Below are 72,089 nucleotides of genomic sequence, written 5' to 3'. Positions count from 1 at the left end.
AAGATGACGCCATAACTCCTGTTTGCAGGTTTTATTTATATTTACTAAATTGAATCAATGATAAAACTCAACAAAGATTCACCCGCGATGGCAGCCCTCGGCCAAGAACAAACTAAATTTACGTTTCATTTCACTTTTAATAATATACAAGAAAAAAATTCTCAATTCTGATTGTTTAGAGGAATGCATTTTATCGTAAATACAAGTGCAAAAATGTGAAACGCAGTGGAGAAACAAGAAATACAGTGCAATTTCTTTTGGAAAATTGCGCTCCCGTTTGGTTAGTCTAACAAACAAATGACGTAAGAGCAAATCAAATTACAATATTTCAAAAGCGGGAAAGTTAAATTATTGTAAACAAAGCAATTGCAACGGCTGGCGTAAGATTTAAGTAAATTTTTTTTGTTTTTCCCAAATTGCACTCGCAACCATGCTATTACCTATAAAAATTGGACTTGCTTTTCATTTGTGTTGCATCTTTAATTTCATTTTGAAATTAAAAATTGTTTGACATAATATATTATTCAAAATTAACTTCAAACTTCAAAATGGCTTTTGTTTTGATTTAAGATTTGCTTTTAATTCACATTTTTTGTTGACGAATGTAAAAAATGTGATGGCAGAGTTCGGCCACCATAATTTTGACACATTTTTGGTAAATTTGGCTGTATTTTACGTAAATACAGAAAAATTCTAATCTTTTTAAAAAAGTAATCTCAAAAAATCTGATTTTTAAAAATTCTGACCTTGGCTTGAGCCACTTTTTGCCACGGTCTTCACTGCGCCTATGCTTAAAAAAGTCTTTTGAAGTTCAAATGAGCTTCTACGTTTTATGTTGACCTATTTAGATCTACCAGTGTTAATTATGCACTAAATATTCTGCAGCATAGCAACAACCACCTCGATCATAAATATTTCAAAAAACCTCTACAAACAGCGCGTATTTATTGTGATCAATTATGCACGAGTTGAAATTCCTACCGAGCTGTCAAATTATTTGTAAAAAATATAAAAAGCGTCTCTTGCATAATGCAACTATTAAACATAAAAATCATTTCAAATTTTTTTGCGTCGTCTGATTCTTAAGATAAGGAGTTTTTTCGAGACTTTCAGTATATTGCAAATTTCAGCATAAAATTCATATACATTGCGTTTTGCCTCCTTGGGGATTAATTATTCCTGAATAATGAAATTCTAAACGTCAGCTGATGTCAAAGAGGAGAAACTTTTTTATTACAATGTCTCAAATATCATTTAAGAGGAGTATCTTGCGTCAGTCTAGGTAATTGTTTAAATGTGAATGCTTTTACTACCGAAGTCCAGCCTATAGTTTCAATGACAGCTGCGTATAATATAGTCCAGGAGAGCAAATAGCAATAAAAAGAAATTTTTACCTACTTAAATACATGTTTTTGCAGAGAAATAAAAATAATTGACGCTATATTGGATGGTATACATGTTGTATTCTTAAAAAAGTACGAGTTTTAACTTTGTATTAAATGTTCCGATCTTTGTTTGGAAAGACTGGGAGCAAGCTCAGAATAACAAAAGAAAAAAGGACCATATTTTATTAAATGGTAATTATTTTATTATGAATTTCCCTGTTGTTTTCTTTATAAAATGTTCAATTTCTTTGCATAGTTAACAAATATATATTCACCAGTTAAATTTGTTGTATACAGGTCAAATACGTATATGCCTCGAGTGAAAACTGTTCTTTATCTGATTTCATTTCCATTTCAGATATATTTCTTGGAATTGTCAACAGACTCAGACTCAATTTCTTGGTATTTTGGAGAGCCTTAAAAGTAATTTGCGTGATCCACGTATGTTACTTTTAAGGGTCTCCAAATTAAAAAGGAATATAGCTCAGATCTGACCCGATAAAGATATTCCTAATATCTTTTTTAAGCTTCTTGGATTTGCCTCATTTTGATTACTGTGCTTTTATAGGATTTGAGGAACAGTCTTTGAAAACAAACAAATGTGGCAAAAGGAAAAAAAAGGCAATTAGAAAAATTATTGAGAAATAAACAAAACATATTTCTGCTGACTATCTCTTAGAGTTTTTCCTAAACCAAACATGTATAGAATTAATTGTTGATGCAATAAGACTTGAAAACAAGATCAAAAATACAGAAAATTTCGATAACATGTAAAGGCTAATACTTCTTTGTGATATTCGTAAATTGTATAATTTAGTTATTTATATAAAAATTACTGATACACATCATTTTCTTTTCAATTTTTCACACACAACAATGTTCAAATAAAGCTTTACAATTTTTATATATATAGTATATAAATATTTTCACCTTTCAAGAATTCCAATCAAATTTGTACAGCAAACTCAACGAGGCTGATTGATGTTGTAGAAGACGACGAAAATTAAAAACTTTACTGGAATACTACTGCAATGTTCATTGCATGCTTCTGCATTAGCCTAGAATGTTAGTGCCTTTTAAGTTTATTAGTGAGGTAATGTTACGTCAAAAATCCAGTTAGAGGAGTCCTCAATAGCAAATCATGATTCCATCTGTCACGCATCTCTTGAATCTCCATTCCATCTGATTTAGATGAAATAGAGATTCAAGTAATGTTTGATAAGTTCCATGCATTAACGACAGTGTAAAATGGAAAAGATTATCCTCATATTTACAATACGTTTACAGACTGATCGCATTCATTTTTTACTGCTGTTAGAATTATATTATTGTCAGAAAAAAAAATCAAAACTAAGCAAATTACCAAATAAAAATACATCTCAATAACTTTACGCTCTAAAATTTACATACGTATACAATGTCAATACATTTGTTTCACTTAAACAACAAATATGTAGACAATAAAAGTCATTTAATTCTTGCCTGCATGTTGCATAAAATTCAGTCCTTTTTTTGTCAAAGGAATGGTTTTTAATGCTACACGTTTGATAATGACTTGTTTCAACATGCTTTACAACAAAAAACATAACTCACTAAAGACTAATAGTATCTAGAACTATAAACTAAAAACACCCAAACTTTGTGTTTTTCATAGCTATAGGTTTTGAATGAGAATTTACATTCAACGAAATAAAGATTTTAAAGATTTAAGAATTTAGTTTTCAGTTTTTCAAAATGTACTGTTAGTGCTTGAGCTTCCAACAACTAAAAATAACAAGATAAACTTCCTGTTGTTTCAGCAATACGCCAATCCATTGAAGTTTGAAAAGCAGGTTAAATGAATGTTGCATGTGATGTGAAAGCATCAGTTTTTTTAAGAATAGCACTCTTTGAATGAATGCCAAGTTAAATTACCATTAGGTTATCCTTAGTAACATGTAACGACTAATTCTTGTAAGCCCACAATGCTTTGGAATTCCCAAATATTATTGTACGGTAAAGTCGCGTGTAAATAGTCAAGTGAATATATACAAAAGGGTTAGTCAATCAGGTAAAAAGATCATTTGATTGGATGAAGACTTGTTCGAGATGTATTACTCATACCGTCGCATATTTTAGAATGACTGGCTTCATATTTTATATTCTTATTAAACTAAATTACTATTATGCAATTGCTTGCTTTTTTTACTAACCACCTAGTATGATACAAGTAGCTATAAGTAAGAATCTTATTAGAATAATTACATATAGCCATAATATGTAAGTCTATGTAACGACACACATCTCTTTTTCTGCAAATTTCAACAAAGTAACACTTTGGTTAAAAATGAAAACCACTATAACAAACAATTTAGATAACATATGATTGCATTATTATAACTTCGTAGAAGAACTATTGCCAATGCGCATTTAATATATACGACGAGCTTTTTTAAATTAGACATGTTTCGTTATCTCATTATGCCATCTTCAGTATAAGTGAAATAATAAATAATACAACGTTTATATAAAAGTAATATGATACATAAATTACAACAATAATAAGGAAATAAGATAAATTTATGGCAGAGTCTGAGCGTATTATAAACTAAATATTGTATTGAATTTAAAAACTTGAACATTGACGTCAGGGTTAGTTTTGTTAATGTGGAGTGCTTCTTCGATTTTAAGAGAGAATGATGTGTCAGCAGTGTCGATGATTTTGAAGCAAGAGGGTGAAGGTTTCGGTTGATTTGAGAGTTTTTGTCTGTTGTGGTATGTTCCCTGATTCTGGTGGATAAATGGCACGAGGTTTCGCCAATGTATCGGGAATTACATCCCGCGCAACTGAATTCATATACACCATTGATTGCATGATTGCGTTTCTTACAAAAACGTTGTACTAATGTTAATTGATTTTAGGAAAAATTAGGGCCAGTGAAAAACAACGAGTTTTTTTGAAAATAGACATGTTTCGACATCGTATGATGCCATCTTTAGTATGAGTGCCTTCAGTATGTAATTATTCAGTCAAACTGAAGGTGGCATAATGAGATATCGAAACATGTATAATATTAAAAAGAATTGACGTTTACATTAAATTCGCATTAGCAATAGTGCTTTTACGAAATTATTTTATTGAAAAAGTTTTTCAAATTTAATATTAAATTGTATCGAATGATTTTTTGTAAATTATGCGAGTTTACAGTTTGAAAACTTTCGTTGATTTAATATATTTATGTTAATAACATTTATATGTATTTTACCTACTTGTAAAATTACATTATGTCATTTCTCAACATAATAATTTTGCGGCTAAGTAGGGCTTTCTACGTCCTAAAAGCAATTTGCCTACAATATAAAGAACAAATTTTGTTCACATTGCGTTGCCATAAGAAGCACGTACAACTAGGATAGAAGGAGGCTTGAGGTCCTTTAAGCTTTTGAAGTAAATGCAGTTAACGTTTACTAAAGTTTTTACGTCATGCACAATGTTTTCATACTACACTTCCTCAAAAGAAAATCCTATTTACCTTATTTTTCTCGTTATGTTTAGTGTTCTGCGCATTCAACAAAAACGACAATATAAATAAACATGTTTCAACATCTCATAATGCCATCTTCAGTGTAATAAAGAGTATTACGTTAGTGATAAATATACATAAGATTAATTTGCTACTGTAATACAATTTATAACATTATGAGAAGATTATTTTATATAAATATTATTATGAAATTGTTAGAATAATTAATTAGTGGTTAGAGTGTATTTACAGGCTGAAAATAGTGTTAAAGCGAAAAACATAAACGTTGAGATTAAGGTTAGTTTTGTTAATGTGAATGGCTTCACATTAAGGTGAGCTGTGGTATAGCTATTGTTAATGTGTAAAACATTTTATGTTGGCTATAAATCTCCTCTCCTCCAAAGCTTATGTTTTAGAAACAAAAATTATTGAAATTGCTTCTCAAATTCCCATTAGTATAGTAATTGGCTGTTTAATTGTACACCTTGTTAGGCAATGTCGTATTAAGTAAAAATAGTAATGTTAAATTGACTAGTTCGTCATCATTAACCTAATAAAATTGCTCGTTCGAGTCTTAATAGTGTAAACCCTATAAATTTTGAATTGATTTAATACTTTGTGTTAATTATTTAATGTTTAAAAACTATTTTGAATAATCGCGATAACTAGCTCAGTATTCGATGCTTATGGGCATAAGCTACCTGTTTGATTATAAGGAAGTGTGAATATGCGAGGCTGCTCAATTCTTTTGTATCAAAAAAGGATCAAAAGCATTGCTTTATCTCTGTATATATATACTATTTATTGTTGCTTTATTTGTATAAAGAAAAAACCTGAGCTTGCAAAGTATCTTCATAAAAACATGCATTTAATATCTGATAAGAATTAGCGAAATATGTGGTGTATACAATGTTTGTGCAGTTATATCCACAATTTTAGCTTTATACTTAAATAAGAGAAAGAACTGTGAAAATTAATAATAGCAAAAATTAATGTAAAGTACACAGCTCGTTCTCATTGTATAAAAATATTGTTACAAGAGAAATCTTGTCTCTATGTTCAAGTATAAGCACGGCATAATATTCGCGGAAAAAGCAATGTAAATCTGGTTATTGTTCCAACGTGTTTGGTTATGACTTATGACAATTTGGAAATTCTGTTATATTGTAATTTTTCTACTTGGCATACAGTGTCTGTAGTCCCGCCGTGATGGCTGATATTTTGTGAGAAATATTGTTGATAAAAGCATTTCGTTTTGACAACTAAAAAACAAATGTTATGCAGGAAAAGGATTTCCGACAAAATGCAAATTTTATCTCTGATTAATCAATATTTGTAACTTTTACCTGTCGCACAATGATATGATGTTCCATTGAGTTCTTATTATAGAAAAGCACTGAAATTAGTTTTATCAAAATCACAAGAAAACATGAAAACCAATACATAGCAAGTGTTTTCATTAGTTGTTGGCCGTTCTTTGTCGTTCCTATATTGATAACATCGAATTGGTAAAACATGACGATCAAACACTAAGAACCACAGTTTGTCGCAAACCAGCACACACTGACAAACTAGTAGACCAATCATCGCGCAACCCTACATCACACAAAGCCACCACAAGTTGAACATTAACAAGACGTGTACAAATCCTACGTGATACACCGGACGCTCTACACAAGAAAAACAATTATCTCAAACGTGTTTTTAATAGGAGCAACTATAACTCTGACTTTTCAAACACAACTCTTACAATAACAATAAGCCCAACGAAATAAACAATAAAAACAGTCCTTCTTAGGATTATACTAACCTGAACGATCTACATCTACAAACATGTAAGGTTGTCTACCTTGCCATCTCTATAGCAGCCATATCTTTTTTTCTGTTCTGGCACAGTGACTTCTATCTAATCTTTCTCCATATTTTTGCTAACTTGGATATCATGTTGGATAGAAGACTCCATTTTATTGTCGTCGTAGGCCAATCCTTTTATTTGTTAAGTCTGGTTCTCATATAGCCGTCCGAGTCGTTTCATTCATGCCAAAATTTTACAAACGACCCGTGCGACTATATGAGAAAATTTCAGATTCACCCGGGATGACCTTAGTTGAATAACACGACTGAAACGACCAGAGCTGCTTGAAAAGAACTTTGCTCTATCCGGACGATTGAAACGACTGTTGAGAATCTCAAGGAATGTTTTTATGGAGCAAAATGATTTTAAGAAGCAAATAACTAGCCAAAAGACTTTGTCTTTTATAAACAGCAGCTGCCACTTTTAAATGTTTCGTGCAAAACTGATATAAGCAATCTCTTAGCAGGGTTAGTACAAATATATAAGAAGTATATAGCTTGAGTCGTCCCAGTCGTTTTAAAAAACAACGAAACATTTCGGAACCACTCAGAAGACACAAGTGACTTAATGAGAACTAGGCTTAACATTTAAGGCTCTTTTCCACTCATCGCAAAACGTACTCGCAAGCTCGCTGCGAGTGCATGCGAGTTAAGGTTCCTTTCCACTCATCGCAAAACGTACTGGCAAGCTCGCTGCGAGTGCCTGCGAGTTACTCGCAGCGAGCTTACCATGACTTGCAGCATAGTTAAATTAATTGAACAAATTTTTTTGATCGCGCGAACAGACTCGCAAGCTCGCAGCGAGAGCATTTTGCGATGAGTGGAAAAGAGCCTTTAGACAAAACGGTCTCAGGCGAGCGTGGAACCACCAATTTGATTCCTACTTGCAAAGTAAAACAATAGTTATACTATTGGAAATTAGGTTTATATGCAGAAGAAGAAAGCAATTTAGGCTTATTCCATTGTAATAATTAATATATAATCAACATTAACATGCTTTTTGCCTTTTTTAAATGATTTGCTCTAGACCTGTTTTAGATTCATTGGCCTTAATCTTCATTTGCGGTTTACAAGTTCGTGCTTCATAACTTTAAGCTTAGTACGTGACAGGGAGCAAGATAATAACATTTTTACCCTATGTTGTTACAAGCAGGAGACGTAAAAGCAAAGGAAAACTGAACTGGGGAAGGACGCAACAACTGTATGCTCTTTTTGATCATACATGGGTGTGTTTTAGGGGGTTCAGTAACTTTGTTAAGCTTTTATGCCTTGAATTAGTAGTAAAACATGTATATCAAAAGGCCAGCAACAGTTGTAATACACATCAAGGAACACCTTTGGTTGAAATTATGCGAATATGCTTCTGTGATCAAACAGAACAAAACATTACTGATAAATCTCATTTACAAGTTCATTATAAAAGTAAGTATGTTTTACTTTGAGCTACAGAAGGTTTTTACGAAAATTATTGTCAATAATATATTGTTCTCTGCCGTTTCAGTGAATATCCTAATTATACGTCATTTTTAAATAATGAACTAAAATTACAAAATGTAACATTAAGAATCATAACAGTTTTTGTGATTTGGTGTAGCTGTTCGTTCTAGTGTGGAAGTGGCTGAGAATTGGAAGGTTTGTTAATGTATCCATTTCAGAACATAATGAGAATTCATAATCTTCTATTGAAAACACGCTTTAATGTAAGAAAACTAGTACTACTAAAACAGCATTAGCAAAAGCTTTTGCAATGATATTTGGCACAAAAATAATCCTCTACTTAAGTCAGTTGAGAGAACCTTGTATCAAAAGTAGTTTAGCATAACAGTCACCATATGCAATCAAATTTCGTAATTTCAATTAAAACGCAACTCATTCATTTCTTAGCAATCCACGAATCTGACAATATGTAATGACATATAGTTGCCGTCAACAATCAATTATTACACCTTTGTCCATAAAAAAACGCAATATTGTCTCAAAATACTATATCACTATCAGTAATCACCATGCAAACACTAGCTCTAATTTAAAAACTAGCAATCAAAATGGCGAAAATTGATTAGGTAATCCAAATTACCCAATCAACGTTAGCAAAACAGAGAAGCAATAGATGTCCAAACGATTAAGTTCTATAATAACTGGAGCGGCTAACTTTACTGTGGCGAGGACGCCAAAAAAATGGCGGCCAAAGGACGTATATCCGCTGAAATGATCGCTTTGCAGAAAAATAATATTCTCGACCTCCCCCTGGTGTCTATAGTAAATTATAAAGAATTTTTCAAAAACAAACACGATATCATAGAATATGGATATCGTAGTACCATATTCTGTGACAATTCTTTTTTGGCATTTCTTTTATAATGCCAAAACTTCAATCGTTCAATTGTTGGATGCCGTAGTTTCCACAAAAAGGAACATATCGCTTCTCACAGGTGAGGTAGTTGTTTGTTTTGTTAGTCCGTCAATGATAGAAAAGCAATTATACATTCACTTGAAAAGCCATAAAATACATATTAAAGATCGTATTTTTTAAGACTGACTTGAACGCCAAATATACTGATGTTTTCCTGTTTTTGTTTATAAAATTCTGCATAATTTTCTGTCATTTGTTAATGCATGAAATCGTAAATTTACCCATTTATTTGCAAAATAGTTTCCCTAAAGCAAAAAAGACACTGCACACATTTTGCTCTGTGAGTAAGTATCAAAAAGAAATGATCAGCCCCAACGATACCCATGATTTGGAGCAGAGCTTGTTATGTTCTATTTGCTGACAACATGCAGGGAAGATCAAGGAGTAAATATGACTGGAAGATGTTATTGAACAGGCAGAGTCTTAAAAAATAATAATGCTGTAAAGATAATTGATTTATTGTCTGCCCTATCCAGAGTTATTTAATTTGATCGTGGTCAAATTCTATGGATGGAGACAATGGATTCACTAAGGATGCCTTGAATGCTTTGAAGTTAAAGTTCATGATCCAAAGAAAGATGGAAAGAAGGTTGTGTGTGTTTTGATGCTTAATGAAATGTCAATTCACAAACATGTAAAATGGAAGGCCATAAAGTTTGTGTCTATGTAAACATTTGTACTGAGATTGATGATGACTCAATGCAGATGTGAAGCTTCAAACTGTATAAGCTATTGGGTTTTATGTAACTTAATGTTTAAATCATGTCATATCTTTATCAAAATATTTTAGTTGAGTGTTGTTTGAATGTTACTAACATCTAATGCACTATACTGAAGCATTGAAGATTCAGTGATGAAACCTGTAAAATTACTGTACTGTATATTTCTTATATATTTCTTATATTTATTTAAGAAAATTTTGAGCTTATTTACCTATTAGAGTACAGAATGGAGATTTATCATATGCATTATTGCTGCTTTTTTAAAGAAACGTTTTTCACTTTTCAAAGCTTTTCTACAAGTTTTTTGCTTCTTATTTCTTATCATGAGATTAATGATATAGAGGTAATATAATCCAATAACTTTCTAATTTCTAAAAAGCTTTTAAGCTTCTAGCATAAAAGTATACTATAGCAATGTAATTCATTTGGTTTTATTGCCTTGCTATGACATATCTACTTGCACTTCATCATTCTTGTATGAAGAAAACACCAGATGTGGATACTCAGAGAACAAAATGCACTGCCAACTGCTTATGAAATTTATTATTGAGGTGAAAACTGCGTTAATCATTCAAATTATAGTGCACTTTTATTGCAAATATAGGAAAAACAAAACAAAGTGAAAAAGAAGGGTAGAAGTATTAAAACTAAAAATGAATTATAAACACCATTGGAAGCATAAGTGTTTTGATGATTATTTGCATTTTGCCCAATTCAGATATCAATACAACAAAATCAAAATGTGCTACAGCTTTACAAGTATTTGATGCAGTTGCACTTCAGAACATCAAAAATAGGTTACTTAAAGTAATTTCTATACAATATTGTTTGTTTTCATTTACCAAACCTATGCAGACTTGAGTCTTTTTGAAATTTCATATGAAACTCAATTACAGAAAATCCGTAAATACTCAGAGATTTAATATGTACTTTTTTAAAGAAACAAGTAAAAATCCTACACTTGTGGCGAAAAAAGCTATTGCCCATTCCATGAAAAGAAGCAAAATAGCAATGATAACAAATAAGCTAACTTCTCTCTCGTGAACCGTGGAGATGAACTATGATATACTTTTTTTTATAGACTAAAGAGTTTAATCGATCAAACAAGTTTGACGCTGGTAAGAAAACGACGCACATCTGCATTCATACATGTGTAGCCGACATATAGGTCTTTCGTCGATAGTTATAAATGCATCCTCGTAGGAGCAGATAACTGACAACCACAGTTGACTCGCTGTTATGAATTTAAGGTTTTTACCTTGATTTTCATCAAAAAAATGCTTGCCGAATCCCAAATACACACATACATTTTCCTAACTTTTTCCTCAGGAGGGAGTGCGAAGTTGTGAAATTTTCGGAAAAGCGATCAATTTCGGTAAATCTCAGCGGCAAAGGACGAAATCCGCCATTTTTTGGCGTCATCAGATATCTAAGGTCGCCCCTTGAGATAGCCGCTCCAGTTATTATAGATATCAACGGTCCAAACTCTTACACAAATAACGTTCTGGTCGTAAACGCTAACAGGACGCGACTACGCATGTGTTAAGTTTTAGCAGTAGTTTCACCAAGAACGTTTCACCAAGAACGTTTTTTAGCAGTGGTTTTACCAGGAACGTTTGAAAGATTTCATTTCAGATTTTGAGCTCGTGATAAATTACAGCCAGTGAGAAATTTCAGGTCAGGTTTATCAATCTGGGTTGAAATTTCAGCCCTGTTTGACAATTTTCTCATGTAATCGCAGAATGAGAATAGCTGCATAGTATAATTAACTTTTGCAATTTTTAACTGCAGTTGACAATAATTACTTTTTTATACCACTGACTTAACTGCGTGATTTAGTATAACCAGTGACGTAGCTGGCCCGCAAATTTTGTCCTGCTAACTTAATTTTTTTTTTGTTTACTCACTGTGAAATCAAAAGATTTCTAAAGAAATGAATATTTTTAATGACCTAATATTTACATAGCAGGACCAAAACTTGCGGGCTGATTACGCCATTGAGTACATAACTACTTTTTAACAGCAAAAAGTGTATGTAAAAAGCAGTTAACGCTATAATACAATCGTCTCCAGACCAATGACAAAACAGAACTCAGAAATCAAACAAGACTACCTTACTTGATGTTACATTTCGGTTTTATGAGCTATTGGTCTGGAGCGAAGTAGTCATGTCTCAAGCACTACCTGATTCTGATCTTCCAGTTCAGTGGCGGATCCGGGTGGGTCAGAATATATTACTGAGAATATATTTCCATTTCAAAATACTTTGGAGAGAGTACTTTTGTTTTAAATATTCTTTAGAAATTTTTTATCAACAGCATTGTTAAAATGCCTCTTGAATTTAAAGTGAGCTTTAGAATATATTTGAGCTACCTTATATCCCCACTATTCCATTTTGCGCATCTTTCATATGATGTCACATGACTTATTGAACATATCGACATGAAATGTTCCAGTATATTTATAATTCAATGGTCCATTCCACCATTTTTTCGACAACCTCCGATATCTAAAGCCTCGCTTGAGATAGCCGCTCCAGTTATTATAGAACTCAATGCTGAAGCCGTGATCTTACGTGATTGAGACATTGAGCTAAAATACATCTGTAAGTATTTTTAGTTCAATGAATTGAGATAGCCGCTCCAGTTGTTATAGAACTCAATGTTCATTTCCAGATACCCTGCTGCTCAACGAGTCGACACCTTGACACTGAATTTCAATCTCCTTCTAGTCCAAAGCACGCAATGTATATTGATTTATTTTTGAAAGTGCTTGTTTGTTATTACGAATAATTTAGTAACCGCAAAATGTAAATTTTTTAATCGAACGATCGCAAAGTTGTTATATCTTCTCGAGAATTTTTTTATTTCTTTGAACGCCGATTTTGCGTTTCTGAATGAAAAATTGTTCGTGTATCCGTAGCTTCACACACAAAACGATAACAAGTACATGAAATACACTTGATAAAGTGGAAACTTTGACACATGTCGAGAAATAAACATTTTTAACAAGATTTTATTTTACGCAAGATATTCTTCTTCTTCTTTAAGTATTTTCAGTTATGTTGACTGTTATGGAGTGGGTATTCTTTTGAAGGTTATCCAAATACTGCAAGTTGCCTGATTTTTGAAATATTTTCCATTATCAATGCATAGGAGGATTTGAATCTTTATTTTAAGGTGAGGAAGTCGAATGACTTTGTCTACCATGTTTGTAGTATAGAAAAACTAGAAATTCATTTGGTTGATGTTTATTCTTCTACTCGGGAGCAAATCATTCGGTCGCCATTAAAATAAAAGATATTATGTACAAGTACTTTAATGATTGGAAAATGCGTGAATTAGTAGCTGCTAGTCATTGTTTTTTTAGCGACTAGTTCGTTGTAATTGGCTCTCTTCTATGTAAAAAACAAACAAGAGTTACTGCTTAGATTAATTGCTCAGTCATCAATACATCATCAATACTCAATAAAGTTTGTCTAAATCTACAATGAATTCATACTTTTGTTGTAAGCTAACTTGGAATACAGTTGACTGTATTAAGTTAAAAGCTTGTGACATTTCAAATTATCTATGAAGTGTTTACTCTGGCAAGTATGCTTTAAGCAAACATATTCCTGTATGTTAATTGCAAATTAGCCTTGGATAGGTGTCTCCCCACCACAAGAGTTTGCTGTATTGTACTAGAGCATGTTAATTGAAATCATTTGTTAGGGAATGTAAAGCTTGTTTGAATACCTGCTAAGAATTAGAAAATTTTAAGAATGAACATTCTTAAAAAAGTTATTTCTCAACTTGATTACAATTTGCTCATTAACTTGGCTTTAGTTCCATGAATGTCAGTGTTAATTGTGGCAGAGCATCTTTCGTTCTTGCCAAAAATAATGTTGCAAAGTATTGGAAAGTTTATGCAAGAATTAGAAAATGATAATGTTACTGGGAAGTAAAGTTTTAGACTTTGTCTTCACATTGCCTTTAAAATTCTACTATAAATTATATTAATTTAAATTTCCATTCTTGTTGATGATGCTCATAATTATGTATTTCTTCCTAGATAGATTTTGATTAAAGTTGATATAAGTTTAAACTTCTTAAACTATCACTGTAATTATCTTTTGAAATGCACTGGTTTATGTGAAAGCTCTTTTTATACACACATTTGGGTAGCACTATTAGGGACCGTGAAAGCAAATTGCTTTGGGATGGAGGCACATCAAAACAAAATCACAAATCAGTTGAAGGGTTGAAGGCTTTCTACAGTGAACAATTATTGAGTAACTTAAATATGTAAAATTAAGCATGCTAAAATTAATTTCTTATTATCATAGGTATCACTTCAAACATTATCAAAGCTGGACATGGTGATGTTTTTTATGTTTTTGCTATTAAGGCTTCAATAGTTGTATGGTAAATGCGAGATTCCTGGATTTAACTGGTGTCATAGCCACACCACAAGTTTGATAATGCATTACTAATAGTTTGTGGTTGATTCTTAGTTAATGCAATAAGAAATAAGTAATGCCAATATTAATGTCTGATGTTTACATGGAACAACCTCATTTATTGGTAGCATAGCAAGGTGGCTTTGACACTGGCTGCAACAGACCACCGGCCCACCACTAGCAATGAAACTCCAGCCTGGCTTAACAGCATATACCTTGGTCTATTCATATTAATGTAATTTTATGGTACATATATCTCATGTGTTAATCACAAAAAACTTTTACTTGGATGCATACCTTCCTTGACAATGTTTTGTATAAATGGTTTTCAGTGACCTACACAAAACAGGAGGGCGAAGTTGCTTTTTGTGGAATAAGCACTTCATGTGAGGTATAAAAAATTCTTTCGTAAGGTGTGGGGGGAGATAAACAAAAGAATTGAAACCATTAAGCTGAAGACATTTTTGCTTACAAAGTAAATATTAAATATTGCAAAATTTTGCACAAGTAATAAAATTGCTGAAGATTTGAATCTTGTGATATGTTTCAGTTACCTTTGAAAAATTATCCAAGTATTTGAATATTTGCCTCATGGTTCTTTGATACTTCTTGATTTCTGACTTGCTTCAATTTCTGCAGGGGAAACGGCCAGACTGGTACGAACTGGAAAAACATGGACGACAAAGAATCGCCTGCCAAGCATCAATGTGACATTTGCGAGAAAAGTTTTGAATACTCGAGCGAACTTGCGATGCATGTTATAACCCACACAGGTGAAAAACCGTTTCAGTGCAACATCTGTGGTAAAAAATATTTTCAGTATGGCAGTTTTATTAAACATGAGAAACTCCACATGTCAGATGAACCTCGCGAATGTGATCTATGCGGTGAAAAGTTCATTGATATCAAATGTTTTAATCGACATTACAAAATTCATACGCGAGAGCAACGACGAAAATGCGATATATGCAAAAAAATATTCAGTGGTTCGAGTCACCTCAAACGGCACAAACTTTGCCATACTGGGGAAAAACCGTACAAATGCAACAGCTGCGGTAAGACTTTCAATAATTCGTACAATCTCAAGCGCCACGAAATGATTCATACCGGGGAAAAACCGCACAAATGTCCCGTATGTGCAAAAACTTTCAGTCAATTGAGCGACATGAAACGTCATGAAGCCATTCACACTGGAGTGAAATCATTCAAGTGTGATGTGTGTAACAAGTCGTTTGCTCTTCAAGGTAACTTAAAACAACATATTCGAACACACACCGGTGAAAAGCCATACCAGTGTTACGTCTGTCAGAAGACTTTCGGACGATGTGATAATTTGAAGAAACACTTGCAAACACACTTAAACGAAAGTGTCTGAGAATTTTATCTGCATTATAGGCTCTTTCTGGGAGGCATTGTCCGTGGACCTAGTGGGGAACTAAGGGGGGTGGGGCATTCCCTCCACGTTTTCCATAGAGAAGCTATTTATTGGGTAAAATTCAGCCTTCCACGTATCGAGTATATTCTCGTGCTACTCTCCCCCTTCCCAGAGACCTGTATTTGTAAGAGTTGGGACACGTATTGTTGTCTGCATTTTGCATTATGATCAAAGTGATTGGGTAGATATAGTCACATGGGCATCTAGACGCCATTTTCGTTCCAAAAGCGCAAATTATAACCGTCTTTTACATAGGAAATAAATTATAAAAAAATGTTTGCTATGATTTTTGGTTGTGTTATAATAGTGCCAATCAAAGCAATGAAGAATAGAAACATATGCGCTCCCTTGTGGCAAAAGCAGTATTAACGGTGTATAAATTACATCTAATGCATCAAATAAATGCTTTCAATTATAATGACATTTATAAACAACTGAATTCTAAATGTAGGGATCGCTGTCTATTTGTGAATTAGAAAATAAAACAGAAAATTTGTCTTTCCGCCATTTATGGTTTATATTTGCTGGCTTTTGGTACAAAAATGGCGGACGCTAAGGCAATTTTACTTCCGGTGTCCCAACTTTCCTAATACAGGGCTCTGCCCTTCCCCCACCTCCTTCACCACTCCTTTTGAGCTGGCTCCGCGATGTCTGTAGTCGTGAATTGTTTCTATTTTATTAATACAAAATTTGTTGAGTTTGAGTAAAACACAAAACAATTAATACTGCGTATAAAGTAAATATATTTTTTCATTCTAAACGTTTCGAATAAAAAGTGTTACATGTCATCATTAGTAGAAAATGGGAACTTTTCATAATTTTCAAATCGTGATTAACTGTTCATTCGCATGTTTTAAATGAAATAGCTAATTCCAGTGAACCATTTATACGACGAATGTCATAAACATCTTTGAATAATAATTAGGAATAATAATTAAGAACGATTAGTAATTTAACAGTTTTCAAAAATTTTATCATCTAAACTGAAAGAATATTTTCAATCCAAAAGATTAGCAGACAAATGTAGCCTGTAAGGAATGTATATATTTAAAATGTTCTCAACTATGTATATAATTGTAAAGCTCAGATTTATTAGATTGTGCATGCTCTTTAATTCTTGTGTAAAGGCATTTGTTTTTTTTTTCAATGTAAGAAGCATCCCATCCCGGGCAATCAAATTTGTAAATCGCTGAGCTTTTGTCCTGTTGACACATAACACTTGTCAAAACTTTTAGAATAAAAATGGTGTGCCGAGTGTCAATAGTTTTGCTTTTACTAAAATACTTTTTGGCTGTCATAATAAATTGTTGAGTTTGCCCATCAACTTTCGCGAAGAGTCATCAAGATTAATGTTATATTTTTAAAAGATTTTAGTGTCAAAGCAACTTCTACTTGCTTTAAAAATTTATCTGTATTTCTATTAATTAGTTCATGACACAAGATACTAGTCTTTTTCGTGCAACTGGAAACTTAAATGTATACATGGTGTAAAAGAAAAGTCACCTATGGGGCTTTCACTAAGGCTTCTCGAGAATAGTATTTAGTTTGATTTGCGTATTGTAAAAGTTTGTAAATGCCAAAACGAAAATCAAGGTAATGCAGTCTCACTTGGCATTACCAAGTGGAAAACTGAAGTCTATATATGCTTCGTTGCGAGTCGCGTGTTGTTAAAGTGGTTATATCACGAATTTTAGCCCCCCTTTTTTATTAGCTAAATTGAAAGACCTTGTTTCAGTGATTTTAAATCTGCAATTATAATTGAAATTGGATTGGTGAAAGTGATTTTACGGACGTTGAAAGTCACGATTTTCAGCATTTTTTTTGCGAACTTTTTGATCGGTATGCTTATGACTTGTGACGTAGAAAGTTGAACACAAATATCAACATGGCGTATTCTACTAGTAATCTTAATAAGAAACGCGGAGGAAAACGCTGTGTTGCTGGCGGACCTAATGAAATTAGTTGCGCCAATGACTCAAAAACCGAAGGAATGTCGATGCATCTGTTTCCTAAAAAAGAAACAGAGCCGCAAAGACATAGACAATGGGTAAATTTTGTGCGTAAACATAGACCGGGTTTTTAGGCTTCCTCTACCTCGTGTCTGTGTTCTGCGCATTTTGAAGATTCTTGTTTTGACCTTAATTTGAGCGTGTAAGTCAAGCTCAAAAGAAGGATGAAGAAAGATGCTATCCCATCCATTGACGTGGCTGGGATTCCTGAACCATTACAGGACGAAATAACCGATCGAAAGCGAAGACAAGTAAGTTTACGCTTGTTTATGTTAATTTTTCTTTTGTCATATGTAAACTCGATATAAGTTTTGTAGATTATTCGACATACTCTCCATAAGCCATCGCTGAAGGAAACATGTTCTCTCAATGAGGAAGTACCATCTACTAGTGATGAAGCTGAGCATGTTTAAGCATGCACTGGGAAGCAAACGATTCGCCATTTGAACGGCTTGCTATTTTCCATTTTACATTTATGCTATGATTCAATTCCATATATTTTTCTTTTGTCTTTTTCCCAGACTGACATTGAAGAAAAGATATTCTTTCATTTAATTCTTTCAGCTTAACCTCTCAGTAGTTGCACCAATTTGTTTTATTGTTTACTCTTGTTTCAAACCATTAAACTGCATGTCAACTTATATAGTGCATCCATGTATCTCCTATTTGGTTTTCATCTAGGCATATTTCCTGACCATTCCAAACTCAGCAAAGAAGGTCAACAGTCTCTACAGTGCACAAGTTAGAAGACTATTCCATCATCACCCCTCTGATGGTATGTAACCTGTTGTGTTACCACTTGGATATGCTTTCCGAATAAAGTGGTAAACACAAGCAGGTAAAGGCCGAGTATTCTCCCATCCCATAGACCCACAAAACCATCGCATCAACCATCTGTATGCCACAGGTCTCAAGTACCTGAAGTAAATAAAAAGGTTGCACTAATTATTGTTGATGAAACAATGTTGATTATAACATTGTTTCTCATACAATTTATAATCTTACATATTTAATGATTGTGATGCTTGGCGGCGATAAGCACGTCCATTCCTATCTCTCAATAGTGGCCCGACGTTTTCAAGGACAGCCTCATGAACTAAAGGCCCAAATTTGGCATGCTGTGTTATGCATGATATTTTCTCAATGCTGCCATCGAATGTCATTTTCTGCAAAGCTGGTCCAATTTCCTTACAGCATCTGTACTCTAATGCGCCTTCTAACAAATCGGTATGACAGCATTGACAATTACACCCGAAACGTGGGAGCATTCTGGTTTATAAAGTAACTTTATGTATATTACAAACAGGAGAAAACAACAACTTACCATTCACCTAGTGGAATTACGCCATCACTTCGTTGTTCAAAGGTCGCAGGGATAATTCCATCGGGATCATCTGGAGTATGCACTTCATCACCATCTCCTGCGAGCGCTTCATCGTCATATGCGAAGTCGTTTAAATGCTCGACATAACCCACGGATTCCGAGCTCCAATCAGATACGCATTCAGACATCGAATTCGAATTATCTGAGCACTGATTTGAGGCCATACTTTCCGGACAACTTGTTTTTTAATATTTTATTGAAAATACTGTCATTATTTGTTTTTAAGACAAGAAAAACGACAACAAAATCACCTTCTATAATATAATATTATATTGACGGAAACAGACGTGTTCAACTATCTATGTCACAAGTATCAATATGGCGTCGTAAAAAATTCGCAAATAGTACCCGACTTTGGAAGCAAAATTAAGCAACTTATATTTATCTGTTTAAGTCCAGCGGCATGTCATAGTTCTTCAAATAATCCAAATTTTCAATTAAGCTCATAAAAAAGGGTGGCTAAAATTCGTGATATAACCACTTTAAAAGGCGAGGTGTTCTTTAGGACTTACAGGCTCATGGTAGCCTATAAAGATTTCTTTTTCAAGTATATTACCCAACAAGACCAATTCGAAGGGGTATGACGAAAGTATTAAAAAAATTATTCCTGATTATTCGACCGAATTTCTTGTATAAGTTAGTTCTTTCAGTGGTTTAAATTTTCTTTGACTCGAACCTTTTTTCGTTTTCATACCTTGGTTTACATCTGCTTCGAAGCAAAAATAGAATTGCTAATGTTCCCTTTTCTTGAGACTTCATATTAAAATTGTAGCACGCTTTAAATTTTTGTGCGACGCAAAACGCAGAACTGACTCATCATGCACTTTGTATGCAGACTCTTGTGCAGACAATAAATTTCAATCAGCATTTTTATAGTTTCACCCTATTACAATTACCCCTTCATTATAAGCTTGAATCTGCAACATGCCTGACTAATTTGTAAATGGAATGTACCCAACGTCCAAAACCAAAAATATTCCATGTCCAACGTCTTTAACTTAAAGAGAAATGTCGATTCATATATTGTGCGATGTTAATTGCAAAGTCGTACTTTGTCTAATCTGGGACTGTCCGCGTCAATGATGTTGAAGTACCACAAATACACGAAACACCGCAAGCAAAACATAGCCTGCTTTGAAAAGTACAATAGAATCAATCTTTCTTTGCGAGAAATGATAGCAACTGCAAGGAGTTCAACTTCTAGCTAGTATAGAACTATACAATATGTAACCAAATTGTTTGGGCTTTAAATAATTCAATGTTCGTCAGCTTGTCGAATGGACAAAAGCTCGTTTTCATGAAGTTTTCGTTATCTTTAAATTTCACCTCAAATTAAGTAAATCTTAAGTAAATTACTAGTGTGAGTCTGTGAATCCGTTGCTAACATATTTAGAATACCTTATTTTGCCGATTTTTATCGTCGAAGGCTGAAGTCGGGCTCTACAAAATGAGCGTGACTATATGCTCCACATCTGCGAGTTAGAGCATGCTCATGATATTCTTCAGGATATCTAATAAATCAGAGCTTTACAATTATATACATAGTTGAGAACATTTTAAATATATAATAATTAGGAATATTCTTCCTATAAATTATATTGTATGGTCGAGCTGAATTTTGAAAGCCCGACTAACATGCGAAAAGCATGAAACGGCACACTGTTTCTACGCAACTGCTCATAAAATAAATTTTGAGTTCAATTAAACCGAAATCGCTTTTTAAAGATTTGGATTATTCTTTCAACATCAGCAATAAATTCATGAAAACTGTTTTGAAATTTGAACTCATTTATTTTGAACTTTTAATCCGACAAATTATTTCTATTGTGGGACACTTTTGGTTGGGCTCAGCCCGATTTCAATGGGAATAATGTTTCATTTCTTGTATGCTATGTATATTTGTCTGAACACGAAACAGCTTGTCCAACCATAGCGAGAAAACATGGAGGACAAAAGAACGACAAGGTGCAGTTTACAAAATAAACATTGGTATTCTTCTATTTCGCTATTCCTGAGAATATCACGTAAAAGACAAGGCCACAAAGAACTATTTTTCTGCAATATTTTGAAGACAGTATCTCTGTTCTGGCTTGGATCCCTGGGCGAAATGGTTCTTGTTTTTGATAAAGAATCGGAGGAGGATCACGCCTTTGGTCGAACATCATTCAATAAGATAGAAGAACATTTTCCTTACCAAACTTTCACAGTTGAATACGAGACACTATCCAAAGATCCGACGGTTTAACTTTTCATGGCCAGGTAAAACCACCTGATTATAATCGTCAGTTGTGGAGCAGCTTTTTCATAGATCTTTACACAGATGACGAGGTTTTAGCTTGGTTGGATAGTGGTTCGCCATTCATTCTGCCAGTTACCATGTCAACCATAATGCAGAATGGCAAGGTAAGAATCCTTGGTACTGACTGTACAATGGGAATAGGCTGGGTGCAATCATGAGCAAGAACGACAGAGATGGCAATTGGTTTCCCACAGTTGATTCTATGACATTTTTCCTGTGTACATGTACCGTGACACGATAACACGCTGCAGAGAACTCATATTGAAAAAATTCAAGACAGATAACTTCGATGAAGCGTTTAATAAATTTTACCACACAGGCACTAGTTTTATTTCTTTTGTATCTGTTATCTTGAGCTATGCATGGTTATTCAAGAAAGAGCGTTACGAATGGAATGTAGAAATGTTTGGTGACATAAATGTCTACAACAATCGTTTGCCTGAGGGTCACAGACTTCAACATAGTGACATAGTTGATGGAAGTCTATTATTACGTCAGCACCAAACTGCCTACCATGGACCGTTGAATACGGATAGCGTATATATGTGCAACTCATTCCAATTTCCTGCTGTTTGTCGATAAGTGAAGCCGGCAGGAAGGAAGACATGTGTAAAATATATTCGCGATCGAATCTCAGGCGCTTATGTAATGTGTTCAAATCAGATACGCAAAGGGTTAATTTCCCCCATCCATGCATTGGAAATCATATTCAGTATTGCTTAGATATCTTAGAACGTCATATCAAGAAAGTTGGTGTAGAAATCAAAGAAAACAAACGAAGAATGACGTGGGACGACGCCCCAACGGTTGATTCTATAGCGAGCAAACGTAGTGTAATCTGTCCGCCACAACCACTTTAATTCATATTTTGTTACTGGTGATGTTTAGGAAACCCTGTAAATTCAACAAGAAAGCACATTTAAATTATTCTTTAAGAAATAAGAGATTTTTGCTGTGTTTGCATTGTCTTATGACAATCCGAGATGATCTTTTGGAGGAATTGAGAGCAGATCAGTGCAAGCCTAAGACCAAAGGTTGCACCTGCTCGAGGGTTCTCACAAACGTCTCCGAGGTTTGCATAAGCCAGTACAAACATGAATAACATCTTTTATCTATTTTATTAAATTAGAATGCGAAAAGACACGTTCTTCCAAGCAAACGTTAAAATTTTTCCTCTTATACACGAATTCACAATTAATTTGCAAATTCTGTTTGATTGATGGATTAATTGTAAATTCTGTACAGTGCAGAGGGAATATGCTGTTGTAACGATATTAATGTTGTCATGATGTAATGGTCAAAACATGGACGATAAATTTTAAAATGATGATTAATTATAGAATGGTACAATGTTCTCAATTCTAACAGTATAGTACTTACGAAAGATTAATTTTTGTAAACAATGTTTGTCTTCTTTATAAAGGCGAACTTCTTGTTCGACTATGGTACAAAGACAAATCGTACAAAGAATGCATACAATGTAAAAGTACACAGTAAAAGGTTTTTTAAGATGACTTTTAAATATTGTAAGAAAGCATTGGACGAATGCATTTCATGGTGACGTCATATAAAATTCTTCTGCTGATGAAAATTTTGTTCAATCCCTGAGAAAATTTATCTTAATCTTACAAAAGGTAATATTGGAGAAGGCAGTAAAAGCACTGTTAATGGCATTCATCACAAAATAAGATCACCTAAAATTCAAAACAACGAAAAATTTACACTCAAGTGGTAGCTTTAAAACATCTATTTTTGATGTCATCGATTTTACTGACTATTCATAAAAAACTCATTAAAAACGTCATTGTTTGAACAAGATTTGTTTTATGAATGTAACTCTCGATGTCAATTTTATTATTTAAAATACATTCAAATAACAAGCTATTATTTCACGAGATTCCAGAATGCAATGAAGATGGTAGATCTGCCCAAATTTGTGTCAGCCTGTACCAGTTGGATATTCTTAGTGGGTGACATACATTAATGACTTCTGTTTTATTTGGAGGATGGTTGGCATTTTTATAAAAAAGGTACCTGCTTAATTCCCGGTAATGAGGTTAACAATGTTGGGTTTGATGCAGTGGCCATGATAAATAATCACACTGATGTCTGTAGGTTTTATTACATTTATTCCCACACATAGAAGAAAGACTAGCACACGACAACTAACTGATACACATAAAGATACAGCTACTTACATACGTGAGGCTAAACTATAATTGGTCATAATTTGTCTAATATATTGGTCATAATATATTGGTCATAATTTGTCTAACTATAATTTGTCTGAAGATGTCTTGAGTAAAGACGAAACGTCACAATAAATTTAATTTTACAATTTTTCTGGTCTATTTCTATGGCTCTAATCAGAACTTTATGTTGGGCATTAATTTTTATCACACGAATTCGATTTCCGCTCGGCAAGTCTCTCGCTACAATATAATTGGTCAGTTTATTTCCTCAGCTCTTGTTACAAATAATATTGATTACGTCTACAAATCATTTCTATAATTAAACATGTAGGAAGTCAACACACATTTTACAAGATACACATATACACATCTCATGAGAGCATAACCTAACATCCCCCCTTGCTCACAATGTCCTTTTAATTGCAGATTAAATGTTTGAACCTATCTAGTTTGATTTCTCTTGCCGCCTTGGTGAATATGTCTGCTAAGTTATTTTCACTTGCAACGTACCTTAAGTTTATCGTGTGCGCTGCGTTTCACTTCTAATGAAGTGATACTTAATGTCAATATGTTTCGATCTCTTATGAAAAGCTGGATTCGTAGCTAGTTTGATTGCTCCCTAGTTATCGGCATTGCTAATCGCGCTGCTGCTATCTGAGAATATGCCAAGGTCGCAACATAGTTGCTTCAAAAACCTACTTTCCTACACTGCCTCAGCCATAGCTATATATTCTGCCTCACAAGTAGAAAGTGCAACTACCTGCTGCTTCTTGCTTTTCCAGGATATCAGAGGTCCTCCCTCTGACAATAGAAAAGCGTATCCGGAAATGCTCTTCCTGTGACTAGCATTCCCCCTCCAATCTGAATCACTGTATCCTACCAATTCTAAAGGGTTCTCGCTCTTTCTAAACGTTAGATTTAATTGTGGTGTCCCCCTAAGGTATCTTAGGACATGCTTTGCTGCATTTAATGATGCAACAGTCGGTTTGGACATGTATTGAGACAGTTTGGTAACTACATAGCATAAGTCCGGCCTAAGGCCTGTCATAAAGTAATTCAGACTCCCAACAACTCGTCTATACAAGTTAGGATCCTCTAATTCGGGTGAATCCATGCACATTAATTTATCGTGTTCGAGAAGTGACGGTGCCTTTTTGGGTTTGCAATCGGACATTTCAAATTTTGCCAATATTTTTTCTGCGTAACGGCTTTGGCTCATTTCCATTTCGTCATCAGAACACTTAAACTCAATGCCTAAAAACCAATGTAAAATGCCCAAATCTTTCATTTTGAATTACTTGCAAAGACCCTCTTTTACGCCTTTCAACAAGATTGAGTTACTTGCAGAAATTATTAAGTCATCTACTCAAATGATCATGATAATACATTTGTTACGGTCCCCATTTACGAACTTATAATACACACATGGGTCTGCAAGGGACTGGCTAAACCCGTCCCCAGTCAAGTAGTCGTGTAATGTTTGATTCCAGCTCCTACCGCTTTGTTTAAGACCGTACAACGACTTGTTTAATTTGTAGACAAGTTTTTCTCCATTCTAACCAAATTTTTCGTAGCCTTTTGGTTGCTCAACATAAATGTTGTCATGAGTTATTGATTAATTTGTAATTTGAGTAGTCTGAATTCAGACTAATAAAGACACGAGGCACAATCATTACATGGTGTCAGATGGAGAAATTTATACCCCCAGATCCACTCATATTCGAAGGAAATTTATCAGATTTATGGGATAGATGGAAACAACAATTCGAGCTTTATCTGGTAGCTACAGAATCACACGAGAAAACAGAAGATATCAAGACGTCAATTTTACTAATATGTATCGGGAAGCACGGCATAGAGATCTACAATACATTTACGTTCTCTGACGAGGCAGACAAATTGAAATTGAAACCAGTATTGGAGAAGTTTGAAGCATATTGCAAGCCGAGAAAAAATATCACTCTACTTCGACACAATTTCCTTACGCACAAGCAACATGATGGGGTGACATTTGATGCCTTTGTCACCGAGCTAAAAAGACGAAGTGCACAATGTGAATTTGGCGACCTTAGAGAATCACTCATCAGAGACATGATAGTAATCGGGGTCTCAGACAACCCGCTTAGAGAGCGACTGTCAAGGACGGAGACTTTGACTCTAGAAAACGCAATAAAAATTGGTCAGGCATCAGAAGCAACAAAGCAACAAGCAATGACATTAAGCAGACCACACACCGGAAACCAGAACAATGTCGACGAACTACGCACGAAATCTAACAATACAATGCGCCCACGACAACAAAGCGCATATACTTCAGCATCTTCGCAAGCTCGCAGCAATTGTAAATACTGTGGCGAAATTCACCAACGAGGAAAATGTCCTGCATATGGGAAAACATGCTCAAAGTGTCATAAATTGAATCACTTTGCCTCTGTTTGCTTATCTACGTCCCGCAGCGTACATTATACCACGGAAGGTCATGAAGGTCACGATTACGAGATCGCAGGCGATGCCAATAACATTTTCATAGGAACTCTCTCAACGGAAGTGACAGACAACTCCGTCAATGCGGCTAATATTACGCAAGATGGAAATCGTGACTGGATTATCTCTCTGCGATCAAATGAAAGTATCACGCGGTTCAAAATTGACACTGGAGCTCAGGCTAACGTCATACCAATGGGAACAATCGAGAAACTAGCAACTAGACCGCATATTGAGAAAACTAATACAACGTTGACAGCATATAACGGAATGAATATTCCAGTGGTTGGAAAATGCACGCTGGACATTCAACATAACAATCAAACCCACGCAATACCGTTTGTTGTTGCAAACACTACTTCACCGCCACTAATTGGGTTACAAACCAGCATCGACCTCAATCTTATAAAGCGAGTTTGGACCGTAAATGCTAAAACACCAAACTTCATACAAGAGTACAAAGATGTTTTTGGAGAACTTGGATGCCTAAAGGGTGAACATCACATTAGCATTGACCCCAATGTAACGCCAGTAGTTCATCCACCTCGAAAGATTCCAATATCACTTATGGAACGTCTCAAAGCTGAGTTAAAACGCATGTGCAAGCTTGATGTCATAGAGAAAGTTGACGAACCAACCGATTGGGTCAGCTCCATGGTAGTTGTAGAAAAGGACAATGGCCAGTTACCTATCTGTCTTGATCCTAAAGATTTGAACACTGCCATAAAACGTCATCATTATCCTATGCCTACAGTGGACGAAGTCCTAACCAAACTGGGCGGCGCCACCATATTTACAAAGCTTGACGCATCCAGCGGTTACTGGCAAGTAAAAGTCGACGAAGCCAGCTCGAAACTACTTGCATTTAACACGCCATTTGGACGATATTGTTTTAAGCGCCTAGCATTCGGGATTCACAGTGCCGTTGAAGTGTTTCAGAAGAAAGTTGCTGAAATCATTGATGGTATACCGAATGCGGCAAACGACCAAGATGACATCATAGTCTTTGGTAGGAACAAAGAGCAGCACGACAAAGCACTAAAGGACATACTTGACAGAGTAAGAAAGTCTGGACTTAAACTGAATGAAAAGAAATGTCGCTTCGGGCTTTCCGAGACAACCTTCTTAGGACATGTAATCACTGCAGCAGGCATTAAGCCAGATCCTAGAAAAATAGAAGCAATAATCAACATGCCCATGCCTAGCAACAAAGTCGAAATTCAACGTTTTCTCGGTATGGTGACGTACCTCGGAAAGTTTTTACCGCGCCTATCTGATGAGACAGCGCCGCTAAGACAACTACTTGAAAAAGACGTCGTCTGGCATTTCGAAACGAAATACCGTCAAGCCATAGGAAATCTAAAACACCTCGTCACCAGCAGTCCAGTGTTAACCTACTTTAATCCAAAACATGCCATAAGGATCACAGCTGACGCCTCTAAATCAGGTCTTGGTGCAGTACTCGAGCAATTAGAAGAGAACACATGGAAGCCCGTCGCATATGCTAGTAGAGCAATTACCCAAAGTGAGCAAAACTACGCACAGATAGAAAAAGAGACATTGGCAATTGTGTTTGCATGCGAGCGCTTCCACGAATACACCTACGGCAGACCAATCACGGTACGTTCAGACCACAAGCCACTCAAAGCAATCTTTTCAAAACCACTATGCAGGGCTCCTCCGCGCTTGCAAAGACTACTGCTCAGGCTCCAGCGATATGAGCTAAGTGTTGACTACACACCAGGAACGGACATTCCTGTTGCAGATGCTCTTAGCAGAGCATACCTGGAAAGTAAACCAACACCAGAGATATCGGAGCAAGACATGAACTGTCATGTGCACTCAGCTCTGCACAACCTGCCAGTATCAGATTCCAAGCTACTAGAATTTAAACTCGAGACTGCTAAGGATCCTACTCTTCAAGAGCTGAAAAACATAATTGCCAATGGTCTTCCATCCAACAAACAACTCATCCCTGATGCTGTCAAGCCATACCTGACATTCATCGATGAAATATCAGAAGCTGAAGGAATCCTCCTTAGATCAAACCGCATCATAGTACCCTCCTCAATGAGACGTGAGATGAAAGCGAGAATTCACGAGGGACACTTAGGAATTGAACGATGCAAAACAAGAGCAAGAGAAGTGATCTTTTGGCCAGGGATGGCTACAGAAATATCTGAGATGATTTCCCGCTGTGAAACATGCCTAGAATCAAGAAAACGACAGCAACGCGAACCACTTATGCCACTACCACCAGCTCATCACGCCTGGAGCAGAGTAGCATGTGACTTATTCTACATGAATGGCAAGGACTATTTACTAATTGTCGACTACCATACTAGTTTTCCTGAAGTAAGTCTACTTTCAGAAACTACCTCTGCCGGAATAATCAAGCACACAAAGTCAATATTTGCAAGACACGGCATACCAGACACAGTAGTCACAGACAATGGACCACAATTCGCTTCGAAGGAATACCGAGACTTCGCCAAGCAATGGGAATTTCAACACGTCACCTCAAGTCCTGTTCATCCGAGGTCCAATGAAAAAGTCGAGCGCACAGTACAAACAGTCAAGACCCTCTTGAAAAAAGCCATTAAGTCTGGTGATGACCCATACCTAGCCTTACTTAACTTCAGAGCCTGCACAAGCCCTGACGGTACTCCAGCTCCAGCAGCCATGTTAATGAATAGGAAACTAAAGACTCGCCTACCCTCAATAGAGACCCAAGAAATCTCCAAGAAAGGTATAATACAGAAACAGTACTACGATAAGCATACAAAAACTCTCCCTGAGATTTCAGATGGTTCAAATGTTCGTCTTCACGATGGCAAAGGCTGGAAAATAAAAGGACAGGTGATCCGGAAGGCAGAGACACCAAGGTCATATATTGTTCAAACTGACACCGGAGGCCAATTGCGAAGGAACAGGCATGATATATTAGTCACTCCTGAACCTGCTGAGAATTCCCAACCAGAAGAAGTTGAAGAGCCTCATGTGCACCATAGTGAGCCTGTGGACACAAGAACAAGCGAGGATGAACATTCTACTCCACCCAGCTACGCTTATGTGACCCGCTATGGCAGGACTGTAAAACCACCAACTAGATTTGGCCAAGATACCTAAGTTACTTATAGAACATTGTCACTTAGCTAATCCAACATATAGATTACAATCTTATTACAGTTAAGTGTTAGATTAATCTCAGAAGGAAAGATGTCATGAGTTATTGATTAATTTGTAATTTGAGTAGTCTGAATTCAGTCTTATAAAGACACGAGGCACAATCATTACAAATGTCACAATCAATGGGTGCGTTCAAATATGCCGATTTAACATGCATTTGGTGTACTTGCATATTGTTTTGACTGCGTGTTGAATCAGCACACGTATTGAATTTATTCTAGCAGTGGGTGCGAACGTCTCATGATAGTCAATTCCTGAGACTTAAGAATAACCCTTAGCTACATACCTAGCCTTAATCGTCTCCTCATTGTTCATGCCTGTTTTGATTGTGTACAACCCTTTTACACCCACTATTTCACGATTTGGGGGTAACTCAGTAAGTGTGAAAGTGTTATTATCCACTAATGAGGTAAATTCATCGTCCATGGCGTTTTTCCACTGTACTGAATCTTTAGAACTTCAGAAGTGGGTAAATCATTCAACCTGTAACAATAATCGACTGCAAGCTTAGTTGTGGTATCGGTTATGTTTTCAACTACATACTCATCTAGATACGCTGGCCTATTCCGGGTTCGGGTTCGATACCTTACAGTGTCATTCCCTTCAAAATCATCAGGTTTACCCTTATTTCTGCAGTAGGCTGTTCTGACGTAGGTGTTGCGTAAGAAGGTTGGTAAATTTCATCGTCCGTTGGAGTCTTCTCAATCTCATCATGGATACTATCAAAAAACTTTACGCATCTTACTCTCTCTCTACTTTCATGTTTTCAGGGTAATACACCAGGTATGCAGGGCTACACTTATCATACCCAATGAAAATCCCCTTCTTGCTTCTAGGTTCAAGCTTTTTCGGGTTTTGCACGTAGGCATAGCACACTGAACCAAACACATGCATCTTCCTAAGATTAGGTCTTAACCCTGTTAAAGCCTCATAAGGGGTTTTACCCAACCGGTCATTGAAACACCAGTTTCTGATATACACAGATGCCATCACTGCATAGGTCCACAAGGTCCTTGGCAGCTTTGACTCAAATAGCAAACACCAGGCCATATTAAATAAACTTAGCCAAGCTCTTTCTGCCGTCCCATTTTGGTGAGGTGAATAAGGAGCACATGTCTCATGTTTATTCTTGTTGTCACGCAGAAGGGTTCTAAACTCGTGTCCAACAAACTCCCTCCATTATCACTTCTAATACATTTTCTTTGCCGAAAGGTGCAATATCAGCCAGAAATTGATTTGTGGCTTTGATAGTGTCAGATTTGTATTTCAAAAAATATATCATGATCACCCCACTCTAATCGTCAATAAATGACAGGGCATACTTGAAACCGTCTTTGCCTTCTGGGCTGATCGGTCCTGCTAAGTCTGAGTGTACTAGATCTAATGGGACTGTAGCTCTTCTATCATTGGTTCTACTCCTTGCCTGTGTCATCTTGCCTTGAGTACATATCTCACATTCATTCTCATTATAACTTGAGATCTTCATTCCGTCCACTACCTTCTCTAATTTACGTATGTCCGAAAAATTACTATGCCCAAGAATTCTATGCCATTCTAGCAGAGTCCCTGCGTCATTCTTAGAAGACGAAATGCTATTTAGGTAATATAAGCGCCCTATCTGTGCTATGTCAAAGACCCTTTCAGTACCATAGCGATTAGAAGCGGATCGCTTACAACTTCGTCTGCATTTTTCAGAGCCGTGGCTCTCAGCCGTGGCTCTAGTCACTAACGCTTTCGTTGTCGTTCTTCTTCAATGTAGTGAGTTCGGTGTATAGAGCTATAACACGTGGCTTTCCTTTTCCTTGGTAATGTTGACGCAGAATTCTGAGTGCTTCAGGTCCGTCATCTCGAGCTTCCCGTATAACCAGGGATAAACTTCTGTCGACTAAACACTGGAGTAGTTCTGCGAAAGCATCTGCTTTCTTCGCTGCGCTCGGTGAAGGTTAACTGTTCGCAGGAACGAACACATTATACGATTTTTGTAGTCTCATTTGCGCCAAGAACTTTACCTCCCATAGCTCATACTTATTTTCATCTCCGTTGAACATTATTGCTCTCCTGGGCCCATAACCTGTTGGGTTTGACACAGTGGCCATGAAAATAATCACACTGATGTCTGTAGGTTTTATTACATTTATTCCCACACATAGAAGAAAGACTAGCACACGACAAGTAACTAATACACATAATGATACAGCTATTTACATACGTGACGCTAAACTGTAATTGGTCAGTTTATTTCCTCAGCTCTTGTTACAAATAATATCGATTACGTCTACAATCATTTCTATAATTAAACATGTAGGAAGTTAACACACACTTTACAAGATACACATATGTACATCACATGAGAGCATAACCTAACAAACAAATATTTTTGCATGTGCTGTACGTATTTCAGTGATTTTCATTAAGAAATGCTACATGCAACAGTCATTTTTTTCCAGCGTAAATTTTCTTGATTTGCAATAAACCAAGAGAAAATATGTTTATACAATTCCAATTGTAATCCCAACAATGATTTTACATCTCTCCACATCAACCGCTCTAATACCGACAAACATTATCCAATATTTATTATGAAGCATTTAGTTCCTTGTCAATCACAATCAAGATTGCACTAACATTGTCTAAAATGGTGTGCTTTAGTTCACATAACATGGAAATTTAAAGAGATATATCTTTCGCCTCTTCCTAATCAATAATTGTAAAACAAAATTTGCTTATTATAAGGAATTCAAATACTGCTTTGAATGGTGATACTAGATTTGCCTTTGTAAATAATAGCTATAACCTCGGTAGCTATAAAAAGAACTGTTGATAATCAAAAGCAGAATTCAAACATCGTCTCTCATTGGATATTTTTTTGCAATTTAAAACTAATGTTTTCATTCTTTAAATGGTTGAAATTTTTTCCAGAAATGCCAACGCAACAATGCGAAACAATACCGATATACTGGAGTAATATAGCTTTTAGCTAATGTTCTTCATTATTGATAGAGTAGAATTTACTTGAATTGTTGACTAATATTTTTTGTGGCTACGGTACTCATAAGTTTGGTTTTGATTCATAAATTTTAAAAAATGTGTTCTTACAGTGAACTATGGCAACCAAAATATATCTATGTGGTAAGCTCAAAGTTGCGCCCTTATTCCATGCAGTAATAATAATCTTTGGGTGTTTTAGGGATCTGAAGCAAACGCTTTTTTCTAGAATTTTAGATCAAGTCTTATGTTTCAGATTTCTCTGATATTTCAGATTCCGTTTCAAGTATACAGTGTAGGTCATCTTACTTCCTGTTTACATTCTTTGTTTCCCACAACTCGTGTGTTGCCGCAGATGTCGTTAAAAATTTCAGTTGATTCAAACGATAAGTAAAAATCGCATGGCCTAATAGAATAAAGATTTTCCGTTGATAATAACACTTCAAATGTAGGAGACATTGTAAGTGTCTTTTTCTTTATACATTCTGTTAAATAATGAATAGCATGTCTGGTTATGTTGCATGTAATGAAATTACTGGAGTCATATTATTAAATTCTGTAAAATTTGCCTGATAAATACATGGTTTAGCCTTGCAATCAAACAGGGCGACTATGAACACGTTGCCCGGAACTATGGTATTGGTTTTTCCGATGACATTGCTCAAATTTTCATTTTAAGAGCGTGATGTCGTTAGTGTCATTGAGAATGTATAATATTGTTTCGCTTCCGCAGTGATGGTTTGATTGTGATTCGCATTGTTCTTTGATCTACATAGTTTATAATAAATGATTTAAGAAGTTTCGGCAATTTCTTGCCTGACTTCTTAGGCAGCTATTTAGTGAGAGCTGCTCATTTTGCCTCAGAAGGCGAGGAGTGTTGCTGTTTGTGTATTCAATGTGACTGAATAATTAATCAGCAAGCTAAAGTGCGATACTAGATCGCGCTCGGAGCTTTAAACGAGTCGCCACACACAATAAATTTTGGTTGTTATGAGTGAAATCTATGGCAAATGTTTTGGTCGTTGCAAATCCGAGAAAAATCATCGAAAACAATAATTTATAAAGATGCGCTAAGTGGCATGTAACAATTATGGACGATGGCACTAATAAGATAAGAAAAATGTAACAAAAGTCTGAGTGTACCCATTTTAACCATCGCACCTGACTTTTTTGTCTTTACTACTTTTAAATGACAGCATACCTTTCGTTTTCTTTTTTTTTGCTCATGGAAAATATTCTTGTAGTTTTAACATCTTCTTCGATGTTGCTTTGCGTTCACATGTTCAGGTTTGTCCTTGGCTTTACAAAACATTTTGCAGGTCATACTTTTAAATATTGGCTGTGCAAAGGCGCATAATGTGTCGAATTATCGTCTTTAGATTGAATCTGATCGTGACTAAAACACACGAGTACATACGAGTTAGTACATACAACTGCATACGACTGACACATGAGTACATATATAGTCGTATGTCACTTGTCTGTCAGTCGTATGTACTAGTATGTCAGTCGTATGTACTTGTATGTACTATACTCGTGTGTACTCGTATGTACTCGTGTGGTGTTTTAGTCACGATCTTGTAAACTGACATAAAATGCTGATATTTAGAAAAGCACTGATGGATTTGATTTCCGCTTCATTATTTTCAGTAACTACACACAAAATCACACCTCATTAGCCTCCAAATTTGCTAAAATTTTAGAAAACAAATGCAATTGGGTTTTTGCAAGCAAAGTACAAAATTGATTATGATATTGAACTGCTCAATTGTTTACACGGAGATCCGTGCAGTAGCGGATCTAGGGGTATTCACAGCGAGCAGCAGTGAGCAAAATAAATTAAAGCTTCTTCATTTTAAATTCAAAGCACTTTCAGAGAAGCACTATTAGTTTTGAATTTCTAAAGAATTTAATTTCCTCAATGGACTTGTCTCTGAGGGGCTCTGAAATGTAAATACATTCCAAAATGTGCAGCTGTAATTTTTTTCGACTAAACCCAGTTCCGTGATCTGCAGACATGATAATTACATGATAAGCGACTTCTATAGCAATAAAAAATTTGTGCAAATTATCACATTTGTGTAACTTTGCCGCTTAAAACTACTTAAATGTTTAAAATCAATGCCCAACATAAAGTTCTGATTAGAGCCATAGAAATAGACCAAAAAAAACAAATTGTGAAATTTAAATTTATTGTGACGTTCCGTCTTTACTCAAGACATCTTCAGACAAATAATAAATAGGACGTTAAGACAAGGTATTATATTTACAAAAAGGTGTTAAATTACTACTAAAGGAAGCGGTGTTGAATGGGTACATGATAAGGAAGTTTGGAAGTGAAATGAAGAGAAATTAAAAGAGGTTATGGAATGGAGTTTCCTTGCACATTAAGTGAAGGCTTGTGTTTATTGATTAGAAGGCTTTCATGGATGGAGAGTTCATAAGTATCGTTGGAAGAGGAGATTATTTTAAAGTCGTCTTCCAGTTGCGTTAATGTTAGCAAGAATGCTGATGATGCAGGGTGTAAACTTGCCTGTATATTCCCGTTCCGAAAATCTGTGTGTGATGACGTGTTTTGACCCACTATACGAAGCGTCGCCTTCGACACTTGAATAAATGACTACACCAGATCTCAGAGGCTTGGGAATTTTGTCCTTAAAGAAGAAAGAAGTTGGGTATTGATTTTTCACACGTATTCGATTTCCGCTGGCAAGTCTCGGGTTCTAGTTTCACTCAATATAAACTTTGCACAGTACTTTAAACATAGGTGTTTATTTCTGCAGTGAAATTTTGAATATTTTTGGTGGAACATCAATCATGATACTATTGCAACTTTGGACACTTCTACCCTACTTTAATCTTTTCACTTTATTTTACAGGGTATGCAGCTACACTTATCATACCCATTCCCTTCTTGCTTCTAGGTTCAAGCTTTTCGGGTTTTGCACGTAGGCATAGCACACTGAACCAAACACATGCATCTTCCTAAGATTAGGTCTTAACCCTGTTAAAGCCTCAGGGTTTTACCCAACCGGTCATTGAAACACCAGTTTCTGATATACACAGATGCCATCACTGCATAGGTCCACAAGGTCCTTGGCAGCTTTGACTCAAATAGCAAACACCAGGCCATATTAAATAAACTTAGCCAAGCTCTTTCTGCCGTCCCATTTTGGTGAGGTGAATAAGGAGCACATGTCTCATGTTTATTCTTGTTGTCACGCAGAAGGGTTCTAAACTCGTGTCCAACAAACTCCCCTCCATTATCACTTCTAATACATTTTTCTTTGCCGAAAGGTGCAATATCAGCCAGAAATTGATTTGTGGCTTTGATAGTGTCAGATTTGTATTTCAAAAAATATATCATGATCACCCCACTCTAATCGTCAATAAATGACAGGGCATACTTGAAACCGTCTTTGCCTTCTGGGCTGATCGGTCCTGCTAAGTCTGAGTGTACTAGATCTAATGGGACTGTAGCTCTTCTATCATTGGTTCTACTCCTTGCCTGTGTCATCTTGCCTTGAGTACATATCTCACATTCATTCTCATTATAACTTGAGATCTTCATTCCGTCCACTACCTTCTCTAATTTACGTATGTCCGAAAAATTACTATGCCCAAGAATTCTATGCCATTCTAGCAGAGTCCCTGCGTCATTCTTAGAAGACGAAATGCTATTTAGGTAATATAAGCGCCCTATCTGTGCTATGTCAAAGACCCTTTCAGTACCATAGCGATTAGAAGCGGATCGCTTACAACTTCGTCTGCATTTTTCAGAGCCGTGGCTCTCAGCCGTGGCTCTAGTCACTAACGCTTTCGTTGTCGTTCTTCTTCAATGTAGTGAGTTCGGTGTATAGAGCTATAACACGTGGCTTTCCTTTTCCTTGGTAATGTTGACGCAGAATTCTGAGTGCTTCAGGTCCGTCATCTCGAGCTTCCCGTATAACCAGGGATAAACTTCTGTCGACTAAACACTGGAGTAGTTCTGCGAAAGCATCTGCTTTCTTCGCTGCGCTCGGTGAAGGTTAACTGTTCGCAGGAACGAACACATTATACGATTTTTGTAGTCTCATTTGCGCCAAGAACTTTACCTCCCATAGCTCATACTTATTTTCATCTCCGTTGAACATTATTGCTCTCCTGGGCCCATAACCTGTTGGGTTTGACACAGTGGCCATGAAAAATAATCACACTGATGTCTGTAGGTTTTATTACATTTATTCCCACACATAGAAGAAAGACTAGCACACGACAAGTAACTAATACACATAATGATACAGCTATTTACATACGTGACGCTAAACTGTAATTGGTCAGTTTATTTCCTCAGCTCTTGTTACAAATAATATCGATTACGTCTACAATCATTTCTATAATTAAACATGTAGGAAGTTAACACACACTTTACAAGATACACATATGTACATCACATGAGAGCATAACCTAACAAACAAATATTTTGCATGTGCTGTACGTATTTCAGTGATTTTCATTAAGAAATGCTACATGCAACAGTCATTTTTTTCCAGCGTAAATTTTCTTGATTTGCAATAAACCAAGAGAAAATATGTTTATACAATTCCAATTGTAATCCCAACAATGATTTTACATCTCTCCACATCAACCGCTCTAATACCGACAAACATTATCCAATATTTATTATGAAGCATTTAGTTCCTTGTCAATCACAATCAAGATTGCACTAACATTGTCTAAAATGGTGTGCTTTAGTTCACATAACATGGAAATTTAAAGAGATATATCTTTCGCCTCTTCCTAATCAATAATTGTAAAACAAAATTTGCTTATTATAAGGAATTCAAATACTGCTTTGAATGGTGATACTAGATTTGCCTTTGTAAATAATAGCTATAACCTCGGTAGCTATAAAAAGAACTGTTGATAATCAAAAGCAGAATTCAAACATCGTCTCTCATTGGATATTTTTGCAATTTAAAACTAATGTTTTCATTCTTTAAATGGTTGAAATTTTTTCCAGAAATGCCAACGCAACAATGCGAAACAATACCGATATACTGGAGTAATATAGCTTTTAGCTAATGTTCTTCATTATTGATAGAGTAGAATTTACTTGAATTGTTGACTAATATTTTTTGTGGCTACGGTACTCATAAGTTTGGTTTTGATTCATAAATTTTAAAAAATGTGTTCTTACAGTGAACTATGGCAACCAAAATATATCTATGTGGTAAGCTCAAAGTTGCGCCCTTATTCCATGCAGTAATAATAATCTTTTGGGTGTTTTAGGGATCTGGAAGCAAACGCTTTTTTTCTAGAATTTTAGATCAAGTCTTATGTTTCAGATTTCTCTGATATTTCAGATTCCGTTTCAAGTATACAGTGTAGGTCATCTTACTTCCTGTTTACATTCTTTGTTTCCCACAACTCGTGTGTTGCCGCAGATGTCGTTAAAAATTTCAGTTGGATTCAAACGATAAGTAAAAATCGCATGGCCTAATAGAATAAAGATTTTCCGTTGATAATAACACTTCAAATGTAGGAGACATTGTAAGTGTCTTTTTCTTTATACATTCTGTTAAATAATGAATAGCATGTCTGGTTATGTTGCATGTAATGAAATTACTGGAGTCATATTATTAAATTCTGTAAAATTTGCCTGATAAATACATGGTTTAGCCTTGCAATCAAACAGGGCGACTATGAACACGTTGCCCGGAACTATGGTATTGGTTTTTCCGATGACATTGCTCAAATTTTCATTTTAAGAGCGTGATGTCGTTAGTGTCATTGAGAATGTATAATATTGTTTCGCTTCCGCAGTGATGGTTTGATTGTGATTCGCATTGTTCTTTGATCTACATAGTTTATAATAAATGATTTAAGAAGTTAGTTTCGGCAATTTCTTGCCTGACTTCTTAGGCAGCTATTTAGTGAGAGCTGCTCATTTTGCCTCAGAAGGCGAGGAGTGTTGCTGTTTGTGTATTCAATGTGACTGAATAATTAATCAGCAAGCTAAAGTGCGATACTAGATCGCGCTCGGAGCTTTAAACGAGTCGCCACACACAATAAATTTTGGTTGTTATGAGTGAAATCTATGGCAAATGTTTTGGTCGTTGCAAATCCGAGAAAAATCATCGAAAACAATAATTTATAAAGATGCGCTAAGTGGCATGTAACAATTATGGACGATGGCACTAATAAGATAAGAAAAATGTAACAAAAGTCTGAGTGTACCCATTTTAACCATCGCACCTGACTTTTTTGTCTTTACTACTTTTAAATGACAGCATACCTTTCGTTTTCTTTTTTTTTGCTCATGGAAAATATTCTTGTAGTTTTAACATCTTCTTCGATGTTGCTTTGCGTTCACATGTTCAGGTTTGTCCTTGGCTTTACAAAACATTTTGCAGGTCATACTTTTAAATATTGGCTGTGCAAAGGCGCATAATGTGTCGAATTATCGTCTTTAGATTGCAATCTGGATCGTGACTAAAACACCACACGAGTACATACGAGTACATACTAGTACATACAAACTGCCATACAAGTGCATACGACTGACATACGAGTACATATATAGTCGTATGTCACTTGTATGTACTCGTATGTCAGTCGTATGTACTAGTATGTCAGTCGTATGTACTTGTATGTACTCGTATGTACTCGTGTGTACTCGTATGTACTCGTGTGGTGTTTTAGTCACGATCTTGTAAACTGACATAAAATGCTGATATTTAGAAAAGCACTGATGGATTTGATTTCCGCTTCATTATTTTCAGTAACTACACACAAAATCACACCTCATTAGCCTCCAAATTTGCTAAAATTTTAGAAAACAAATGCAATTGGGTTTTTGCAAGCAAAGTACAAAATTGATTATGATATTGAACTGCTCAATTGTTTACACGGAGATCCGTGCAGTAGCGGATCTAGGGGTATTCACAGCGAGCAGCAGTGAGCAAAATAAATTAAAGCTTCTTCATTTTAAATTCAAAGCACTTTCAGAGAAGCACTATTAGTTTTGAATTTCTAAAGAATTTAATTTCCTCAATGGACTTGTCTCTGAGGGGCTCTGAAATGTAAATACATTCCAAAATGTGCAGCTGTAATTTTTTTCGACTAAACCCAGTTCCGTGATCTGCAGACATGATAATTACATGATAAGCGACTTCTATAGCAATAAAAAATTTGTGCAAATTATCACATTTGTGTAACTTTGCCGCTTAAAACTACTTAAATGTTTAAAAATCAATGCCCAACATAAAGTTCTGATTAGAGCCATAGAAATAGACCAAAAAAAAAAAAAAAACAAATTGTGAAATTTAAATTTATTGTGACGTTCCGTCTTTACTCAAGACATCTTCAGACAAATAATAAATAGGACGTTAAGACAAGGTATTATATTTACAAAAAGGTGTTAAATTACTACTAAAGGAAGCGGTGTTGAATGGGTACATGATAAGGAAGTTTGGAAGTGAAATGAAGAGAAATTAAAAGAGGTTAAGTGGAATGGAGTTTCCTTGCACATTAAGTGAAGGCTTGTGTTTATTGATTAGAAGGCTTTCATGGATGGAGAGTTCATAAGTATCGTTGGAAGAGGAGATTATTTTAAAGTCGTCTAAGTTGGGGGTGTGTCCAGTTGCGTTAATGTTAGCAAGAATGCTTGATGATGCAGGGTGGGAAACTTGGTTGCCTGTAAGGGGGGATATTCCCAAGTGCTCCGAAAATCTGGTGTGTAGATGACGTGTGGTTTGACCCACATACGAAGCGTCGCAGCTTCGACACTTGAATAAATAGACTACACCAGATCTCAGAGGCTTGGGAATTTTGTCCTTAAAGGGGAAGAAAGAAGTTGGGCATTGATTTTTATCACACGTATTCGATTTCCGCTCGGCAAGTCTCTCGCTACATACTTAAATGTTTTTTTGAGTTTTCACTCAATATAAACTTTTAGGTGGATGCTCTCCCACAAACTTTAAACATAGGCGTCTTGTTTCTGGAGTGAAATTTTGAATATTTTGGTGGAACATCAATCATATGTAGCTAACTTGTTGCAGCCCACTCTTGGACAACTTCTACCCTAGTTTAATCTTTTCACTCGAGTATTTTTACAGCTGATTGGAAAGAGAACACTCCAATCATTCACTGTCTTCTCTACATCACTATTTACATCACTAAAATAGGTATAACAAATTCAACTGAAACATACAAATGAATGTAGTATGAAAGTAAAATACCTTTTCAGCATTTAAATCCATCAAATGATTGCCCCAGAGTCCAGACAAATGCAAGAAAAAGTGAACGCAAATATCAATGTATTATTGAAGAAATTGTTTTATTTCTCATTTGTGACCAGTATATGGTCGTATGTCACTCGTATGTACTCGTATGTACTCGTATGACAGTCGTATGTACTTATATGTACTCATATGTCACTCGTATATACTTGTATGTACTCGTATGTACTCGTGTGGTGTTTTAGTGACGTTCCTTAATCTTAGAGAGCTTACGTTGCACGGTTTTTTGCAACGGCGACGTCTTGTGTTTCACATCTCCGGCGCAAGCGTATTTTTAGTTTACGCAAATTTACAACGCCACCTCAGCGGAAAAATAATTGGCGGGAATATAAATCATAAAACATTGCTTTCAAAAAAATTCAAAAACAAAAAACGCCGAAGTGGAGAGCAATTCGAGAGCGTCTTTTTTTGTCTTATTCGGATCAATCAATCGAAGACGATGACTTTATTTTCCTTTTCAACTTTTATACTGGTAAATGTCCGGATTTGCCTTATTGGAAATACTAAGAGCCTGATTTAGATAAATTAAGCGACGACGAGTGTAAAGCATATTTTCAGTTTATGAAATCACACATTTACACTCTTGTGGATGCTTTGAGGCTTCCACAATTTATTACATGTTATAACGGCCTTAAGGTTGGTAGAGTTGAGGCATTGTGCATATTTTTGAAACGTTTTGCCTTCCCTTGTCGATACCCGGATATGTTGCCAAGAATTGGTAGACCAGTTCCTCAACTATGTATGATCAGTAATGCTGTCATAAACTTTTTTCCATGGAGTGGAACCGTTTGCTGTTAACATTTGATCAACCAAGGTTATCTTCAGGCAACATTCAAGAATTTTGTAAAGTAGTGTTTCAGAGGAGTGGTGCCTTGAAAATTGTTTTGGTTTTGTCGATGGGACAGTATGTAAAATTTCTAAACCTGGTGAAAATCAAAGAGTTATTTATAATGGCCATAAAAGAGTTCGTGCCATAAAGTTTCAGTCAATTGCTGTTTCAAATGGTCTTGTGGCTAATCTCTTTGGTCTTGTGGAGGGTAGACGCAATGACAGCGCAATGCTTGCTCAATCCAGTTTATATAACAAGCTTCAGCAGCTGGTTCCTTTGATCAACGAAACTCCTGTTTGCATTTATGGTGACCCTGCCTATCCTCATCGACCTCAACTACAATGCCCATTTAAAGGAGCAAGAATAACTCCTTAACAACAACAATGGAACAAAGCAATGAGCAGTGTAAGAGTGTCTGTCGAATGGATTTTTGGAGACATAGTTAATTATTTTAAATTCCTTGAATTCAAGAAGAACCTAAAAATACAACTTAATGCAGTAGGGAAAATGTGCACTTGTTGTACCTTACTTCATAATGAAAGATGTTTTTTTATGGGTCTACAATTTCACAGTTTTTTTAACTTTAACCTCCATCTATACGTGAATATTTTGTGTAAAAAGTTTTAAAATATTCAATCTTATCAAGTCGACAAATTGTTTAATGGGCAGAGTCAAGTCACAGGAACATTTTTTAACTTCACTCAAATATACTCTTGTTATGGATAACTTTATGAATGTTTTATCTATAATATTAATAACAGTAAATTGCGTATGTGAAAAAAGTTTGGTCTATTCTCAAGCAAAAATATATACACTGTTTTAACAAAACATTTTAGTCTTTTTTAACAATATTCTGCATCAATGTTAGTAAAGCAGTGTTTTGAAGTTGCATTTGATGCCTTAGTTTCTCTTGCTGCCTTTGCTGAGCAGCAATGTTGTCAGTTAAGGCTTTAGTGCTTCCTGTTGAGAAATTTTGTTGTTTTGTTGTTGCTTTCTTTCATCAGCTTCAGGTTTTCTCAACATCAATTCTTCTCTTTTAGTTTCTGCATCAACTTTTGACTTTTGTTGTAAATAGGCGATGGTTTCACTTCCATTTGATGACATTCTTGTTTTAGGTTTTTCACCATCTTTACTTTGAGATTTTCTTTTGTAAGTTTCAGCTAATGTTTCCATTGGCTGTTGTCTCATTTCCACAGCCTTTTCTACTTCTGCAACAGAGTTTTGTTTTTGTTTCTCTTCTAAATTTTTCTTTCTCCATCTCTTTTTCTGAACAATTGAACAATTTCCTCAATAGAAGTTTCTACTGCAGATGGCTCTGGAGAGATCCCAGAAGCTTTTTCCTCCTCTCTTAATCTTTTCTTTTGTTGTTTTTGAAGTAAAGTGTATTGGTCTCAAACAGACTTTTGCGTCACGCTAAACTTTGGGCTATCCATATCATTTAAGAATCACTGATCATTTCCCATGCATTACCTCGTTGCTGTGATCCTTTTTTGAAGTTCCATGGTTGGAAAAAGTACATTTCACGAACTTTGCATTTAAAAATGGTGTTTGAAGCTCCCTCATTGTAGTTGACGAGACATTTCCCAATCAATGGCGATACATGTTTAACACGCTTAAAACAACTAATAACGAAAGCTATACTTAAGATTAGGGTTAGGGTTATGGTTAGGTTCAGGCTTTAAAAGTTAAAGTATTTTAATGCCAAACATTTAGTATGTTGAGTTTCCTCCCAGTCTATATATTTATTACTTAACACTCGCACCATTTGTGAGTATTGTTCTATTAACACTGCTCTAGGTGCAGTTAATAATACTAAGTACAATGTTAAAACTTAAGTACATTAACGTAAATATATATTGAGAAATGCATAATTTCCGAAAAGTGTAACAGTCCGACAGAAAATCTGCTCTGATTTCTGTAATCTTCAAGCACATGACATCAGCGGCGTATCTGGAATTTTTCAAACATCAGTCATAAAACGTCGGAGGCGCTCAGCACCTAGGGGTTTGAGATATTCTCCCCTGAGAAATTTTTGAATTTCAGAGCCTTGAAAATTCCATTTTCAGCGCTTCTAGAGCAATACAAAATGTATTTTGTGGGCATCGTTTTTGCGTAAAAAAAGAAGTGAACAGTACTTGAATGTTTTGCCAAATATTTAGGCTCATTATCATGCCAAACATATGGGTCATTAGCATGTCTAGGAACGTAAAATATATTTTACAATAATGCTATTCAAAAACAGATGTAGTCTTTAAAATTTTCTACCAGGTTGTCAGGCATAGACCCCCCCAAGAGACCCCCATTGAAACCTCTATGTAATGAGTTAAGTTAGAAATTTGGTACTACAAGTGACAGTTCATAGATATAGAAAAGCTCAGACTTCAAACTATGCAAGTTTATTGTAACCTTTTACCCATCTCCACATCAGTGCCAGCAAATTCACCTTTTGAGAAAAAACTCAAAATTTTTTTCTGCCACAGATTAAGCAAAAATTATCAGAGTGAAAATTTGGAGTTAAAGACAGCTCAATGCCATAAATGTTTATTAGGCATTTCACTAGACTATTATCTTCTGCAAGTTTTGCTATAGAGCAATCACTAGTAGCATTGTATTTGCAAATACAAACAAAATGTAACCAACATATCTTTAATTATATAATTACATGAATGTTAAAATTGGTTCATGTGTCATGCTTACTTGTTATGATAAATATTTTTTCATATGATCTAAGCTCGTTTCAATGTAAATCTGATATAGTTTAGTTTAGAAATTATAATGATCATCAGAAAAATTACCTAGTGATCATAAAAAATACTTTGCTGTTTTGCCAAATTTCAAGGTTTATCTGCATACATAGGAAGATATTTTTACTTTATAGAAAATGCTTTTCATACATCAATAGCCTTTGGAATTTATGTCAAACAATCTGGTATGAAACGTAGGTTAACACACCTTTACATTTCTACATGAGGTGTTCAGTTAGAAAAGAGGACAATATGTGACATGGGACAACATTTCATGTACGTGAAATACACAGGTTTAATACCATTCCAGTCAAATTGTCAAAATAAAAAGCTTCATTGATCAGAAGACTCAAAGTCACAGGCTATGGTAAACAGCTTATCATGTAATCAATGTTATTTTTCTCAAATCTTAAACAATATGTAGTATAACTGTCAAATGATTGAATGATCAATGATCATAAACTGAAAAGCCCCAAACTTTTGTTTATGATATATAAATAATAGTATGGCGCCTTATGGCTATAGATTTTTTGTCCATTGAAATATATTTGCAGGAATGTAGTATTTCGCTGCCATATAACGGCCACGATTCCCCAAGCACTTAAGAAATCATGGCCAAAAGTCCTTTGGCAACAACAATTTTAGAAGCATCAATCTGCTTATCATACGCCATATTGACATAAATCGCATCACACAATCGCATAAATAGACTTTTATATATTACATTCATGCATATATTTCACTTGTCCCTTACCTACGATTTTGGATGTAAATTTCTGCTGAGAAAACTCAAAACAATATTCGCTTTCTTTTGATTATGAATGACTGAAATGTCGCTGGCGAGATCGTCTTTGCCAATCATTTACAATTTATCCATAAATTTTTCATCCTGTTGAAAAAATTCACAGTTTGAACAGCAGCATTCATGTCAATATGTGAATTTGTAAAAGATTTTTCATAAATTCCATCTGATTGTAGTTTAGTTTCTATCATGCTTACAAAAATTGCTATGAAACGATCAAACATTTATTCAAACAGTGAGCTTGACTATGTTAGTTCAGTTGGCTATCAGTCGAAATCGGTCAAACCAATCACAATAAAACAAAAATTCAAATGAACCAATTGTAAGATGGCAATTGGACTCCCTAATTTGTCCGGCCACCCCTCTTATCGGGCGAGACCATTCCAGACTGTCCACTGATCTGGCCATTGACCAGTAAAATAAGTGTTTTGGCGTTCATAGACTCCTTTATAAGTCGAACCAGTCAAGCCACCCCGCTTATCAGTCGGTTATTCCAGGTCAATTAAAATTCAACTGATCTGGTTACCAAGGAGATATTCATCGGATTAGTCATTAGTTTTCAAAAATAAATAAAGCTGGATTTTTATCACGAAGTAAATGCGATAATAAAGTAAGAATAATTAATAAGTTTTTAATTAATATGAATTGGTAATTTTTAATTTCAAACCTCAGTCGCGCGACGGATTTGACATACTCTAGATCCGCCCCTGCATGACTTTAAAATCACTAACTTTGAGGTGCTGGCATAAAATATGGCCATTTAAATTTCCGACAAGCATCCAAAATTTCCAAGTTTTTGCTTGCCGTATGAATTTGAAATGAAGCATGTTCTTAGGACCTTTGTTTGATATGATATATTTTTTACATTTTAGTATACATTCCAAAATGTCGTTGGAATTGCTGGTGGAGAATTATGTTAATTGTATAATTCGTCGTTCACGTGGGGTAAGAATTTTGTAATAAATTTCACTGACAACATTTATTGTTTATCCATGTAAAAAGCATCCTGCTCAATTATTCATGCATGTCATTTAATTGATACGAAAAATAAGTACGAACGACGTATATATGGATAGCCATGAAATGTAGGCAAAACGATAAACAAATAATAAATGAATAAACGGAATCAACTCTACTATGGCGTCAAATCTCCGTCAAAATATGTATTGTGTTTAAGTGGCATCTATTGTGTATAAATGGCATTTATTGTAAACAATTAAGTGTCAAGAATTTTGATTTGAGACATAAAAGATGCAACATTGCCTTGAAAAATCTTCAACTCTGCCGTATATGCAACGAAATTATTGCATAAAATATGGCATCGCTCAAAGCTGCAAACTACGATCAAATTTTAGTTTTACCATTTAAAACATGCAACAGCAATCTACTTATGTCAGTGCATTGCTGGCTTACAATGGAAAAGAATGGCGGCCGATTTGGTAGTTTTGAAAAGATTTGGTATATCAATTGATCAATGCAATAGAAGCAATCAAATATTCTTTCCTTGGCAATTTTGATCCACAAAAATTTAATGTCATGCATGTTATATTATATATAAAGAATAACTGTAAATAATGGATTTGTCCAAAGACATTTATGCCACCATCACAGAAGCTAATCGAATGATGCTGCCAATGGAAAATGTTAATTGCTTGGCGAGAAATAGAATTGGAGCAGGGTTAGAAAGAACTGAAAGAAAGCAAAGGCCAACATACGTTCTTTATAAGAAACTGTTGTCATATTTGCTTGAGATGGATTTTAAAGTGAAAGACATCAGTGCTGTTCTTGCAGTTAGCTGTCGATCTGTTGAAAGACGGATGACTGTGTATCGTCTAAGTGTTTCAGGTATGAAGTATCATCGCTACGCTATCACTATGATGTGCCATACAATCTTTTTTACTGCACGAGTTTTGGTCTAATAATTGTGTTTGTGTTTTTTTTAAATACCAAAAACACCGCTTTAAAGGATGTATTTTTTAAGCTACAATATTTTTGATTAAATTTTATTTTGTAGAAACGTAAGGTAATATTGAAGATCATCATCCAGATGAAATTGTTGTTATAGCAACAAATTATTATCCAGGATGGTAGCTTAAAAATGGTTAAAGGCTTTTTGCAATGCAAAAAGATTTCGAGTTCTCTGGACAAGAGTGCGAGAATCATTACCCTGCTCTGTCCTAATGATTAGGTGGAAACAAACATGCACTAAAAAGACGTAGTTACAATGTTAAATTCATATTATCTTTGTGGCATATCCATCCCAATCACAAAATGATCAGGTTATTAAATATTTTTTTACTTTGACGTTTGAGTGTATATTAAGTTAACTAAGTATAGCCCACTGTTTAAAAATGGCGAATTGTTGTCCACGGAGGAATTGATGGGTATTCGCCATTCCCTGTGTATATAAAACCTTCAAACAACAACAGAGCACAGACTGTTCTACAATACTTTCAAGATGCTGTTTCCCAATACGGGTTATCATCACGAGTAATATCTGATAAAAGCGGGGAGAACGCTTACGTATCCACCTTTATGATTAGTCATAGTCAACGTGGACCGAAGAGAGGCAGCATAATTTTGCGTAATAGAATTTTAAACTGAACATTTGAAGTGAAGTGTGAGCATTTCGCAGTATAATTTTCCGCGGGGGAAAAGTACTCACAATGAACGAATAGAGAGATTATGGCGTGATGCATTTTGTGGGTGTCTCAGTTTGTTTTTTGGATTGTTCTACCATTTGGAGAGTGAATTTCTGTTGACCCAAACAATCGAGCACATTTTTTGTGTCTTCATTTTGTTTCCCTAGCTATAATCAATTGTAATTTGCAAGATTCTAAGTTTTCTTTTATAAACCATCCTTAGGGATCTGAAAACAACTTAACACCTTCACAGATTTGGATAAGAGGACTGCAGGAAGCCAGACGTTTTGATTGCAATGAATCTGTTGAAACTCAGGTACATCTAGAAGAATTCCACATACAAAAGAAAAAAATGTTTTGCGTTACAAACATAAACATTACTTAAAATTTTGTTTAGCCCAATTTTCAGAATATTGTATTTACTGGTGTGGACCAGTGCCTAAATGAGACACCGACATTGTTGAAGTGCCATTTACCGAAAGCCCATTTACCAATGAACAAATTCAACTCTTTCCTCAATCAATGTCATCATGCAGTAATCAATGACGGCATTCTTGTGTTCAGTGAGTCTTTTTACAATTTTCTTGGATGTTTGTCCTATGTACTGTTTGGGGCAATCTTTACATGGTATCATGTAGATCGCGTTGGTTGTCAATCAGTTTGAGTTGGATTGATGTCGATGGATTCCGATATTTGATGTCATTTCTGACGATGAATGTCACTTACGTTCGTCTTATCGTTCACGGTATGTATGATACGTTGATGTTTCGTGGGTAATTTTGCATGAATGGATCAAGAGCATTCTTGGCTTCTTCTGTATTGCAGTTTTAATCCGATCGTATGTAACTAATTTTGTGTTGTGTTGATGATTGCTATTAGTTGAGTTTGTGTGTGTGTATTTTTGCGGAATACTTGTGTGTTTAATGTGCCGTCATGTGATCTGGTAAGTATAATATCTAGGAAGGTAAGTTGTTTGTTCTGTTCTTTGTCCATGGTGAAGGTTATGTTCTGTATGGTGTTGTTTATTGTGTGTAGAATGTGTTCTGTTTTGTCTTTTTTGACTATAGCAAAGATGTCGTCAACAAATCTTCTCCATAGTCTGATGTGTGTGTTGTTGGTGACTGACTGCTTTTCAAGGTGTTGCATAACAGCTTCTGAAAGGAAGATGGATAAAGGAGAACCCATTGGTGTTCCTGAGATTTGTCGGTAATATGAATTTTGGAAGGAGAATTCTCTGGAGAGGCAGAGCTCAAGCAGGTCGATGATATCCTCTTTGTCTAGTTCGGTTGTGATTTTCCACGAGTTGTTGTTAGTAAGTAGTTCGTTTGTGACTTGTTTGGCTATGTTTAGTGGTATGGATGTGAAAAGTGACACTACATCGTAAGATATCATGATTTCGTTTGGTTTTAGTTTTACATTTTTAATATTGGTGAGGAAAGTTGTGGCATTTTTGATAAAGATAAAATTCATTGCATAAAAGATGAAATTCGTTTTTCGTAAAAACTTATCGTCTTCTCATATAATCTAAGTCACTCTTTACATGAAAGACGTAAGCGTCGTTGACCTAGACTGCCTCAGTCAGCTAACGTCGTCTTAAACTTCGCGTCCTCAAATCTAAATCTGTTTATTGTAAATTACAAACGAAAGTCATTTTTGCAAAAGGTATATACTACGTAAAAAAAATTATATTTCTTTGTGCCCCCCCCCCAGTAAGAGCAGAGCATGGAACCTTTTCCCTCTATTAATTCAGTTGCTGAGGGTAATGTCTTTGTAAGAATGGACGTGTGGTGTCAAGTGGCGAAGCCAGTCCATCCACTTTACTGAATATATTTAAAAGCCTATCTAAAACAAAAACATGAAACCAGCAATTCAACGGGTCTCCATCGTTCCATTCATCATCAAAAAAACTTTCATTTACAACTCTAAGCTAGAATGCAGGATTTGACCACAAGGCACGGGTGTCCGAGGGTAAATTTTGCATTCATGAAAGAACAGGCATGTTCATGTAAAGGTAACCTTATATAATTCATTTAGTTTAATAAGTCAGCTCGCAAGTTTGTTTATGCCATTAAATTTTTCATCATAACCATAGTTCAATTTTCTTTGTTTTCAAAGTAGGTGAATACTAAAATATTTACATAGCATAAAAAATTTGCAGGCCGCTTTGCCTATGTTTGTGTTTGCTATTGATCCCTAAGTTTCAAATACACAGGATTATAATAAGTGTGTTATTTTTTAAATATGGTTGCATTTAAACGTATTTTAAAGTGCATTTTCATTAAGTTGAGAACTTACCTCAGTAAAGCTTTTGCCAAATGGGAGATGTTTCCCGATCACGTGTTGCATTGATAAAAAATAGCTATCATGCACGGTTAACATGTTGCATAAAACATAAAAAATAATTTCAGTTCAGACTCTATCAAAGTCAGTTTCATTTCCATATTGTATAAATTTATGTTTAATGTATAAAAATGAAAGTTGCTACGGATTGTTATAAACTTATTTTATTGAGCTTTCGACTCGGTGCGAAAGCTCAATAAGCTTTCATCAGAAAGATATAGGAAGTTGTATACGATTGTTTTTAATTTGTGGACGCTTAGAGCGTCCAATTGAATTAGCGGTTAGATTAATATGATTGGAAGGTGTGGAATGCGTTGTCATGGGTTTTTGTGTATTGTGAACATGACTGTTGCTAATATCAGTGGCGGATCTAGGGTATGACAAATCAGTCACGCGACTGATGTTTATAGTTCATAAATTATTTATCAAATTTAATGATTACCATTTTTTTTGATCATTAAATTTTCGTTCTGTAATCGTTTGGATTTCATCGTCAAAATTCTGTTTTATGTATGAAAACTTATACAAATACCACCTTAGTAAACAAATTAGTAGATAAAAACATATCTAGAATTATATTAACTAGCTGACTGATAAGCGGGGTGGCACGACTGGTTCGACCGATAACGGAGTTCAAGAACGCTTATTTAAGCCATTTCATTTGTCAATAGCCAGATCAGTGGACGATCTGGAATAGTCTCGACCGATAAGCGGGGTGGCCGGACCGATAAGGGAGTCCAAATGCTATCGTGTAATTGGTTCGTTTAAATTTTTGTCTTACTGTTATTGGTTTGACCGATTTCGACTAATAGCCAATTGAACTAACATAGTCAAGCTCACTGTCTCAATTGAATGTTTGATCGATTCATAGTAATTTTCTTAAGCATGATAGAATCTAAACTACAATCAGATGGAATTCATAGAAATCTTTTACAAATTCATATATTGACATAAATGCTACTGTCCAAACTGTGATTTTTTTTCAAGAGGGTGACAAATTTCTGTATGAATTGTATATGCGTCGCAAAGACGACCTCGCGAGTGACATTTCAGTCGTTTATGTTCAAAAGCAAGCCAACATTGTTTTGAGTTTTCTCAGCAGAAATTTACATCCAAAATCGTAAGTAAAGGACAACTAAAGTGTATGCATAAATATAAAACATCAAAGTCAATTTATGCGTGTATGTGATGCGATATATCAATATGGCGTATGGTAAGCAGATTGATGCTTCTAAAATTGTTGCTGCCGACGGATTTTAGCTATGATTTCTTTAGTGCTTGGGGAATCGTGGCAGTTATATGGCAGCGAAATCCTACATTCCTGCTAATATATTTCAATGGACAAAAAGTCTGTAGCCATAAGGCGCCATACTATTATTTACTTTATCATAAACAAATGTTTGGGGCTTTTCAGTTTATGATCATTGATCATTCAATCATTGGACTGTTATACTACACATTGTGTAAGATTTGGGAAAACTAACATTGATTACATGAGAAGCTGTTTACTATAACCTGTGATGTTGAGTCTTCTGATCCATGAAGCTTTTTATTTTGACAATTTGACTGGAATGGTATTAAACCTGAGTATTTCACATACATGAAATGTTGTCCCATGTCACATATTGTCCCCTTTTCTCACTGAACGCCTCATGTAGAGATGTGAAGGTGTGTTAATCTACGGCTCATACCAGATTGTTTGCCATAATTTCCAAAGGGCTAATGATGTATGAAAAGCATTTTATATAAAGTAAAAATGTCTTCCTATGTATACAGATAAACCTTGAAATTTGGCAAAACAGCAAAGTATTTTTTTTATGATCACTAGGTAATTTTTCTGATTATCATTATAATTTCTAAACTAAATTATTTCAGATTTACATTTAAACGAGCTTTGATCATATGAAAAGATATGTATCATAAACAGTAAGCATGACACATGAACCAATTTTAACATTTATGCAATTATATAATTAAAGACACGTTGGTTACATTTTGTTTGTATTTGCAAATACAATGCTACAAGTGATTGCTATATAGCACACCTTGCAGAAGATAATAGTCTAGTGAAATGCCTAATAAACATTTATGGCATTAAGCTGTCCTTAACTGCAAATTTTCACTCTGATAATTTTTGCTTAATCTTTGGCAGAAAAAAATTTTGAGTTTTTTCACATAAGGTGAATTTGCTGGCACTGATATGGAGATGGGTAAAAGGTTACAATAAACTTGCATAGTTTGAAGTCTGAGCTTTTCTATATCTATGAACTGTCTCTTGTAGTACCAAATTTCTAACTTAACTCATTACACAGAGGTTTGAATGGGGGTCTCTAGGGGGGTCTATGCCTGATAACTTGGTAGAAAATTTTGAAGACTATATCTGTTTTTGAATAGCATTATTGTAAAATACATTTTACGTTCCTAGACATGCTAATGATTCATATATTTGGCATGATAATGAGCCTAAATATTTTGCAAAACATTCAAGTATTGTTTACTTCATTTTGTATTTGAAAAAAACGTAAGCAAAATGTGTTGTTTTTACGCAAAAACGATGCCCACAAAATACATTTTGTATTGCTCTAAAACGCTAAAAATGGCATTCTCATGGCTCTGAAATTCAAAATTTCTCAGGAGAGAATGCCTCAGATCCCCCCAGGAGCGGAGCGCCTCCGACGTTTCATGACTGATGTTTGATCCGCCCACATGGCGGATCTAGGGTTAGTCAAAAAAAATTACTGCAGCACATTTTGTCATATATTTACATTTTTAAGTCCTTTAGAGGCATAGCCATTGGTGAAATTATATTCTTTAAAAATTTAAAACCAATAGTGTTTTTCTGAAAATACTTTAAATTTAAAATTAAGGAGTTATAATTTATTTTGACTAACGCTGGATCTGCTACTGAAGTTAAGTGCTGCATGTTGAGCAAGCAAAACACTGACATAAGTGGATTGCAGTTGGATGATTTATAGGATAAAAGAAAACTTGATTGTTCTATCCAACCTTGAGCAATGCAGTATTTTATACAATCGTGTAGTTTGCATACACGGTACAGTTAAACATTTTCACCGCAATTTCACATCTTTTCTGTATCAAATCGAAATTCTTGACACTTATAAACATTAGATGCCACTTATACACCACAGATATTTTTGGCGGAGATTTGCATTTATTTTTTCACAAAGAGTCCGAGAATTGTGTTGGTAAGCGTGAATTACATATTATAGACAATGCAATGATCCCAAAGAAACACCTCTTTCATAATTTACAGAGCCTGCGGAGACATATTTTCGAGCAGAAATTTCGTTCCCAGTTGTATGCTGCAATAGATAATTAAGTGTCGTAGCCAGCCCGCATGTTTTTAATGCTGGGTAGATACTTTGCTTTTCACTTATCGTATAAACATTTGTTTATAAAACAATGATATTAATAAGGAAAATTTACATAGCATGAACAATATTTTCGGGTGTCTAAGCCACCAGAGAATCTAATCAGAGAATTTATCACAGTGGCCGATCTAGGGTTAGTCAAAATAAATTACTGCAGCACATTTTGTCATACATTTCAATTTCTGCCTGAACCCCTTTGAAGCATATCCATTGGTGAAATTATAATCTTTAAAAATTCAAAGCCAATAATGTTTTTCTGAAAGTACTTTAAATTTAAAATGAAGGAGTTATAATTTTGACTAATGCTGGATCCGCTACTGATTTACCAAATGGTTTAATAGCAAAGGATTGCAGATCTACCAAGCCCTTGAAGAAGAAGTGATTCTCACGGGAAACAGAACTGAGATGAAGAAAACTATGATTAAAGAAGGATAATTTTTATTTTGAATCATGGTGAATAGAATTAAAACATGTCCACATTAATTTTTTACCACCAGCTATATTTGTGAAGTCACAAGCCTTTGTAGAATGTAATCGCTCTTGCCGGAGCTTTAAACAAACTTATTAGTATAAGCTTTTCAACACAGTTAATTTCAAGGAGATGATTTAACTCCAAAAGTGGAGTTAAATAAAAAAGCACAGAATGACTCCCTTTTTGGAGTTATATTTTACTCCAAAACTATAACTCCGCTATTGGAGTAAGCATAACTCCAAAAGTGGAGTCAAAATAACTCTTTAAGGTGTTGTTACAGTTCTTTTATAGAGTTATTTTAGCTCCACATTTTGAGTCATGCTCACTTCAAAAGAATTACTCGTCACATTTCGAGATGTATTTCGAGGCAGTGACAAGTATATAAAGAACAGTTTAATAAAAACATATTTATTGGAAAATTTTCTAGCAAAATACAATAATAACAAAAAACAAATTTTATGTTAAGATGATAAATAAATATACCAATGAATAGCAATGGCTGTCACTGTCAGCAGATCAATAGAACTCTTGAATAAATTTATTAAATGTTTTTACAAAATCAGTCGGCAAAGCTACTTTTACTCTTGTGTCAATTAAAATCCCCGCTTTTCTTTACGAATTCTCCATGATTTTCACTGAATATCTCTAATCTTACAAGTCATCCCTTTTACAATATATCAGCCGAGTATAATTTCCTCACTTTCTATGTCCAAGCTTTTGTTGTCGAAATCTTTTAGATTTTTATGAGTTATCCACGGATTTTCTCAATTATTACAAGCCATTTCGCTAACAGCATCGAAAAAATACATAATTTCTAATTAGCAGCAAGTTTAAAAAAAATTTAGAAAAACGACAATTTTTTGAGCGCAAACATGTTTCGACATCATCTGAATGGCAACTTCAGTCCATAATCACAGAATAAGGATTGTAACAGAAGCGCCTCTCGATGTCGGAACCTTTGATGTTTGTGTCTCCTGTTTTTAGTTCTACAATCCGGGTATTTTAAACGGCGGCCATGTTTCCAGCCAGATGAATGCACCTAGATTGTAATATAGTATATAGTTCTGCGGATGGGTTTTGGCAAATAAACCCAAATATTTCTATAGATTGGCCATTTTTTTAATATTTTTTGTGTGTATACAGTTAGCACATCAAGCATTCAAGAATTTATCCATTAATTCGACGTCCGTTTTGATAAATGAGGGTTTATTCGGAGTATTTTCAGAGTAAATATGTATCTGAAGAGATGCGTACTCGGTATATGGTTTGTCGTCAGTTTTAATTTTATCATATAAGAATTCTGCAGAGAATCTTGAAGATATTTGTTGTAACATTTGAAGTCTCGGTCGTGGCTGAAACAAGTGACAAATTTAATTATCCTCCAGTTAGTTTATATATTGCAAAGAACGTTTGGCGGGACATTCGAATAACCAAAATTGTCTACCCAAGTGTTTTAAAAAAGCAGAAGCGATGTTGCATGGCAACTATGAAGGTCGTCTGATGCCAAAAGATTTTGTATTCATCACAGCTGTGAATTGTGAAGCTTGAATGACTTTTTGAGCAAATTGGAACATCAGCAGCAGCATGTTTATCCACCAATAGAGTGCTTGAATAGCAATTTGTAAAACATATACTGTCATATGGTCCACATGACTTAACTTTGTTATTTCTGCCTTTTTAAATTCAATCAGGAGATTATTTATATATTTGACATAGATGCTGTGAGAAGTGAACATAAAGAAGCTTCCTGAATGCTTTTGTGAATTGAATTGGTGTTGGCTTAGCACAGTTCTTCCCTGTTGTCAAGTATTTTAAAAAAGTTTTCTAGTTGTATCTGTGTTTCACCTTTTTATTGTAAACATTTTACAATAAAAATTTTTAACTTATTGAATGAAGTTTATGGATTTTAGCAAAAATTAAATGTTCGAGCCCTTTGTTGCAATATTTTCTCTCTGCTGGTGAATCAAACATAATTCTTATCATTTTTCACATATAAGTGTTGGTCGCAACTCACATGTGGAGTTTAACCATAGAGCTAAGCTGTAGGAGTTTGATAATATGTTTGACATAATGACGAAGTTGTTAATTTAATTGAAACAATTTATCAATAACTTCACTCTATAAATAATTGTAATTTCATATATTGTTTATTGAATATTAAAAAAAATAATCTTTATTTGTAAGTTAATTTGACAAACATGATAGATACAGGAACTCAATATACAATTGCAAAAAAAAACTTTCAATTACAATTATGCAGACAAGCTACGTTGCAAATAAAAAGCCCCGATTCAAGCATCAAATATAAAAGTAGCTTAGACCAAATTCTTTACTAAGAACGTCTTCATCTGAAGAACGTTCTTTACGCACAGTAGTTGTTTTTTGGCTTCTAACAAATCCATTGACCATTCCAATAGGAAACTCTTTACTAAAAAATACAGAAATGGAATCAAAATAATATATTTATTACCTTTGTCCTAAATTAAAAGTTCTTAGGGCAACTGCCGTTCAATGTAAGAGACATTCCAAACATGTATCTCGCATACAATTCAAGGCAAGAAACTATAAAACCCGTAAAATTATATTTGACGAACGTCTTTTACAACAAAACTGTTTTTCCACCTCATATGCATGATATCCTGTCCGATGGCATTAAAAATTTTGTCCATAAGTGAATTTAAATTCGTCAAATTTTCGAAAAACAACTCTTCATAGTATTAATCTATATACATTCTGGCCAGTTTATCTGGCTGGAGTAATAGCGGACGCAAAAGATGCGCACTTAAGAACTGGGTACAAGTAGGTACAGATTTTTCCCTGAGTGGTGTTTCTGTTTCGTATCTATTCTGTGGCATAATGGTTAGTGCTAAGTAATATGATACATTATATAAAAGAATGTTATATGCAGTGCGGTGTTTGAAATTAAATGAAGATATGATCTTCGCACTTTGCTGGACAATTTAAGCAATTGTATTATGAACCTGAAAAACTCAGGTGACTCAACGGGATTCGAACCCATGACCTCTCTGTTATACACTATATAGGAAGCTAACATATAAATTAATTATTTACATTGAATAGGACTATGATGCAGTTCTTAATATAATATCAGTACTAGTAGTATAAAGAGTTATTATCATACAAAACATATAAAAAGAAATATTTATTATGCTTCTAAATAAATATTTCTTTTTATATGTTTTGTATTAAATGGCTCCTTTAAAAGCACTTTGCTGGGCTTTAATATTTATATTAAGAGTTCGCTTTCCGCCCGGTATATCCCTGGTCACAATTCTGAAGAAACGCTATGATGTAGTAACAAAATATCAAAATATTTACATAAAATATATAAATTATTATCAATAATTAAATTATCAATATCAATATAATAAATATCAATAATTGAATTTATATATTTTTTATGTAAATGTTTTAATACTTTGTCACCAAATCATAAGCCTATTCATTGTAAATAACTTATTCATATGTTAGCTTCCTATATAATGTATCATATCACTTAACACTAACCATTATGCAATGTTTGCGCTCAAAAACATATGTTGTTTTTCTTAAAAGAACAAAAACATATATATTTTTCAAATATATTAAAATGTTTGAAAAATATCAAAAAAAAACGTCTAGAGTGTTGCTGCAAATCCAAATTCTAACGAAGCGCCACGAGGCACACGCCATATGAACTTGTTGCCATAACGGTATAATTAATTTGGAGTCATTATTACTCCTGGAGTCAAATGTTACGGTTTAAAATAATGCCATTAATTATACTCTGATTTATGAGTTATTTTAACTCTTTTGGCTGAGTTGAAATTACTCCAAGTGGATTAAAATCAGAATTCAATCATGAAATGGAGTTAATTTAACTCCAATTTTGGGGTTGAAACAACTCTAAATTTTTCACTCCATTAAAAGGAGTTATTTTTCAAATATATATATTTTCAAAAACATATATATTTTTCAAATATATTAAAATGTTTGAAAAATATCAAAAAAAAACGTCTAGAATCAAAATAACTCCTTGAAAATGAAATTGAAATTATTTGTATGCTCTTCTACATTAGGTAAATCTTAAAAAAAATGCAGTAAGTTTCTGGCAAGTATTTGTAAAAATGAGTATGTGTTAGGTAAGAAAGAAATAAGTAAAAGTATTTGTCAAACCTAATATTGTACCTTTTGACATGGTGTTTCACGTTTCTGAAGTACGAAAACCGATAACGTTATGTTTGGCTGGTTTGGGTGGAAAAGTGTTTTTAAAATCGTTCGAAATATCGTTTTCCAAAGAGAACATGGTCCAAAAAGTAGAGTTAGATTTCAAAAATTTTAAAATATATTCAATTTTATGCCTGTGATTTTACATTTCATTGTATCTTTTGTAATGTAGTAACTTTGTGATTAGAAATTTATTCGAAGAAGGGTATTTAGCTATACGATACTAAATATACACAACACTTATTATTTTTTACAGAAAACTTTACAGAAACTATCTATTTCCTTTAAAAGAAACATTCTGCGTTTTAGTTTTTTGAATTTTTTTATTTGCAGGAAATTATGAAGCCTTTCGAGATGTATACCTTCTTCCAATTGCGCGATGACATCGAGACATTCCAGGTATGTCACGAAAACAAAAGTTGTAAGTAGACAAAGCAACATTATTCTGTAAATGAATATACTTCAATTATTTTAAATGTGTTTTAGTTGATCTTCCCCGATTTCAACCGCTTCTTAATTAACGTTTTACTGAGGACGGGTGACCGTTATTTAGCCTCAAAGGAGAAGAAAATCGCTCTGCATTTGTTTCAGGAAGCCAAACGTTTTTTCCCGCAAATATCTATTTGCTACCTAAAAGAAGCAGAATGTCACATTGCAATGGTAAGATGATATTATTCATGAAGTACAGTAAGTAGCGTAGCCAGTCTGCAGATTTACACCCGCTATGTACTTTCTAAAAGATTTCTTTCGAATTTCTTTGTTCTCACGGTCCGTGAACACTAAAATATTTGCATAGCCGGAGTAAAAAGTCGGGCTGGCTACACCACTGAGTACAGTTTTTGCCACCGTAATCCGAAAACTGGTCTTTCACGTGTCCCCTTCTTTATTTACAGAGTTTTAATATAAAGCATTTCTTTATGAAATTCTGTAATTTCTCAGCCAATCGGATTTTTTATGTATTTGCTTACAGGTGGTTTTTGTATCAATCTACTTTTTTGTTTAGGGTTCAATAGACCAAGTCTATAACACCTGTAAAAGAGGTAAATAATCACTTAATTTATTCCACATTGTTATGATAATTCGTAACTATTTTATAAGTGTCGCGACTCGCGATGTTGGTTGCAAAAGAATGAAAGGGTGATGGCTGAGCATTCTTCTAAGAAGAATTTCATTCGAATAAAAATGCTCATTTACCAGTCTAACCTATGCTGTGTAGGATAATGTTGAATATTCCTAATACACCTACTATAAATTATGCCATTGTCACAGCATTAAAAGTTTGCGAACGCTTAATATCACGCAAGTTTCTTTCATTACGAAGTTTTTGACTTATTGCAAAGTAAGTGTAGAGTTTCCACTTGAAAATGATGTGTTTTTTTATTGCACAGCAATTAAATACTCTCTTGAAACTGATATTAACGATGTTATCTCTGTGCTTGGTTTACTTATTGGTTATGAAAGAATCAGTGATGCTCGTAAATTGCTTTTGTCCCTTCTCCAACGTTTTCCATATGTAAGTATTTTATGTTTCTTGGCAACATTTCATACATCACAAGAGCAAATTTATTCGTAACATAAAAAAATTAAGTAAATATCAATTAGATGAAATATATTTCTTCATGACAGATCTATCATACTGATTATACTAAAATTTAGTTCGGGGAAAATTACATTATAATACAGAAATCTTAGTAGGTACTGTTATATAGAACCTAAGGGTGTCCTCAAAGTAAGAACACATTGTTTGGCATATTTATCTTTGTTTTCTAGTTGCTTGCACATTTAAAACCTTCCAACTGTTATTAGTTGGTACGCCGTTTATGTTTTATCACAGGATTTAAGCTCTAAATGCAACTAGTTAGACAATGCCTGGAGGTTTACTTTCATGCAAGGAGGACTATTCATATCAATATCAAAACATTACTATTATAGCGTGATGATGTAAAGAGAATATTGAGCAGTCTTGACCCACCTGTACCAACCTATGTTGAAGCAGAAAAAACAAATTGCAGCGCCAGCGCTATGAAACTTAATTCCAAGGTAAGAAATGGAAAATTTTATATTTCTTAGAAAATATTTTGATATAATTTGGCGAGAAAGTTCCTGGCTTCATAGCTATTGAAGGCAGGAACTTTCTCAGCATACAAAGTGTATATACAATGTGCCCTCCTGGCTATCACCATATTAAAATGGGGACTCCTGCACTTGGGACACAGGACGCTCACTGACTACTGCGCATGCGTATGCGTAGTTTGAGCACTGTAGGATTGTGTAGAGTCTCATATGGAGACGTTCACCGTGTTTGCGATATGCAAAGCTCACCTTTATAGGTCTGAGCACTATGATGACTCTACAATACAATCCATACAATAAGTAAGCGTACGTCCTGTGTCCCAAGTGCAGGAGTCACCATTTTACTATGGTGATAGCCACGAGGGCACATTGTATATACACTTTGTATATATTAATATGTTCTTAGCAATAAAGTCAAAAAATGCATATTGTCATAAATTCTGCACTTTTTGCGGCATTACCATTTTGTAGACTAGGTTTGCAGTCAGTGAATCATGTTAAACTATAAAACTCATCACTCTGTATTTTTAATCATCGGCGGATCTAGCAATGGGCGAAATAAATTACTTCAACTCTTCAATTTGCTAATTTTTATTCTTTAGAAATTTATAACTAATGACTTTGTTTGAAGGTATTTTAAATTTAAAATTAGTGGTTATAATTTACTTTGCCCAAAGCTGAATCGGATCTGTTTTTAATGTTTATTTTGTTAACTCAATTTATCTGAAATTATACACGAATTATGGAATTTTGAAAAAGAAGTTACGGACTTTGTATCTTACCATTTGTTTTCATTTGCTATTTTATTATTTCTGTAAGCAAAAATCTTGCATGACCAAAGCAGATTTTTTAGATGAAAATATGATTTAATGTGGCTAGATACCTGGCCTATTATAATAAATCAATTTTCTGTATACTTACTGCCAATTTTTTCACTGTGACGAATCGTGTGACGAATCTTGTCGTCTACGATTTCTTATCAATGTTGTTTTCAAGTGTTCAATATATTTAGGGCTTTTGATAAATAGCTTTTAAGTAAATACTAAGCTAAAATTAACCCTCAAACTTGGAATTCGTGCTGGTAAAAATGAAGAAGCTTTAATGGACATTACTTGGATTTATATTACGTTACCTTTAAGAGAAGAAAATATGACACTTGTATAAATGAATAACAACTAAAAAACAATAAAAACGAAAGATTATTAAAAGACATTGGTAGAATGCAATTCGATTTTATCTTCACTTTTAGTTTGTTTACTTTGTATTGAAGCTTAACTTTATGATACAATTTTAGAAAAATATCTCGAAAACGACCACCCCAGAAACTGTATTGATTCCAAAGGTACTTTTACAATTTCAATCTTGTGATTTGGAAATAGTGATGCCACGATTTGTGCCTAAACGAATAGATATCTTCTTTTTTATCTCATGTGACGAATGTTGTTGCATTTTCAAGGTAATTAAAACCTCAAAACATCTCAAAAGAGAAGCGCAACTTAAGCAAAAGGTATTTAAGATGTACCTTTTCAAAATATGAATGTCCAATCAAAACTATTTGAATAGATAAAGAATTTGTATTGTAATAAATATGTTGCCACTAAATGGCTATACATACAAAATGTAGGAAAATATTAATCTGTGATGACTGTAGTAAACAGTCCTTTTACAACTAATGACATAAAAGGGTAATATGCTATTATGATTTATAAAAATTAGACATGTTGACAGGAGCTATACAGATTGGGGTGAGAGGAGGTAAAAAAAAACAAGAGAATGAAGATAAGACTTAAAGGATAACATATTAATATTATTTGAATTGAAATTAAAAGATATTACGGCGATATTTTACGGTCATTTAAGTCAAAAATTTTGTATTTTTTGAGTTGCACCTGTACATTAACATCAATTTGCTATTTAAGGAAAAGGGTGGGTGTATCTAGTTGTTTTCCCTGACTAATATTGCTGCTGCATTTTACAGAAAAATCCGTAGGTATTGAAACATGTGTTATTGATTTCTACGTAAATGACTTTAGAATTTTGACACTTAATGTTTTTCGATTGAGCTGGAAATAAAATTTATTATTTCATTATACTGTTTGTGACAATTTTGGATCGTTTTTTTGACAATTTTTTCTCATTTTAGGAATTAAAATTGGCAATTGAAAAAGCTTCTAAAGAGCAAGAAGAAAAATTGAGGGAGCAGCAGCAGATCGAGGAGCAAAAAAGGAAAGAGCGGGAAGAGCAAAAAGAAAGATTGAGAAAAGAAAAAGAAAGGAAATCACGTGAACGAAAACTTGAAGAAGAAAATAAAGAATTGGTAAAAAGAAAAAAAAGAGGAAGAAGACGTAGGGGACGTTCTGTTGGTGATTTGCCAAGAAAAAAAACAGAGTCTGAAGTTGTTATGGCAAAACAGGATTATCAGCGAGAAACTGGAATACAGAAAAGGGATATTTTTAACGAGGTAAATGTATATTTTTAACACGGGTGGTAACAATTTTATAACAAATGTCGTCAGGTCTATCCATTTTATGTCAATTGTAAAGAATGTTTCTGGGACTGCTAAAGTCATTACAAAATAAAAAATAGCAGTGCATTAAATGGTATTAATTTTAAAGTGCTTATCACCGGATTTTGGATATTATTATTGATTCATGCATATTTAAAACGTTAGTTAACCCCCTTTTAAACTATTTCACGCGTACAAACTATATTACAAGCACTCCAGAAATGAATCAACCCTTAATTAATTTAAAGTGATTTTCTAAAATACTACAAACGAGCTTTGAAAAAATACTTATGATAAGAAGATTCTAGAACTTGGAAATCCATCTCTTTCTGTTGTAACACGTATTGGAAGTTGTCGAGTGCAACAATGTCTAGTTATTTCTAAGTAACCGTGCAGGATATTTTTCGAGATAGCTCAGTTTGCCCTTTTCTTGTTGTAAAGCAAAGTTAAATGAACAAAAAAATGTATGAATAAATCCTGGACAAGTTATGCATTGCAAAATTTACCATGTTTATAACTGGTCAAACTGTAAACAAGTAAGAAGTGTATTGTAATATAAACTCAAATGGTATCAACCGATCTATTCCTTAGTTCTAGTTCTCAAATGTTCTCTCTGTTTCCTATAATCTGCATTTTACCCGTTTTAATTCTGAAAATATGCATTTCAGTCAAAAAAATGTAGAAATTGTTAAAATGCATTGAAATGTTTTTTGGTGGTGGTGTATCAGAATAAAAAAAGTCAAGATGAGGTCATTTGCTCTTTAAGAAGTAGCCAATTTTTTCAGGCAATGATTTTGTATTTTTTTGAATAAATAATGAACAAAACTAATTATGATATTTCTTATATGAAGCACATACTATTTAAAAAGCAGTTTTATTCATTTATATTCAACCCACAACATTTGCACCGTTCTTAATTTTGAAAAAAAAACACAATTGCATTTGAATTAATTTTTTAACGTATTTATAGCTTGATCCTCTCTAATTGTAAAATATATTTTTGATAGAAAACAATCGTTACAACGGCTCCTGAGACTACTCAAAGTAACCAAGGTAAACTACAAACGTTAAACAAGATAATGATTGCATAAGTAATGCGTCATGGATCTAAGCAGAGGCTGATTAAGTTTACGACAAAATAAATTATAGTTCCTCAATTTGAAATTTGAATTACATTCAGAAAAATGCTATTGGTTTTTAAATTCTAAATAATCTAATTTTACCAATGGTCAGCCTCTAAGGTGTTTAGAAATGTAAATATACGCCAAAATGGGCTACTGCAATTTTTTTTGACGCAGTCTGGATCCGCCACTGATTTTGAGAATGCTGTCTTTCGGGGTATATAAGAAGATTTATATAAAATGCAGGATTGACAATAAAAATGTTTTATTTGTTTCTTGCACCATTTTAAAACTTTTTAATCTTGCAAGTATCAATCGCTTCAATACAACGTTTTCAAATTAAGCTTTAATTTCTCTCACAAGAATTTTCAGCTATGCAATCATGACTAGCTAGGCCATAATATTGAACTTGACGAATTCTAGATTTCAGTTTAAAATCGAAAAGTTACTCTTTTGCAATCAGAGCAGTAACTAAAACGTTAATTGGGGTGCATTCATACAGTCCGTTGCGCCCTGCTGGTTTATTTAAAAGTGAATTGAATTTTAAAAAAATCAGTAGGGCACAACTGAATATACGAATTTACACACCCCAATTAACGTTCTAGTTACGCCTCTGTTCACAGTTACCCAATCTTGAAAAATTTATACGCTTTTCGTTTAGCATTTTAACTATCGCTATTAATTTCACGTTGCAGCTGACATGTTTAAACATTACTTGATGTATCTCATATCGAATATAAGAAGCGTGCTAAATGACCAAAATAAAATATCACACGAATATTCTGTATATCATGCAGCAATAACATAACAAAAGTAATTTTGATTGTGTTTAAATTAAATCTTCTAGTTTTATTTGCATTCATGTTCTATCAATTTCTGCTGTGTCTATTCGCTGCTAAGCTAAACAAAAAATAATCTTTTTGCTTAAAATCTGCCTCTTACTGTCATGCTGTTTGAGGTTAAAAGTGGACAAGTTGATTATGACAATGCTACTTGAGTTACGTAACAGTAGCGTAGTTTATGTAGCCAACCTAAATCAGTGGCAAGGTTTAAGGCCTCGTCTGATTTACCATTTCAAATAATACTTGTTTTAATGCTCGAACCTTTCCACATTTAATTTTTTATCTGCGAAGTTTTAGCTCGAATGTAGACTTAAAATTCTCCTGTTTTATAGTTCTTATATTAGTAATGGTGTGAAGCAATAGCATTTTTCCTACAAGCAATAATACAGCAGAACTTTTCATTTACCAGCCATCAAACTTAGGAAACTGTTTTTTGTAGAATTTAAAAGTCCTAAAGAAAAGAAAAAAAATTTAAACAGATCGATATCCTTGACAAGAATGGATTCCCAGCATGGATTGCGTATGCGTAGTGAATCAAATTCGATAAATTGTTCACAAGCTTTATCGACCACCAACCGTTTTAGTGTAGTTGCCCCCGATGATAGTCTTTCCGTCGTCTCGTCTGAACATCAAGTGTCGAAAAATTCCGCTTTCTCCAAAGATATTGCTTTCACGTCCTCTTCAAATCGTCGATCTGAAGCTAAGACATTTTCTTCAATGAGCACGGTGAAATATGACAGATTTTTAGAAGAGTCTAAAGATGAATGGACTGAAGTGGGTTGTAAACGTTCAAGGAAATCTTCAATATCCTTTCCCGAGAGACGAAACAGCCATTGTGAAAGTGAAGGTCAGTGGATTAAGCGTAGAAGTAGCAATGTAGATTTTACCCTGCAAATAATAAGCAATTATTGGATGAGGTTGAACATGATTTTAAGAATTATTCATACCGACGTCATTGTTATCTGCCGAAGCGAAGCTGATGAGGATAACATTGATCAAGGTCTGAATAATTGTTGATATCATGCAAAACACGCATTCAATATTGTTTTATTATTCACTGAAGTATGATCAAGACATATCAATACAAAAATTTTTCAAACCTTCGCTAATTTGTTTTTGTCAGACGGTTTATTCAAGTTCGTCTCGTTTAAATATGTTGTAAATATGTGTTTAAAGCCAGCTTCGCGGCTTTTTTTAGTGTTTTCCGCATCCTTTTCATTTAAAAGCTTTCACATCGTTTTTAGAAACTGTGGCAAACATCGCTGTTGTTTGATTTGTTTTCAAAACTGGCTTTTAATGGCGGTCATAATTGTAGAAACTATAATCTGTTGGTTATGAAGTCATAAACTTCAGATATCGTGTATTAACTACAGGTAGTTGACCAGTCTGAGCCGAGTATGCGCACATAGTGAATAATAACTGTTTTTAGTGGTTAAAAAGTGTGTCGACATTAACAATTTATCCAGGAACCTTAAATATACTTAAACAGAACACTGCCTAGCGTTGGCAGAAACATTCCGCAGCTCACGACAGGAGCTCTAACTATGAATTTCCATTAATACATGGAAACTATTTTATGTTATATAAGTATATGGAAGTCGAGAAAAAATTATGTTCTTCGAGATCTAATTTATAATTCTTGATTTTAAGTTTAGTAGTCTTTTTTCGCCTCCATTTAGACAAACTTGGAAGATTGTTTTGCCTTGTGATACGTAGAAATGCGCTTTCATTTAAAGCAAGATAGTTGTTTTATGACAATTTTAAAAACATCATTTAAATTAAACACTTGGTCATAAAGCGATAAAACACTAGCAATATTTTTACAGAAAAAATTTATATTCGATTCGTCAGATAGGAATTCAGTATTACAAAAGGCACAGTGGGATTTATAGTCACATTGTGTACTCACGTTTTTGTGGGTAGCCGCTCCCTATGCGCGGCTAACAAGCGCACATACATATAATAGTACCTATGTACGTAATACATTAGTTATATGTGAACTGTAAAGCGTCTGTTAGCTTACAGAGATTAAGCAGAAGTTATAGACACCAAGCAAAGAATCGTTGTTGATATAATCCTGTGAAAATTTTGTTATTTTGAGAAATATTAGCTAAAAACATTACGCCTGAAAAATACATTATATTGCCTGTTGTAATTTATTCAGTCAAGCGGAACTTAACATGAGCTCGATTCATCGATTATACAAACGAGTTATCGTACTCTTTACCATTGAACTGTTGTATAATCTATTTTAGTTCAATGCTCGTCACAAACCTCTATAAAAAGTGACCTCTAAAATGTATATAATACAATCTACTGTCTGCTAATAAGTCCAATTTGGCATTATTCACATTGCTTATATATCGCTGGATTTACTCATCCAGACTTAGAGTAGTTTAATCAAACGCCGAAAGCAAATGAATTAATTTTGCTTTGGAATATTGTGCGAACTACAAGTATTATTTGTGTGGTTTACAACTTTACATCTAGTAAAATACGATACGTGTTAAACTATAAACTCCATGAACAGGAAATACAAAATACTTCCGTTCATTTGCAATCCTTGAGCAAAAAGTTTTACTATCAAACATCGTTTGCAGCAAACGAAAAATCGTTCGAAATATATACACTTTTCAAAACGTGATTAGAAAAAAGTAAATAAAAAACACGATCCGTTGGCTCTAAACACAATTAATTCCCTGTATAAATATGTTGAATAACATTTTATAAGCACGTCGTGTTTACAGTATTTCTTCGAACAAGCGCCGCCCCCGAGCTAGCGCTGCCTTCCAATAAACGCCACACGTGTGGTGAAAAAATTAAATTAGCACCGCTGCACTTGTTCGAACAAATACGGTATTCATGTTTAGGAGGATAACTCTGAACAACATCTAAGAAACGTCAGAAAACGTTTTTAAAACACAACTATAGAAAAAATAGTTTTCAGTGGGAAAGAACCTTTAAAAATTGCAAGAAATCTAAATGACGTTACTTTCGTTGATATGATTCTTGTGAGCACAATCATTTATGAGGCGTGCAATCTAATCTAAAACGTTCGAAAAATGCAGAAATGGTTAAACACTTACTTAGTCGAATAACTAAAATCAATTTTAAAATAGTGAACGAGTTTGATGCAAATGATATTAAATACACAATTTTATTTGAATTATGCTCATTCACCTACTTCATTAGCCCTGTTTACTTGATAGGCTTCCCATGTGTACGCATTGCGTACCTTTTTTTCCTTATGCACCTCAAAATTCCAATGATTTGTCGCATGATATTTTCTATACCAGTGAACTAAATATAACCGGAAGGCTACCTTCGCACGGAGACTTAAAGCCGAAGTCAACATTATCGTTACCAGTCTTTCCACGCTTCTGATAAACACGGCCTAAACAAAATATTTCGGTATTTTTTGAAGAAACTGTGAAAAGAAAATCGCGAAAAAATATTTCAAAGAGATGCAAAATTTGTCCAACTTATTTATAGCAATATTTTAAGGTTAATACATCGCTATAGCAACTGTTTTTGAGGAAAAACGAATTTAGCAAACCTTGACAAATGCGAACGTTTTCGCGATTTTGAAAAGATGCATTGTTATGTTGACATCTGGGGCGGATCTAGGATATGTCAAATCATTCACGCGACAGATGCTTATAGTTCAAAAATTATTTATCAAATTTAATGATTACAATTTTTCGTGATCATTAAATTCCTTTTCTGTAATCGTTTGGATTTCATCGACAAAATTCTGTTTTATGTATGAAAACTTCTATAAACACCACCTTAGTAATCAGATCAGTAAATTTAACATATCTGGAATTATATTAACTGGCTTACTGATAAGCGGGATAGCTCGACTGGTTCGACCGATAACGGGGTTTAAGAACGCTTATTTAAGCCATTCCCTTGGTCAATAGCCAGATTAGTGGACGATCTGGAATTATTTTGACTGATAAGCGGGGTGGCCGGACCGATAAGGGAGTCTAATTACTATCGTGTAATTGGTTCGTTTAAATTTTTGTCTTACTGTGATTGGTTTGACCGATTTTGCCTGATAGCCAACTGAACTAACATAGTCAAGCTCACTGTCTGAATTGAATGTTTGATCGTTTCATAGTAATTTTCTAAAGCATGATAGAAACTAAAGTACAATCAGATGGAATTTAGGGAAATCTTTTACAAATTCATATATTAACCTGAATGATGCTGTCCAAGTTTAGTCAGTGATCTTTGAACGATTTTGTTTCATTCCCGTTGGACACCTCACGACTTTTACGTGCTTAATACAGTTTTACTTTTTGTCATCTCCAAAAAGATGCAGTTTTATTGCTATATTAGATTGAAATTTCAAAATTTGTAGCTCATTACCATTTCGGAATCCGCCTTTTTTTCAAAGAAACTTCATGTTACTTGTATTTTGTGTGCTAGTGTCAGACCTAATAGAGAGCTATTCCGCACGATAATACTGGCAACATAAGTAAAATGCATAAATGAAATAAATATTTGACTCGTGCATTAGGTTGGGTTCAAGCAATTGTTGAGAAGATAATATTTTGAAAGTTATAATCGTATTGTGCAAGACAGGGCGCTCTTTTTTTAAAGGTCTGCCTCGCATTACATCCGCTAACATATCTTCAGTTCTACAACACTTGATAGTAATGTTCTTGCTCTCTGACGTAATGATACGATATATCGATATGCTTTATTCTATTATGAAATTTTGGATTCTTAGTTAACTCAATCGTTCCTTAATTATCTTCATATAGGATGGTAGGGCAATCTTGTTAATTCGAAATATTTCCCAGCAATCTTCATAACCAAATCCTTTCCTGACTAGTAGTACTCAGAGCAATGTACTCCGCCTCCCACAAATTGCTACACATCCTTACTACACCAGCTTACTGTGTTACCTTGTACTTGAAAAACTTATCCTGTTGTCGAACGTCGAGTTGTAATGTCTCTTCCCCAATCTGCATCCGAACATCCTATCAAAATTGTGCTTGTATTTTCAGCAGTATAAACTAACCCAGTAGCGTGGTGGTGCAATTTTGACTGCGGGGGCCAAAACCAATTTCGCGCCCCCTTCACCTTTGAACTAACGAAATTTGCAGCACATGCCGAAGTATTATTGAGTCTCAATACTTTATGTTAGGCTTTGTATTTTGATTACACTCTACCGATGACTGCGCTGCCACTAGAAAATTAAAAATAGCTTCGCGAATAACGTAAATGACTAATATTTATTTAACTACATGAGAAATCAGTAGAAAAGTCCGACGGGTCATATTTTTGTAATGATAACCAAAAGTTTATAGATCATTTATCAACAAAAATGATAATTTTGTCTCCAAATACCAGTAAAATTTTACGAATTTCCTTAATTTTATACTTTCGAATATTTTCCGTAACGCATCATCGTCATGTAGTCGTGTCAATTCGTGAATTGCCGTTTTTGCACCTGGACATCTGGACATTTTTTAGAATAATATTATGGTCATCCTGTGAGCAGGCTACCAACAAAAAAATATTATTAACCTTTGATTAATAATAAGATGCCATGCCAGTAACGATTCCTGTCTGTGGGGGAAAGCTTACAAAATTGATTAAAATAGACGAAAAACTATACATTTTTAGGCCTTGTTGCGCCCACTAAGAGGACATTAAATTTGGCCCTGTATATTGTCTTCAGTCATTGTGACAATTGACAAGTCAGGTGTTGTGGCCACATAAGAAACATCAACAATGCTCCTCAATTACTTTATTCCTTAATTGACTGTAAAACGAACCCCCTTACAAGGTTTCATTTTGATCAGTCTTCCTTTTCCCCCAAAGTTAACTTCATTAACTGTATATTATAACTGTGGAAATAACTGTTCTGCTTGAATTCATTTTTCTAGCCCAAATTTACAACTTCGTGACTCGTATTTCTTTTCGTATTTCTTTCTGTTTCCAAGGGTGTTGAAACAGTCTTACAATTCTCCAACTTAAACTTCTTGAGCACATCTTCTAAATAATTTGTTTGAGTAATAGACATTGTTCGTGATCCTTTATTTCTTAGAATTGCCATTTCAAGGATGTGGTGCAGCTCTCCTAAATCTTCAATTTGAAATTTCATTGCCATCGCTTTCTTTTCTTGTTGCAATATCTTAATATCATTTGAGAAGAACATCATATCATCGACATATATCGCTACAATTACGAACTTAATTGTACGATCTATAGACTTCACTGATTTAATGGAGATGCAGGGATCAGCGATGCATTTCTTATAATCATTGGATAACAGATAAGTGTTAATTGCGTTATTCCAGCATCTCGCCGCTTGCTTAAGTCCATATATACTTTTCTTTAATCGACAAACGTAATCTGATTGTTCTTTATCAACAAATCCACCTGGTTGTTTCATACAAATCTCCTCTTCCAGATTTCCTTGTAAAAATGCAGTTTTAACATCGAGTTGGTGGACTTCCCAGTCAAAAATGGTGGCAACTGCAAGTAACGATCTCATCAAACTATATCTTACAACACTTCTTCATAATCTATACCTGGTAAATGGGTGTAGCCTTGTGTCACCAGTCTACCTTTAAATCTTTGGACGTCGAGTCTTTCCATATCTCTTAGAAAGTTATCCGCATACGTGGCTCCAACTGGACGATGGTATTGGAACATTGGATCTTCAGGATGATCCTTTTCATTTGCAGTTTTTCCCGTATGATATTCTTTATTGATAATTGCGTCGATTTTAGTAGTCTTGTTATCATCATTCTTGCAGTAAAACTCGAAACTGTCCTTGGACTTGAATTCGTGAAATTTCCTTTTTTCAAATATGACATCTCGACTGTGAGAAAATGCTTTCTTTTCGAGATTGTATTGTTTAAATCCTTTGGTGTTTTCTAGATATCCATCGAATACACATTTAGCTGATTTCTTATCAAATTTATTTCTTTTAGCATCAGGGATATGCATATATGCAATACATCAAAAACTCTTAGATGTAATACGTTTGGCTTTTCACCATGAACTATCTCGAACGGTGTAACTTCATTTGATGATGTAGGGCTACGGTTGCGAATGTATACAGCGGTATTCAATGCTTCTGCCCAAAATTCTTTTAGCATACATGCATGATGTAACATGGCTCGTGTACATTCGACCAAAGTTCTATTCATCCTTTCAGCGATGCCGTTTTGTTCACGATAATATGGAACTGTTGTTTAGAGGGTTATTCCTTTTGACTTAAAATAATTACCAAATTCTCTTGAACAGTACTCTCCACCGTTTTCCGAACGAAGAGTTTCGATTCTTTTACCACGATTTTCTGTTTCATTGACAAACTTGAAATTTTTCCAACACTTCACTTTTACCTTTAAGAAAATATACTTGCGTGTATCGTGAATAATCGTCTATGAATGTCACAGAATACTGAGATTTTCCATACGATTTGACATTCATTGGGCCACAAACATCACTGTGGATTATTTCGAACAACTCAGTTGCATGATTCAAACTTCTTTTA

At 34.5% G+C, this 72,089-nt stretch overlaps 5 protein-coding genes and 1 long non-coding RNA gene across 6 annotated transcripts; 4 read left to right on the top strand and 2 right to left on the bottom strand.

Annotated features, from left to right (window-relative positions):
• Window positions 1-14,765: 14,765 nt before the first annotated feature.
• LOC124447654 (putative zinc finger protein 702) lies at window positions 14,766-17,010 on the top strand. Its single transcript, XM_046998622.1, has 2 exons — window positions 14,766-14,793; window positions 14,958-17,010. Exon 2 carries the CDS (start codon window positions 14,992-14,994, stop codon window positions 15,691-15,693), a length of 702 nt encoding a protein of 233 aa, XP_046854578.1. The 5' UTR covers window positions 14,766-14,793; window positions 14,958-14,991; the 3' UTR covers window positions 15,694-17,010.
• Window positions 17,011-24,340: 7,330 nt separating this feature from the next.
• LOC124449126 (secreted RxLR effector protein 161-like) lies at window positions 24,341-24,925 on the bottom strand. Its single transcript, XM_047000074.1, has one exon. It carries the CDS (start codon window positions 24,923-24,925, stop codon window positions 24,341-24,343), a length of 585 nt encoding a protein of 194 aa, XP_046856030.1.
• Window positions 24,926-25,323: 398 nt separating this feature from the next.
• On the top strand, window positions 25,324-29,250 carry LOC124449125 (uncharacterized protein K02A2.6-like). The gene has a single exon (XM_047000073.1). It carries the CDS (start codon window positions 25,324-25,326, stop codon window positions 29,248-29,250), a length of 3,927 nt encoding a protein of 1,308 aa, XP_046856029.1.
• Window positions 29,251-37,703: 8,453 nt separating this feature from the next.
• LOC124447653 (stress response protein NST1-like) lies at window positions 37,704-70,745 on the top strand. The gene is made up of 13 exons (XM_046998621.1): window positions 37,704-37,827; window positions 45,825-45,897; window positions 58,359-58,424; window positions 58,512-58,685; window positions 59,029-59,065; window positions 59,414-59,538; window positions 59,958-60,065; window positions 61,393-61,440; window positions 61,555-61,605; window positions 62,242-62,559; window positions 63,612-63,657; window positions 65,007-65,414; window positions 70,632-70,745. Exons 2-13 carry the CDS (start codon window positions 45,838-45,840, stop codon window positions 70,721-70,723), a joined length of 1,533 nt encoding a protein of 510 aa, XP_046854577.1. The 5' UTR covers window positions 37,704-37,827; window positions 45,825-45,837; the 3' UTR covers window positions 70,724-70,745.
• LOC124447655 lies at window positions 48,668-55,859 on the top strand. Its single transcript, XR_006948782.1, has 3 exons — window positions 48,668-49,003; window positions 49,650-49,652; window positions 55,848-55,859. It is a non-coding gene; the product is annotated as an uncharacterized LOC124447655 (long non-coding RNA).
• Window positions 70,746-71,092: 347 nt separating the features above from the next.
• On the bottom strand, window positions 71,093-71,539 carry LOC124449124. Its single transcript, XM_047000072.1, has one exon. It carries the CDS (start codon window positions 71,537-71,539, stop codon window positions 71,093-71,095), a length of 447 nt encoding a protein of 148 aa, XP_046856028.1.
• Between the last annotated feature and the right edge of the window lie 550 nt (window positions 71,540-72,089).

Source organism: Xenia sp. Carnegie-2017, unplaced genomic scaffold, assembly GCF_021976095.1.
Source record: "Xenia sp. Carnegie-2017 unplaced genomic scaffold, XeniaSp_v1 HiC_scaffold_23, whole genome shotgun sequence".
Classification (NCBI taxonomy): domain Eukaryota; kingdom Metazoa; phylum Cnidaria; class Anthozoa; order Malacalcyonacea; family Xeniidae; genus Xenia; species Xenia sp. Carnegie-2017.
The sequence above is the reverse complement of the archived record's forward strand: the minus strand, read 5'-3'. Positions and strand labels throughout refer to the sequence as shown.

Coding starts and splice junctions, on each gene's coding strand:
- LOC124449125 (XM_047000073.1), top strand. CDS start 25,324: ATGGAGAAATTTATACCCCCAGATCCACTCATATTCGAAGGAAATTTA.
- LOC124449126 (XM_047000074.1), bottom strand. CDS start 24,925: ATGAAAGATTTGGGCATTTTACATTGGTTTTTAGGCATTGAGTTTAAG.
- LOC124447654 (XM_046998622.1), top strand. CDS start 14,992: ATGGACGACAAAGAATCGCCTGCCAAGCATCAATGTGACATTTGCGAG.
- LOC124447653 (XM_046998621.1), top strand. CDS start 45,838: ATGTCGTTGGAATTGCTGGTGGAGAATTATGTTAATTGTATAATTCGT. Junction 59,539..59,957: donor TTCTCCAACGTTTTCCATAT/GTAAGTATTTTA, acceptor TTACTATTATAG/CGTGATGATGTAAAGAGAAT. Junction 61,606..62,241: donor AAGCGCAACTTAAGCAAAAG/GTATTTAAGATG, acceptor TTCTCATTTTAG/GAATTAAAATTGGCAATTGA.
- LOC124449124 (XM_047000072.1), bottom strand. CDS start 71,539: ATGCATATCCCTGATGCTAAAAGAAATAAATTTGATAAGAAATCAGCT.